The sequence below is a fragment of the Periplaneta americana genome, chromosome 3 (assembly GCF_040183065.1).
Source record: "Periplaneta americana isolate PAMFEO1 chromosome 3, P.americana_PAMFEO1_priV1, whole genome shotgun sequence".
Classification (NCBI taxonomy): domain Eukaryota; kingdom Metazoa; phylum Arthropoda; class Insecta; order Blattodea; family Blattidae; genus Periplaneta; species Periplaneta americana.
In genome coordinates this window covers 150428390-150494042 of record NC_091119.1, presented here as the reverse complement: position 1 = coordinate 150494042, position 65653 = coordinate 150428390, and the positions used below count along the sequence as shown (strand labels likewise).

The window sequence follows — 65653 nt, the reverse complement described above, 5'->3', positions numbered from 1 at the left end:
ACCTACTTCTGGGAATTAAATATTTTCCCATATAGAATTATTTGCTGGTTTCCTCGTTTCGAAGATCTGGAAGATGATTCTAGACCAGGACTGTCAGTTTCAGTACAAAGCGAGGATTAATCAGAAGTGATTGAAATGGTAAAAATTACCGTTTTGTGAATTCAAGATTTCTTCATGGTTATCTTAGTGTGTGTATTGAAACCATTCGCAAGACATTAATGTAATATTTAGATAAAAGAAAGATCCCTAATACCCAGTGAGGAAAGTGGGAGAAAACCAGAGGCGGTATGCTACCCCAAGAATTTCCCCTAGCATACCTCGATTTAAAGAAGGCATATCCCCTCCCTTACAACATACATGATGTATACAATAAATTGTTTCGTGCAGTCAGTAACGCGAATCTTTGGAGCTTATATAAAGACATTAAATTTCTTAATAAAATAATTTCAAGTTACTTCAGTTATTTACTAGATTATTTTAAAATGTCCTTTGAGACTTACCATTTAAAATAATGTTAAAGCTTTAAAGTGCCTTACTTAATTATTAGGGCCTAATAAAAAGTGCAACAACGAAAATGACAGTCGCTAAATTGGTAACAATGACACCACAAGCTACAGACCATAGCTTCTATACATGAAATACTACCGTTGTAAGCATTCCATGGGTTGACTTATCAAATAAACGTGTCTAAATACAAATTGAATACAGTTCCTGAAGGCTGTGGTTTAGATTTACGAAGCAAACAGATAGTACTCTTTGTTGTTAAGAAATGTATAAAGAAATTTTTAGGGATCACATTTTTTCATGACGGTATGTAATTTTTCATGGCCATAGAAACCAGTGGCGGTATTCCCTCACTGCTAATACCAAACAATTAATTTCTTTTGACTTACAACTACTGTACGTCATTGTATGCGGCACTGGAGGTCGCAAACCGATCGGTAACGATGTCCAAAAATGTGTTACAATAAAATCGCGCATAACTTTCGAACAAATAAACATAGGAAAAAAAAAGCATTTCTTCGGCAGAAATAAATGTAGACCCTACAATAATTGTACAACGGATGACGAAGAAGCAATAGTGAAGGCTGTAGGTGAAATACGAAGTGCACAATAGTGTTGCATGGTGTGAATCGTAGAAACTCTATTAGAATACCAGTGCCGTATATATCACACCAATGAAACGTCATTTTCGAGTGACGTAATACATTAATTTTTTTCTTTTAAGCCCCTTTTGCTATATTTTGTCTCATAATTAAGACAGAAAAATATAATAATGCTGGCTAATACAAGCATATGAAGTAAAAGAAATGTTGCTCCAACATACATTTTTTCGGGTTGCGGCAGGTGTAGGTCTTAAAATCACAGGGGTTTCCGAAGAGTTTAGGTTCTGAGATTCCGTCACTAGCGCACACGGGTCGATACTCCATCGTGCATACAACTGGACAATCGTCTCCCCGTGTAGCTCCAATTGCCGCTAGGATCCCTAAAAAAATACCAAATCGAAACATATTATAGTTTTTCGATCATGAAACATTTTCAATTACAATTTGCACCAATATATATTTTGTTATTGTAACCGTAATAATTTACAGACACAGTATATTAAAACAGAGTTGTAAGTTCCGTCAATTATACACGATACAACATACACCCTTTCGTCACATTTCAGTCGCGCACAATGCACAAACTGTGTACTTCCGCATTGTCTACCGGTCTTCGTGTTCAGTCAACAACATCAGTCTCCTCTACCAACGTCACAATAAATAAAATAAATAATTCCACTCTCACTTCTCCGATCTTCACTTGTCATCGTACGTTTCCAGGACATCAGCCAAGTGCTCGTTGTCTCGCGGCTTCTTGATCTGCTTCTTGCGCTGGTTAGGTTTCTTACGCTTGTGGGGCTTCTTGGGTCCATGATCTTGCATGGAGCGGATTCCCCGTTTCTCCAGATATTCCTCTACCTTCAGGTCATCCATGCTCTCAACTGCCACAGAACGCAAGAGTTTCTGGAACTCATCGTCCACAGGCAGAGCTGCTGTCTTGTTATTGTAGAACACAATCTCCTTCTTATCAATCGGTCGCGAGATATATCATATTATGATCTCATTCTGCAAAGCCTTGAGGGCTTTATCACAATGTGGCAGAGATTCCTGAACGTCTTCCAACAGAATTCCTTCAAGACTCTTCAAGTCATGCTGCTTCAACAAACGTAGTTGTTCTGATATTTGGCCAATATATATAATTTGTAGTTATGTCGTGTGTATGTATATTTCCTGTATGTGTCAGGCGAAGTGTCTCTGCATGTGGACAGTAGGCTATAGGAATTCCAGTAATCCTGCAGTCCCTGGAAGTAAGGACGTCGCTATACCTTTTAATTTCCCTCATATAGACCGGAGACACGACACAGAAAGGTACTTAATAATCACGAGATGACAGAGAGTGCACCGTTAAGTAAGCTATGCTGTGTATTACATTGAGTAAAAACCAACATTATAATTATTATAATAGTAGATCTATGTATTTGTAATAATTTGTATAACTAGTTTATTTCAAAAAAGATTTTCTAAGATAGCGTGTCCAAGAAATCGAAGATATTGCCGAAGATTATCTTTATATTCCTGGTAGCGAGAAACAATTCTTTCCACTTGACGATTCACTTCTTCATATCTATTCCTCTTTTTTTTCCTTGCGAATTCTTTACACACAACGATTTAAGGTTTTATTTTTCGCAAGGTTTAAGTAAAACCCCAGATCACATATATAACAGATTGCTCAGTCTTGTAGACTTCGACGTTAACAACTTTTGTCAGGTTTCCTATGCTGCCATCTAGTTGTTACACAAGGAGTCACGTCATAACTCCCATTTGAATTGCATTAGGAACTGTACTGCCATCTCGTGTTCGTTTACGGCGGACGGGTGACGATCCTGGCGGTTGTCCTTTTAAAAGTGATACCGATTTTAACATAGGGATGAGCGATCTATTATATATATATATATATATATATATATATATATATATGTGTGTGTGTGTGTGTGTGTGTGTGTGTGTGTGTATGTGATCAGGAGTAAAACTCACTCTACACCCCGCTGACATGGTGATTCACAATATTGCGGATGTTGGTTCATTGGTTGACTGAACTGACTCTACTACCTAGATCTACATCCGTTAAATTGTTCACATAAAGTTCTGTGTTGCTACGATCGACAGTTTTCCGTCTAGAACTGTGACTAGGCCAGTTTAAATGTAACCACCTTGTATACTGAGGTTGAAAAAGGTTTGACTGAATTTATTTTCTTATTTTTAGCGACTCATAAACATGTTAATAATGCTGGTAGCTATAGTTACGTCTTTGTATGAAAATGTTTCTTTGTTGATAGCTCTTTCTTGACAATTAAATTTCACAAGACAGAATTAAATGCAGTCAGTGTTACTATCATGATTACTTACGACTTGAAGGTTTTCTCATATTTTTATTTTGCATTTTAATTATACATAATAAATGTAGCCTATATAATCCAGTAACATTTTCGGAGACGAGAAGTAAAGAAGTCTGCTGTATTGCATTAAAGGAAGACTTGCATATTTAACTCTGTTCCAAGGTAAAGTCAAGTTTAACATTAAATGTCAAATTTGTATATTAATTTTTTATTTAACGAAGTTTTTATATCGCAACCAAGATTGAAAATGACATTAAGTCTATTGCAATTACAAATATAAAAGAACTGAAGCAATTTGAACAGAAGTACATGATGTTAAAGTTTTACAGATTCAACATGTAACTTAAGAGCAAAATATAATTTATAAAAATCTTAACTTACCTAGAAATAATATAATCGAGGTCTTCATAGTTGTTGCTGATAAAGCTGTACACCTCAAATAGGAGACTCTGATGATATCAAAACTGTTGGAGAAAAGAGTTTTGTTTACTTTTCATTGTAATCTAAGATAAAATACCTGATGGAATGGATTTCCCAGCTGTTCGTGATAACCGATATTGGTCTCTGAAACTTGCAATGAGATAGTAGTGTTGCCAACTGTAACAGAATTAAGCTGGAAGGAACGAACTTGGGGAGCCTGTAAGTTAGATCGGCGAAATGACAAAAAGTACAGGGACATCATTTTATTTTTACTAACATTTTTAATATTAACTTGCCTATACCTCTGGATCAACGCCGTTTGCTACCCTCTTCCTCGGCTGGAGTTCGATGATACTGGCGTAATATACAAATAAATCACTCTACTAGGTATAGGAGGGAAGAAAAGTAGTTCATCCATTTACGTAAACTAGGTAATATTGCGCTTTTGAGTTTGATCATTTTCATTAGGTTTTTGTTTAATCAAAATACAGTACTGTATTAACAATGAGTGTTTTTACTCACGAAACGAGCTGTCCATGTGAACGTATTCATTATGCAGTGTATATTATACTGTCTACAGCACATAAGTGTACAATATAGAGAATGAAGTTTTTATTTTATTTTAGTTGGTTATTTAACGACGCTGTATCAACTACTAGGTTATTTAGCGTCGATGAGATTGGTGATAGCGAGATGCGATTTGGCGAGATGAGGCCGAGGATTCGCCATGGATTACCTTGCATTCACATTACGGTTGGGGAAAACCTCGGAAAAAACCCAACCAGGTAATCAGCCCAAGCGGGAATCGAACCCGCGCCCGAACGCAACTTCAGATCGGCAGGCAAGCGCCTTAACCGACTGAGCCACGCCGGTGGCTAGAATGAAGTTAAATTGAAAAATAATCATAATATGGATATTTAAAAACATTTTTTTTTAAATGGTGGCCGTTCATTTCGATACAGGCTTCAGTTCTAATGTGCATATTATCGCACTATATACTATTGTATTTAATTCCAATTACCAGTTTCGTTCCTCGTACTAGTAACTCATGTTGAAATAATTCTGTACCTACTCTATAAAAGAGTACCTTACGTACTGTAAAATAATTCAATCTTCACTTCTGCCCGATTCGAAAAGATAAAATTACTCAGACATACTATCTACTATCCGTCCAAGTAGTTATGTCGTAGGGTCGTAGAAAGGGAGGAAATCACGTGACAGTTAATTACTTAACGAGGCCCTTTTATTTAAGTTATTTTAAACAGTTGTATAATATTACGTAGACGTCCAATTCCTAACAGAAATTAATGTTTTCAGAAAAGAGCTAAGACAGTCCAGCCACTAGCTGGCGAATAAAAGCTGGTGGGGGAAACCGGGATACGACGTAGGCAAATGGACGACAGTACCTGTGCGAAAATGATTCAATATTGAAAGCTCTTTCGTCACTGGAAAAAGCGAACATATTTTTGGAACGTACTGTTTACCATGACCGTAAACTACTATGACTTTATATGCTGTCTTGGATCTGTGTGGAGGACGGTTGGACTTCATTAGTAGAGGGGGTGGGAGTGAAGTACATTCAAAAACTCAGGTACAATAAAAATTGAAGTAAAAATAAAATGATGTCCCTGTATGTATGTAGGTTTGCACGAAGGTCCCCCTCCCCTTGCTGGACCTGTATTACGTATTATAACAACTCCATTCGACTGGCATAGTATTGAGGACTTTTTTTTTTTTTAATTTTTAATGGCAGGCAGAGTAACTATCTCATGCCCCCATGTTTAGATTGCTACCAGTGCACTTCATTAGAACCAGGTACCCAGCTTCGAAGCCGTTAGCACTGTTACTACCTTGCCAGTTGCTTTATAAACACGTTATATCTGTGTGCACATAACTTAAGAGATATGTGCTTCAACTTCGAACTCTAGTTATAACTATGATAACAATATTAATAATAAAATAAACAAATATCAAATGATGTGCTACTTAATAAACAGAACTCTTAGAAACAAAACAAGGAAGAAAACAAAGTCAAAGTTAAAGTTCTATAAGGCGACGGCTGCTCCGTTTTGTTGTGTGGCAGTGAGACATGGCAAATTAAAAAGAAAAAAAAAAAAAAGAAAAAAAAGAAATAGGCTGTGTTTTATTTAACGACGCTCGCAACTGCCGACTTATAACAGCGTCGCCGGTGTGCCGGGATTTATTTTACATGCCAATGAATCTGCTGACATGAGACATAGATAATGACAATAAAACGTGAGGGTCTAATTCAACTGTCCGAGATGAAGTTCCTTAAAGGTTTGAAGAGATTTATTAAGTTAGATAGGTTAAGAAATCAAGACGAGATGAACTGGATCTATACTCCTGAGTCCTGAGACATTCGTTGTTTTATTTTTAAAATTCAATATAATTCTACACTTAAAAAAGAAGTCACTGACGTGAGGAAAAATGCTGAAAAAAATCTGCAAGTATATTATATTATACTTCGGGTCTCTGCACATACATCTTATGTCATAATCATGTAATACTCTCAGGCATTAAACAAAGGACACTTGAAGGCACTTGATGTAATGCGTTCCTTAAAATCTGGCCTGGATGAAGCTTTGGGTGATTCTGTGCCGTTCATTTCAAGTTACTTTTCACCAACTCTGCTTATGCTTCCTCTCTATACGGGAGGCAACACATCAACTCCTTTAAGAATGACTGTTTCTTCACCATTTCTGTCTGTTATGGCTCTTGCTGAACACTCCTTCGTCTCAGTCTTACACATCCTAACATATCTTTCCACCAGAACCATTTTTACCTTTGTAAAATATATATATATATAATTTATATAATAATTTTATATCCCGTTTACCTGAAGTAATAATTTGTACATCCATAGCGACTTGTTAATTTCAAGACTTGTTAATTTCAGATATTAATGAACACTAATAATTTTGTATGGTTACTACGGAAACCATGCTAATAATATATTGGATCGATAAACAATGAACACGTAAAAGAAATGGTCATTTGGATAAATGACCATTCGGAATAATGGTTATTCGAAAAAAAAAAGATTCGGAAAAGTAGGTTTCGGAAAAATGGTTATTCGGAAAAATGGTCATTCGGAAAAGTGGCCAATCGGAAAGTTGATTTCGGAAAAATGAGTGCAAACGTAAATTTATAAATGATCCTTGACAAATACGGATCATTAAAGAATTATTTTCATATAGGCCTATTATGCAATTATTTCTTTTTTTTTTTAGTTGAATAAATATATTGTTTATTCAACTGAAGATCTCTTTAAGATTTATCTGAAAAAAAAAAAACCCAAAATGAATTGCAAAAAAAATCATTTCTTTATTCATGCATCCACGAGTCTGTCACTGCTTCGAATGCGATTTATGGCCTGTTTGATATTATGTAATAGTCAATCGAATAACGTACCCAAGTATGAAACATCGGTCATGCGAATGCAATCTTAAACTACCTGTTAGTTTGTATATCAGACTTTATTAATATTGTAAAAATGCTTTCTTATGAGACTATAAGTATAATGCCATATCATTCTTCAATTTGGAGTAGTCAGAATGGCCCATTTCAGTTGTACAATATTTTTTCTTTGCAGAAATGTGTCTGTAAGAGCCGTTGCTGAAGAAAAATAAAATAAATGAATCCAAAACTATCCAATAGAAAATAACGTCTTGATAACAAAATTATGTACAAAAATATAATATGCAATAATTCAAATGAAATCAAATATGCATAAATTTTATATTTTATATTGGTGGAAACACGTCTCTAGGCGCCATTACTAAGGAAAAATAAAATAATAGAATCCAAAAATATTCTACGGGAAATAACGTTTCCACTTTATACTCTAGAGTTTGGAAGTGAAATAAACCTACAGATTTTCAGAGTGAATAGCTCATGTTATATGTAAGAAAAAAGTGTAATACTTTGGTAATATTGATGGAAAGTTCTTAGTTTTCCCAGAGAAATGATTTTTTTTTTTTCCAAATGTTTAACACCCTCTTATTCAGTAACTATTGCGAGCTGGATCGTAATTTTTGTCCATATCGATAGAAAATCTAATAAAAAATTATTTATCTCTTTGGCGTATTTCAATAGTGTAGACGATTTTCGTGTAAATTTAATTTAAAAACCACTAATTTCAAACCACTGAAAGATGCGAACAGATTGCAACGTTGTAGTCAGAAAAGGAGGTTCACCTAGGGAGACAGATCTGAGTTCGTTAACCTCCTATATCTATATTACGAGAAGAAAGAGCAGTGTGTTAGAGACGATGTTGCCGGACTGCTGAAACTTCCAACGTAATTTTCTAATTACTGTGCATTTAATCACAAAACTTAATATGGGTTTTCTATTCATTTAAGTGTACCTATCGTCCCTTTCAAACTGCAGGATACTTCACTTCCACTCTGTATAATAATAATAATAATAATAATAATAATAATAATAATAATAATAATAATAATAATAATAATAGTACTAATAATAATCCGAATTAAACAGCTCATGAAGGACCATGACCAACCAGCCGGCTGCTGACCTAACGTCCACATGCCAAAGCAGAGGTGGACGATCATCCAACCAGAATGGATGTATCGTGTGGTTAGCACGATGATTCCGCAGCCGTTATAGTTTGCTTTCGTAACCCGATTTCGCTACCTATTGTGACTCTCCAAGTGCATCATGACACTGGGTGGGCACCGGTCCCATACACAGGCCGAAATTTCATGAGAAAATTTCTTTCCCTATGAGGACTCGAACCAGCGCGCATTCCATAACGTGAGCCCTAGGCAGGATGCCTTAGACCAGTGGTCGTCAGCACGCGCTGAAATGGATAGAGTGCATGGAGGGTAAGGAAATATGCTCCATCGTGCACAAGGGATAGAGAGACGGCATACCCGCCAGCAGCTACGAATGCACGCTAGGACAGTGTCTTGTCCGTGGGTAAGAGACGCTAGCCCGAGGGTGCAGTGTTCTCATGACCGCTGCCTTAGACCATGACGCCACGGCGCGGGACTTTCACCCTGTATACAGATATAGAATGCAATATTTCAAATGGAATCAAATGTGCATGCAATTTTATTTTGTGTGCTTGTAGAACAACTCATATATATATAAACACTGACCTAAAATAATAATCTGAACGCACACAGAAATACATAAGTAATTATTGCAGAAAAATGCACTGAACTTTGGTTAAAGCCACTACATTAAAGTAAATTAAAGAACAATAAACACAACACAGATATATTAAATTAAAACCAGAGCTCGCTATAATATATTTAGAAAACTTCTGGCAGCACCACTCTTTAGCTCGCTTATGATTCTGCCTATGCATGTAGACTTAAATTGTAAATTTTACTAAAGGTTACGCAGTTTTTACATTTTGTATATATTTTTACTTCTGCCAAATTTCGCTTTATTAAGCCTCACTGTGGTCGACAAAATGTAAAGATAGGAGCGTACCATAATCTTATTTATTCCTGCCTGGTTTGTAATTAAATAGAAATTAATTACTTCTTTTTTTCAACTTACATATAATTAACAAGATTTAGCAAGATTTGAGCGTATTTTATGTACAGTATTTCATTATTTGGCATCAAAACTTTAGCAGACATGTGGCAGGAGTACAGTTGCAAACGGTTTTTTTAAGAAAATAAGAGATTCTAATGAATCGACAAAATTTCACAAACACAATTGAACAATACCATGTTGGTATCACTTGTGAGGTTCAGACCTGTCTTCGGACAGTTGATTAAACAACAACACTGATAGATTGTAAACTGGTATGCATTAAAACATATTTCTGACAATCATTACCTTCTACAGAGACTGAACATTTTAATACATCTCTGAACCACAAAATTCATAGCATAAATTATCATAATTTCCGGCAAAATTAGATGTTTGAAATACAGATTTTTGCATTATGCAAAAATAACGGCGAAGATACTCAAAAAGAAGAAAAGTACGGATGCAGGGAAAACGATTAAAAATTAGGGCACAAAGTTAATAAATATTTTAAATTCAAATTTAATTTGTATTTCAGCAACAGTACTCTATTAATGTAAGTTGAGAGAAAAAGAAAATAGACTAGAGCATTAATGCGGGAGCTGTGATACGGTGTCTCGGAACTATGACAATCCGAGTGCGCGCAAGAAGCGGCGTAAGTAGCATCGATTTTCAAGTCGTCATATTTCATTTCGTTTTCCGACTTTTCTGAAAACCTCAGAATCGTGACAACTGCCCTTAATGAAATGAGGTACAGAAATTTTCAAACGCATAAGTAATTTTACTAGTTTGTTTGTTGGTTCTTTGTTGGGTGTTTGATTTGTTTATTTGTTTGTTGCTTTGTTTGTCGGTCGACGATTTAGTTCTTCATCGATTGATTTATTTTAGTTTGTTTGTTGTTGTTTGATCACTCATGCTTGTTTGTTGGTTGGTTTGTTCGTTGATTGATTGGTTCATTTTTTGGTTGGTTAATTGATCGGTGGTTACTTGGTTGGCTGGTGGTTTCTTGATTGGTTGGTGGTTTGTGTGTTGATTGATTCTTTGGTTTATTAGGTGGTTATGTGGTTTTTTAGTTGGTTGTTTGGTTTGTTGCTTGAATTGGTTTGTTTGTTGGTTGGTTGGTGGTTTGTCGGTTGGTTGATGGTTTGGTAGTTGGTTGATGATTTGTTGGTTGGTTGTTTGGTTTGTTGGTTGGTTGTTTGCTTTGTTGATTGGTTTTTTGACTTGTTCTTTGTATGTTTTGTTGGTTGGTTTGTTTATATCATTTGACGTAATCGTATAATTGTCTTTTCGGTTTAAAATGACTCTTTTTAAACTTGAGTAATATACTGGGTGCGTAGAAATTTTATCAACTTGTGATTTTATAACCAAATACTTTATTGTAAGTATGTAATGCACAATAATTGTTTTTAATATATAAATTACATGTTTTCTTTTTAATATGTTTGATTGACTTAAGAACTGTGTTTTGTTTAGAGTGTTATTCCTCATGTTTTTTGCTTCTACTGGATTTTGTCAGCATTCTCCTTCTTTCATCACAGCCAAATCTGAAACAAAATAAGAAACAATGTTACTTAAAGCAGGTAAAGTATGTAATGTACAAAATACACATGCAAAAGAAAATGTGGCATTTAAACATTCTGTCAAACTATTTTATTTCTATTATTTGACATTTCGCTTTTTACACTATTTAAGAAGTGATAATTTTCCTGCCCTTCGATTATAAAAATGATGTATAAAATTAGTACATCCGAAGGAGCAAAGCTCGTGCTCGGGTGAGTTCAGTTATAATACTTATATAATACAAAATCCATTAATTTGATAGTCTGTTAACTTGAAAAAAATTTAGCAGCTAACAAGCAAACATTCTGATGGGAGCAGATAAAAAGTTAGTTTTTTTCTTTCATCACATCACTAATGTCAAAAGAAGAGCTTATACAAATTTTGGCCACTCGACCGCAATTATGCTGCCGTCCAAAAAGTGATTTTCCCTGGGGCTGTTTACAGAAAAAAAGCACAATTGCACGGAAAGATTTTATCGAAACAGATACAGTAATTATTGCGCTATTTGCCAACACATCATCCACTAGAATTGAGACATTGGTCATACCATGGGATCAATTTTTTTATCCTTGTGTCGTAGAAGTCAGCCGCTTGGGATCGGAACCAGTGTTTGACAGCTGTCTGCACCTCTCTGTCGATCTCATGATATGACAATTAATGTCTCAGTTCCGGTGGGGAATATATTGAAAAATAGCTAAATAATTGTTGTGTCTGTTCCAATAAATTTTCTCAATGAAATTGTGTTTTCTTTCTGTTAACGGCCTCTGGCGAACTTATTTTTTTACGGCCCTCGTAATTGCGGTCGAGTGGCCAAAATTTGTATAACCACTTCTTTCGACATTATTAACATGGTGAAAGAAAAAAAAATAACTTTTTTATCTGTCCCCATCAGAATGTTTACTTGTAAGCTAGAAAATATTTCTTGGCTTTGTAAATATCAATTGTCTTGAAAACTGAATTGCAATTGTTATTGAACAAAGGACAATGTAGTTTAATGCTATATGTATCAGTTTGCAAAACTTTCAGTGTGACCTCCGTGTCTCTCATGGCACCGAAAATTTTAATTAGTTTGTATTATGTTCATCACTCCCGGATTAATTGAATGTGATGACAATACTTCCAAATTCATGAGAAATAGCTGTGCATAGCGGATATAGCTAGGCTCGTACAGACAGATAGATAGTACCTATGCCAATAATGCATTTTTTTTTTTTTGGTATCAGGGATAATGGAAACGTGTTAAATATAGATTAGAAATTAGTAAAGATCGTGGATATTGAACTTGTGACGCAGTGTTACTTACAAATGCCATTAATACAATTGTTGTACTCGTATACGCAGCGATTATGGAAGCTCTTCATGAAGCCGTTCTCTCCAATCGCACAAACGGGCTCGTAGTTGTCATCGCAGATGAATTCACACCACGAGTCCGATCTGGGGGTCTTGTGAGGCGGGGCGGCCACCACTGTCTCCAACATCAACAAACCTGAAAACGTTTAAGAATAAATTATTATACTATAAAGTATAAACTATAAAGAGAAGATAATATTTGTCTTATTTACTGTGAAAACGGGCGAATGGTGTCATATTACATTGTCGCAAGTCCCGCCGTGTAGAAAATAAACTTCCGGTAAACACGCGAGCGAATGAGTTTCTAGTATAACAATTTAGTGTGTCTAGGTATCTGTAGTGTCATCATCATCATCATCATCATCATCATCATCATCATCATCATCATCATCATCAGTTTTGATGGAATTTACGTCCAGTTGGCAACATTGCATCATAGGTTAGCATCGATTAACGTAGCATAGCTTAAACTTTCTGTGTGTGGTAGCCTTGAGATCCCTTCAGTTTAATTCTGTACATACAGTAAATGTTTATTTTTATAAAGAAAATGAAATGAGGTTGAACTTTCTCCATTGCTTGTGTTACAGAATAATAGTATTCTTAATTTCTGTATGATTGTAGACAGTTCGTATTGCTTTATCGAACAAGCTAATTGAGTTATGGCTGAGGAGCAGGTTAGGGGGTCACCAGATCGCAGGTCATGAGCTACCGAATAACTGTTATCATCACTTATATAGATAGCGTCCTATAAAACAGAGGCCAACATTCTTTATGGAAGTAGCCTCAAAATATCCGCAATTACAAAGAACACTTAATTATTTACAAAGTCAGCCTGGGTAGCGTAGTTGGTATAGCGCTGGCCTTCAATGTTCGAGATTGCGGGTTCGATCCCGGCCCAGGTCGATGGCATTTAAGTGTGCTTAAACGCGACAGGCTCATGTCAGTAGATTTACTGCCAGTAAAAGAACTCCTGCGGGACAAAATTCCGGTACGCAGGCGGCGCTGATACAACCTCGGCAATTGCGAGCGTCGTTAAATAAACCATAATTAAAAAAAAAATATATATATATATATTTATACTTCGACTTGATAATAAATGCTAATAAAATGACGATTCAGAAGTCTGAAGAAGAATATTACAATATTAATAAGCAATATAAAATTAATGGCATAGCATAGCTAATTAAATGTAAATATATTTTCCAGTGCCCAAATTTTATACAATTGAAATTTCTTTTCTCCATTCACCATCCTGTAATTCTCTCGCTTCCATCATGTCAATAACACCCTCCAGATATGTTTTCTTAGGTCTTCCTCTTCTTATCTTCCCAGGTGGAATCCATTCTAAACTCCTCTTTCGTAACCTACTGTATTTGCGTCCATCCTTTTCATATGTTCAAACCATTGTAATTGTCTAGCTTCCACAAACTAATACATAGGCGGAGATACGGGGGGATCTTGTTAACAAAAATCGACAGTACTAATTTTTGATATAAATTGATATTTTGTTGTAATTATGTAAACAAGGTATACATTTCAGAGGGCATAATGAATGTATTTTTATGCGCGTTGGTGCATTCGTATGCTCATGATAAGAATACGTACAGGCCAGTTACTTTATGGTGACAGCTCTGGCCTGGCGACGCAGTGGTTTGGGCGAGTTCACTGTTTGTTCGAAGGGGTGTTCCTTTTAGTCTTCCCCTGGCTGCGTTAGCGGTCACATCTCGGGAGCGTTAGTGTGGGCGTACAGTCGCGCTAAGGACGTACTACACCACCACTGTCTTGTATATTGCAATTTAGTGTGTTTCTTACGTACATTTCATTTAGTTACTTAAATAGTTGTAGTGCTTCTGTTTTGTATTGTTTAGTATGTAGTATTTATTGTCTAGATTCACTGCTATTTTCTGTTTGTGAAAATGCTGCCTGTTAGAAGCAAACTGAAAGGTTGGGTATTGCATTCGCAGTCGCGAGAAGTCATGAGCAACGTGTAGCGCTTTATGAAGATAGCGTCGGAAGAAAAAACGTAACAAATGTTGGAAAACTTGTAGCAGAGTTTACCGCTGTGTCTGAGAGCTGTGTTAGCCAAATAATAAGGGAGAGTAAAGACATTGATAATTGGCGCCAAAATCAACTGTGGACAACTTTAATGAAGCTGTCATAAGACGAACCAAAACACGAGTTCTATATTTCATAGAAATAGCGGCCCACACTTAAAAAAATACATATATTATTGAAGTTGAAAGACTGTCGACTTTCAGGGAGGTATCTCGACTTTGAGGAAAGTTATTTTGAAATTAGGATTTCATTGAAAAAAAAACACACACAAAATAATCGTCAAATTCTGGTCGAGCATCACAGCATTAGGGCCAAAAGTTTGCAGTATTTGAGGAAAATAAAGAAGTACAGAGAAGAAGGCCGCTCCATCTTTTACATGGATGATGATGATGATGATGATGATGGTGATGGTGGTGGGAAAGGTAACAGTGAAGCACTGATGAACATTATCGATATTTCCGCATGAGTATATTTCATTGTTAATTAGTGATTAACTGTTAAATATAGGCCTAGTGATTCGATTGCTGCTCAGTGTATTTCCACATTAGTGTTTATTACTGATTATTGTTCCGAACTGCTGCTCATTGTATTTCCACATTGGTTTACTTCTTTATTGTTTATTATTGTTCCGAACTCCTGCGCATTGTATTTCCATTAGTTTACTACTTTAGTGCTTATTAGTGACTATTGTTCCGAACTGCTGCTCATTGTATTTCCAAATTATTTTACTTCTTTAGTGTTTATTATTGTTCCGAACTGTTGCTCATTGTATTTCCGTTAGTTTACTTCTTTAGTGTTTATTACTGTTCCTAACTGCTGCTCATTGTATTTCCATGTTAGTTTACTTCTTTAGTGTTTATTATTGTTCCGAACTGCTGCTCATTGTAGTTCCATGTTAGTTTACTTCTTTAGTGTTTATTACTGTTCCTAACTGCTGCTCATTGTATTTCCATGTTAGTTTACTTCTTTAGTGTTTATTATTGTTCCTAACTGCTGCTCATTGTATTTCCATGTTAGTTTACTTCTTTAGTGTTTATTACTGTTCCTAACTGCTGCTCATTGTATTTCCATGTTAGTTTACTTCTTTAGTGTTTATTATTGTTCCTAACTGCTGCTCATTGTATTTCCATGTTAGTTTACTTCTTTAGTGTTTATTATTGTTCCTAACTGCTGCTCATTGTATTTCCATGTTAGTTTACTTCTTTAGTGTTTATTACTGTTCCTAACTGCTGCTCATTGTATTTCCATGTTAGTTTACTTCTTTAGTGTTTATTATTGTTCCTAACTGCTGCTCATTGTATTTCCATGTTAGTTTACTTCTTTAGTGTTTATTATTGTTCCTAACTGCTGCTCATTGTATTTCCATGTTAGTTTACTTCTTTAGTGTTTATTACTGTTCCTAACTGCTGCTCATTGTATTTCCATGTTAGTTTACTTCTTTAGTGTTTATTATTGTTCCGAACTGCTGCTCATTGTATTTCCATGTTAGTTTACTTCTTTAGTGTTTATTATTGTTCCGAACTGCTGCTCATTGTAGTTCCATGTTAGTTTACTTCTTTAGTGTTTATTATTGTTCCGAACTGCTGCTCATTGTAGTTCCATGTTAGTTTACTTCTTTAGTGTTTATTATTGTTCCGAACTGTTGCTCATTGTATTTCCATGTTAGTTTACTTCTTTAGTGTTTATTATTGTTCCGAACTGCTGCTCATTGTATTTCCATGTTAGTTTACTTCTTTAATGTTTATTATTGTTCCGAACTGTTGCTCATTGTATTTCCATGTTCGTTTACTTCTTTAGTGTTTATTATTGTTCCGAACTGCTGCTCATTGTATTTCCATGTTAGTTTACTTCTTTACTGTTTATTAGTGACTATTGTTCCGGAGTATGAAGTGAACACAGTGACAGGAGCTCAAAATTATGCAGACGCTGCAACGTAAGACTTCATTTCTAATATGACTGTATTTCCCTCCCTCCATTCGCTCCGTCTCAGATCGGTCTCCCTCCCACAGTAGAACCTTCTCCTCTCTCGCGTCGACGAGCTGTCACCATAAAGTAACTAGGCTGTATTTGTGAATTAGCTTATTTTGTCATCGTATTGTGCTCCCCCTAAGAAAATCATTGTAATAATCTTTTCTTTTTTGTATCATTATTAATTCTACTGTATCTAGGGAGAGAAATACTTTATTACGGTAATTAATTAAAATCGTCTGTCTGGCATCCCATGAAAGATCAAGAAAAATAAATAGAAAAATTGCACTTTAAATAAGAAAAAAACATAATATCCAGGTTAGAAAATGTGATGGAAACAATAAAAAAATGAAACTGTGAGTAGATTATAATAAATGATATTGCGACAAGTACCAGGAATCTTTCAAAATATTTCTACAAATTTTAACGATGATTTCGTTTGAAATGCCGAAAGGACGTATTTGTGAAATTGAAGCTTTTACTGCTGGTGCCAAAAAGGAGATACTTAACCTCCCATGCAATTACAGGTAAATTATAATTTATATTTATATATTTATAAATTATAATTTATAATTATAACTCTCGCTAATGTGAGCACAAATTCTCAAGCTTTGAATATATATATTGAAAACAAAAGATTCTAGAAAATTTCTGTGATCGGAATCATGTGAAGTCTTATTTCGTTCATTTTTCTGACATACGAAGTTGCTGTTCAACACCATCGATATCGTGTAGTCCAGCAAATCTCGGTGAAGATATCACTTATACAGCATGGGCCATAAGTCACGTTACCTCCCCTAATTTTTTACTTCACAACTAAGAACTAACGACTCATATACATACACATATTTTATACAGGGACATCATTTTATTTTTACTAACATTTGTATTATTAACTTGCCTATACCTCTGGATCAACGCCGTTTGCTACCCCCTTCCTCGACTGGAGTTCGATGATACTGGCGTAATATATAAACAAATCACTCCACTAGGTATAGGAGGGAAGAAAAGTAGTTCATCCATTTACGTAAACTAGGTAATATTGCGCTTTTGAGTTTGATCATTTTCATTAGGTTTTTGTTTAATCAAAATACAGTACTGTATTAACAGTGAGTGTTTTTACTCACGAAATGAGCTGTACATGTGAACGTATTCATTATGCAGTGTATATTATACTGCCTACAGCACATTAGCGTACAATATAGAGAATGAAGTTAAATTGAAAAATAATCATAATATGGATATTTAAACACATCTTTTTTAAATGGTGGCCGTTCATTTCGATACAGGCTTCAGTTCTAATGTGCATATTATCGCACTATATACTATTGTATTTAATTCCAATTACCAGTTTCGTTCCTCGTACTAGTAACTCATGTTGAAATAATTCTGTACCTACTCTATAAAAGAGTACCTTACGTACTGTAAATTTAATCTTCACTTCTGCCCGATCCGAAAAGATAAAATTACTCAGACATACTATCTACTATCCGTCCAAGTAGTTAAGTCGTAGGGTCGTAGAAAGGGAGGAAATCACGTGACAGTTAACTACTTAACGAGGCCCTTTTATTTAAGTTATTTTAAACAGTTGTATAATATTACGTAGACGTCCAATTCCTAACAGAAATTAATGTTTTCAGAAAAGAGCTAAGACAATCCAGCCACTAGCTGGCGAATAAAAGCTGGTGGGGAAAACCGGGATACGACGTAGGCAAATGGACGACAGTACCTGTGCGAAAATGATTCAATATTGAAAGCTCTTTCGTCACTGGAAAACGCGAACATATTTTTGGAACGTACTGTTTACTATGACTGTATATGCTGTCTTGGATCTGTGTGGAGGACGGTTGAACTCCATTAGTAGAGGGGGTGGGAGTGAAGTACATTAAAAAACTCAGGTACAATAAAAATTGAAGTAAAAATAAAATGATGTCCCTGTATATCCAGAAGATCTGTGCGTGCACTGTCGTTATCATGACATAACTGAATATGACGCTATGTTCGACGAGAGGTTTTGCGAAGAAAATCTTCTGTTATATTCCTGAATGCTTCTGGTACAGCAAAATTTCAGTTTATTAATTGCAAAATATTAAAATGTTAAAATATTACAGGGGTAACGTGACTTTAGCCGTACCTGTATTAACTATTAGGTTATTTATCGTCGATGGAGTCGACCTGGTTGGCGAGTTGGTATAGCGCTAGCCTTCAATGCCCAAGGTTGCGGGTTCGATCCCGGGCCAGGTCGATGGCATTTAAGTGTGCTTAAATGCGACAGGCTCATGTCAGTAGATTTACTGGCATGTAAAAGAACTCCTGCGGGACAAAATTCCGGCACATCCGGCGTCGCTGATATAACCTCTGCAGTTGCGAGCGTCGTTAAATAAAACATAATTTTAACTCGTCGATGGAATTTGTGATAGCGAGACGGTATCTGGCAAGATGAGGCTGAGGATTCACCATGGGATTACCTGATATTCACCTTACGGTTGAGAAGAACATTGTAAAAAAAAACCTAACCAGGTAATCAGTCCAATTGGGAATCGAACCCACGCCCTAGCACAATCCCTAACACACAGACAAACGCGCTACTGCCTGAATTACGCCGGTGACTCTGCATTTTCAAACAGAAAATAATAAATTGATATTTAAGGAGGACTGTGGAGAGTATTTGTGCAGTGATGAGGGAAAAATGGGACCCTCAGAAAATCCTCGTGTCATATTCGCCAGAGACGGAAACTGAAGCGGGACCACTTGTATGACAAATTCACGCTCTACTCTGGACCACCAAATTAGCTACTCTTATACAGCCTATTGTGCCACGGTGTCTTTTTTTTTTCTTCCGAATTTCATTGGTAATTCCTGCTAGAAGCTCTTACAATGATTTCTTGAACTTGCGAAAATACGAAAAAAAAAAAAAAACAAACAAACAGACAAACAAACAAATAAACAAAAAAAAAGAAGCTTTTTATCGTCTTGATGTAAATCATCAAAGTATGAAATTGTCCTTGATTCTGTCTTTCCAAAACCATTCGATGGACCCAGACTATTCTTCTAATTTACGTCTATTCTTTCTCCGTATGAGCAAAGTTTCCAAAAGTATATCTCCTTCTATGTTATGTTCACTGAAAGAGTGAAAAATTCTCTACAAAAATTTAGTGTATAAAGCGTTCGCAGCGCCGTGCTAAGTGGTCTCGTCTGAAGGGGCCCTTTATGCCACACACGGTACTGTAGGCGCGTTTGTCCACCGCTCCGGAGCTGCAATTGAGCAAAGGTTAGATTCTCTCTTGGACTGATTACTTGGTTGGGCTTTTACCGAGGTTTTTCCCCCAACTGTAAGGCGGATTCCTCAGCTTCATCTCGCCAAATATCATCTCCGCATCACCAAAAAATAACCTAGAAGTTAATAAAGCGTGATTAAATAACCGAATAAAGTATTACACTACTCTATTGTGAAATGTGCCCAAGAGCATAATAATTTAGACAAGGATTAAATTTTGCTAATTCTGTGAAATTACAGACGAAATACTGTAGCTTATCAACAGACAGTGGTTTAATTCCTCCAGTTTCAGTTACATGACCAATCCAACCTTACCCATTTACCTCAGTGTCAGCTCAAGGTATAAACAAAGATGATTGAGTTTGGATTAAACTTCAATACAGCTGATTCGCTGACATTTCAGCTACGGTTGAGTAGGGGTGGGGTGGGGGTGACTTGAGTGGTAGACCAGCAGATACACGGCAGTTCTAGGGACAACTGCAAGACTCGTCTGGAAGTGTATGATAGTAATTTGTTTTTAGATTTAACAAATTTAATTTGCAAGCTATTATTTGTATCAAAAACTTGTGTGTAATTATTTTGTGGTGTTCTTTGGAAATGAAGGCTTCAATACACAGATAGTGACGATGAAGAATGCTGCGTCATCTTCAGTTTGGACGCTATAAACGATGTAGCATCGGACTCTTGTCAGATTGAAGGTATGTTATATTCATTTCAGTGTCATTATTAGTTGGGTATAAGTTATAGAGACCTATAAGATTACTGTCTTATTCTTGGAGCTATTCCTCTTATTTTTTATTGCAATCTATTTAGAATTGTTTTTTGTTGGAATTCGTTTTACATAAATCCATTACTAGCAAGCATATCATAGTATCTGTCTATGTCCATTGCAAGTTTGAGAAAACGCAATATAAATTTGTTTAAAATATTTTGCGACATACAATTTGTTTTTAACTGCGAAGATTACGCGTTAGTCACTGAAATAGTAGCAGCAATAGTATTAGCATTTAAATAGAGTATTAGATAATAAAATTACGTATTACATCGGTTACATTTCGGTGATCTTCACAGTAAATAAGGAAGATAATTAACATATGTCACTTTTGCTCTAAAGTAACTAGTAGTCTTGGATTAGATTATCGAGGAAAAATACTCCGTAATTAAATAATTGATTAAATGGCGATCTTACTCGTGTTAATTATGTAAGCATGTGCGGCTTACAGCTGTTTCGGTGCTACTTGACACCATCTTCAGAGCCTACTAGATCTCAGCGCTATCTCAACTTCGCTGCCTGTTGTGTGGGTGCGTTCGTGTGATGAAGAGTTGTGTTAAATAGTGTGTGTGTTCCGAAATTGATCTGTGTGTTGAGAATTTGATTAGGGTGTGTTTTAGTGTGTCTGTATATTTCATATTGTTCTAGTGTGTTGAGTTTTTGGATGAAGGCTCTGAGGATGGTGTCAAGTAGCACCGAAACGACTGTAAGCCGCATATGATTACATAATTAACACGAGTAAGATCGCCATTTAATCAATTATTTATATTCAAGTGTTAAAAGTAGTGTACGAAAGATTCAACATGAATTATCAAGACAACTCCGTAATTATTTACTTTTTCTCCGTGAGTTTACCATATTTGGCACATATTAGTTTGACCTTGTGAATCGTTTTGAATTATGTTTCACCCTTCGCCGACGTGTATTTCCGAGTCAATATAGAGTATCCACCAGCCACAGAACGAATATTGCACACTTTTATCACTGTCAATGTGGAGCTATAAACCAATTTTCAATGCCTTTATCGCAACCACAATACATTTCAATTCTTATTGTATTATTATATAGAATTATTACTAAATTAACACATTTAATATATCACTGGACGAACTAAATGTAATTATTATGAAAATCACCTATTTCCTTTCTCGAATTACTATCCACTTCCACTAGATGGCTACCGACATGAGAAGCAGGACCGGCAATACATGTAAACGAAATTATACTAAATGTGAGAAATGTTACTACAGGTGTGTAGTATTATGACAGGTTAGGTATGATCAGGTGTGTATTGTGTAACAGGTTATGTTAGGTTTGATTAGCTGTGTAGTATTATGAGAGAGGTTATGTTAGGTTTGATTAGGTGTGTAGTATTATTACTATATTGGCGACACTGTTACATTAAAGAAATATAGCAGCATTCACTCGCGACTATTTTCGTATAAGTATAAGTAAGGTACGTATTTAAGGTGGGTTGGGTGGGTTTACAGCTCTCTCAGTGACCACATCAATTTCTATTAATCAATACTATAAATCCAAGGCATTTTCAAGGTATTTTTATCAAGTTCCAACAGTGGCTGGCACATAAGCAATATTCACCTATTTCCGTAAATATTGCAATTTTAAGGTTAGGTTAGGTTAAATGAGAGGATAGCTAAGTGATACGAGGCCGAAGAATGCGACAAGGCTAGAGTGGGTTATATAAGGGGATAGATAAATGATACGAGGCCAAAGAATGCTACAAGGTTAGAGTGGATTAGATGAGGGGATAGATAAGTGATACGTGGGTGAAAAATGTGACAAGGCTGGAGTGGGTAGAATGAGGGGATAGATAAGTGATAGAAGACCGAGGGCTGCGACAAGGTTGGAATGGGTTAGATGAGGGGATAGATAAGTGACAGGAGATCGAGGACTGGGACAAGGTTAAATTGGTTAGATTAGGGGATAGATAAGTGACAGGAGACCGAGGACTGCGACAAAGTTAAATTGGTTAGATTAGGGGATAGATAAGTGACAGGAGACCGAGGACTGCGACAAGGTTAGAGTGGGTTAGATGAGGGGATAGATAAGTGACAGGAGACCGAGGACTGCGACACGGTTAAAGTGGGTTAGATGAGGGGATAGATAAGTGATAGGAGACCGAGGACTCCGACAAGGTCAGAGTGGGTTAGATGAGGGGATAGATAAGTGACAGGAGACCGAGGACTGCGACAAGGTTAGAGTGGGTTAGATGAGGGGATAGATAAGTGACAGGAGATCGAGAACTGCGACAAGGTTAAATTGGTTAGATTAGGGATAGATAAGAGACAGGAGACCGAGGACTGCGAGAAGGTTAAATTGGTTAGATTAGGGGATAGATAAGTGACAGGAGACCGAGGACTGCGACAAAGTTAAATTGGTTAGATTAGGGGATAGATAAGTGACAGGAGATCGAGGACTGCGACAAGGTTAGAGTGGGTTAGATGAGGCGATAGATAAGCGACAGGAGATCGAGGACTGCGACAAGGTTAAATTGGTTAGATTAGGGGATAGATAAGTGACAGGAGACCAAGGACTGCGAGAAGGTTAAATTGGTTAGATTAGGGGATAGAAAAGTGACAGGAGACCGAGGACTGCGACAAGGTCAGAGTGGGTTAGATGAGGGGATAGATAAGTGACAGGAGATCGAGGACTGCGACAAGGTTAGAGTGGGTTAGATGAGGCGATAGATAAGTGACAGGAGACCGAGGACTGCGACAAGATTAAATTGGTTATTAGGGGATAGATAAGTGACAGGAGACCGAGGACTGCGACAAGGTTAGAGTGTGTTAGATGAGGGGATAGATAAGTGACAGGAGACCGAGGACTGCGACAAGGTCAGAGTGGGTTAGATGAGGGGATAGATAAGTGACAGGAGATCGAGGAATGCGACAAGGTTAGAGTGGGTTAGATGAGGCGATAGATAAGTGACAGGAGACCGAGGACTGCGACAAGGTTAAATTGGTTAGATTAGGGGATAGATAAGTGACAGGAGATCGAGGACTGCGACAAGGTTAGAGTGGGTTAGATCAGGGTATAGATAAGTGACAGGAGACCGAGGACTGCGACACGGTTAAAGTGGGTTAGATGAGGGGATAGATAAGTGATAGGAGACCGAGGACTCCGACAAGGTCAGAGTGGGTTAGATGAGGGGATAGATAAGTGACAGGAGATCGAGGACTGCGACAAGGTTAAATTGGTTAGATTAGGGGATAGATAAGTGACAGGAGACCAAGGACTGCGAGAAGGTTAAATTGGTTAGATTAGGGGATAGATAAGTGACAGGATACCAAGGACTGCGAGAAGGTTAGAGTGGGTTAGATTAGGGGATAGGTAAGTGACAGGAGACCGAGGACTGCGACAAGGTCAGAGTGGGTTAGATGAGGGGATAGATAAGTGACAGGAGATCGAGGACTGCGACAAGGTTAGAGTGGGTTAGATGAGGCGATAGATAAGTGACAGGAGACCGAGGACTGCGACAAGGTTAAATTGGTTAGATTAGGGGATATATAAGTGACAGGAGATCGAGGACTGCGACAAGGTTAGTGTGTGTTAGATGAGGGGATAGCTAAGTGATAGGAGACCGAGGACTGCGACACGGTTAAAGTGGGTTAGATGAGGGGATAGATAAGTGACAGGAGACCGAGGACTGCGACAAGGTCAGAGTGGGTTAGATGAGGGGATAGATAAGTGACAGGAGACCGAGGACTGCGACAAGGTTAGAGTGGGTTAGATGAGGGGATAGATAAGTGACAGAAGACCGAGGACTGCGACAAGGTTAGAGTGGGTTAGATGAAGGGATAGATAAGTGACAGGAGACCGAGGACTGCGACAAGGTTAGAGTGGGTTAGATGAGAGGATAGATAAGTGACAGGAGACCGAGGACTGCGACAAGGTTAGAATGGGTTAGATGAGGGGATAGATAAGTGACAGGAGATCGAGGACTGCGACAAGGTTAAATTGGTTAGATTAGGGGATAGATAAGTGACAGGAGACCGAGGACTGCGACAAGGTTGGAATGGGTTAGATGAGGGGATAGATAAGTGATAGAAGACCGAGGACTGCGACAAGGTTAAATTGGTTAGATGAGGGGATAGATAAGTGACAGGAGACCGAGGACTGCGACAAGGTTGGAATGGGTTAGATGAGGAGATAGATAAGTGACAGGAGATCGAGGACTGCGACAAGGTTAAATTGGTTAGATTAGGGGATAGATAAGTGACAGGAGATCGAGGACTGCGACAAGGTTAGAGTGGGTTAGATGAGGGGATATATAAGTGACAGGAGACTGAGGACTGCGACAAGGTTAGAGCGGGTTAGATGAGGGGATAGATAAGTGAAAGGAGACCGAGGACTGCGACAAAGTTAGAGTGGGTTAGATGAGGGGATAGATAAGTGACAGGAGACCGAGGACTGCGACAAGTTAGAGTGGGTTAGATGAGGGGATAGGTACGTGGCAAAAGACCGAAGACTGCGACAAGGTTAGAGTGGGTTAGATGAGGGGATAGCTAAGTGACAGGAGACCGAGAACTGTGTGAATGTTAGATTGGGTTAAATGAGGTGATAAGTAAGTAATGTAAACAAATAACAATAACTCCATTTTTTATTATTCTGGTCGCGGTAGCCTAAAATATTAATTTTTACTCCATTTGTGTTGTATTTTTGGTCCAGTGGAAATGGTGTACTTTTAGGAAAACACTCACCTTATATTCACATATTTATAGTGTAGTAAAATCCCTCGTAACCGGCACGCAAATAACCGGCAATACAAAAACAACGGCACTTTTGGCTGGGCAAAAAAAAAAAAAAAAAAAAAAAAAAAAATATATATATATATATATATATATATATATATATATATATATAGTTTAAATCTGTCACATTGCCAGTGTGGGCCATCAGTTTTGCCATATTAGGAACTTCGCGCGAACTTTCGTTTTGATTGAATATTTGAATCTAAAATTAGTGTATTATGTGATGTGTTTTAATAAAGAAAATCCACACAGTTTTTATGTTTATTTAGTTGTGTTCGGGCCGTCAGTGTTGCCAGTTCAGGAAGTTCTCACGAACTTTCGTTTTCAGTGAATGTTCGAACCTAAAATTAATGTATTATTTGTGTTGTAATAAATAAAATCCACACAGTTTTTATGTTTATTCAGTTATGAACAAGTGATAGGGAAATAAGCTTCATATTGCTGCAGTTTCAACATTTGGCACCATGTAATAGAACATTTTTTTTGTATAATTATACAGGTATTTATTCAATTATCCGGTAAAATCTCGTATCCAGAATTAGGTTGGTGTCTTTGGTGCTCGTTAAGAGGGATTCTGCTGTACTATTTTTGGTCCAGGGAAAATATTCACCCTTATCGCAAAAATTGCCTAAGAATCGCCATGGATTACATATTTAACAAATCTATCCACGGTGAGGATAAACTAAGTTTTACATTATATGTATGCCGAAAAGATATGGTTAAGAAATTTAATAAACACACATTACTTCTTAGAGGGGAGGACGTGTGGGCAGGATGTGCATAGGAGATGTGGAGTGTGTTGCGTTGCATGTGTTGATAGCCTTTGATCTGAATACTTACTTTATTTTTAGCTTTGCTATCTCTCGCTTTCGACAGAATAAAATTAACGATATTCTCGGAGATATGCACATCCGTCGTCGAGTCCAGCAGACATGTTACTTCGTTGGGCATGGACACGAATTCTCAGGGTTTGAACAGTTTAATTAATATGCCGAGGAAAATATTTACAGTATTATATTTGACCCAATAAGCTTACTAGTGTCGTTGAAATGTCATGTAAACTACAAATAGAAATCAAGAACAAACCAAATAGTTTCGAAATATTTGTTTGTTGTGTTTGGTAAGCGTAATTATTTCTTTGAACACTATTTTTCCTGATGTCGAAATGATTCCCTTGAATCACGTATTTGCATCTATGAAGAATGTTGCTAGATTATGTCATAGCAGGCAGGATTTCACTTTCATTTTTCTCCTTAGATATCTAGGATAAACATACGTTCAGATTTTTTTAATTGCCTTTCGTTCCTGTTAATGGCAACATGTATAACTCTTAATTTAGTGCTAAACAATAGTGCTAATAGTGGTTGTGACAATCAGTGAAGAGGTTTCACATTGTGCATTTTATGTTGAATATTTAACTTTTTAGTTTTGTGGACCATGTAACTTTTTCACATTATTTTTTTATAAATGTTAAAGAATCACCCAATTGGTCAGTATCTGAAAATTGTTAAATAATACATTGATAAATAGGGCTAAGAATTTTATGCCCTTACATTGCGCTTCATGCGCCTCTGACTTTAGGTACAGTACCAGTATGTATTTCGTTTCAGCGGTGAACTTTAGTTGATTGGTTACATTACGACCGAATAGGGTAAAGTTGCCTAATTCCGTGATACGTTTTTTTCACTGAATGTCATGGGGTTGGGCATCTTGCTAAGAAGTTCACCGATATCTCAAAAGTATGCGAAAGATATAATCTTTCGAAAAAGATGTCTGGTGCTATGGTCGAACGGCAAAGCTTCGACTGACATTTAGTTTTAACCCTGCATTACTCAGGTGGGGTATGGTAAACCCCAGTGGGTATATTTCAACGAAAATCTAAGAGATGGAGCTAGTGTGTACTCTGTGCATCTGTATACTTTTCAATCACATCCAGAAGAGTTCACTTAAGAAATTGTTTAAGTGAACTAAGAATAGTATATTTAATTGCGTTTATCTGATTTCTGAAACTTGCGGGAAAATATATTAGTTATTTAAAATGGGGTTTGTGAAACCCCACCTGAGCAATGGTGAGAATATTTATAACATGAGTAACGCAGGGTTAAAAAAGTATCACGGGATTAGGTGCATCACAGAAATAGACAACTTTACCCTACTGCTATTAGTAACAGGGAACATTCAACGTCTTGTAAAGAATAATAATAGCAAGATGCCGAGGACGAAACTTGCGACTTTTATTTTATTGTAAACTTATTAAGTATGAGACATATTTTTCCTTTTTTGCTAAAAAATTGTTATATATTATTTTATTGCAAACTTATGAAGAAATATGCAATGTTTTTTTCTTGAGTACAAAATAAATTTGCGTATTTATTCATAAGTTAGTAATAAAATAATATGCAACAATAATTTCTTTGAGCACTGTATTACTAATTTTGACGATGGAATACAAAACACTTTAGTAGGCCTAGTCTTGATGTACTAGCAGTCCGTATACATAGAGCAGAGTGATGTTAAATAATTTCCTTTAAAGAGGAGTTGTAACTTCTCACGCATATTTAGTTAGAACATATAAGCGAATGTTGTAACAGATTATTTACAATTTATATTTCCTTCGGCTACGTAAAAAAAGAGGAGCATGGAGATACAATAATACGGTTGTTATTCTCTAGAACTTGATAGTTCCACCATTTGTTTGTTTGTTTTTTTGTATTTCCGATAACTTATGTGTAATTTTGTAATGAAGCAGACGTCGTTCTGAAGAAATGTTCACTATCTCCATAAGTAACGCGTGGAAAATTACATCATATGCTGCAGGAATGGAATACTAGCGACTACAAGATAAGTAGTTAGTATGAAATTCAGCAACAGTAAAGGAAACACGGGTGTTGTTATGAATGAAAACGATCCGAGTACAACTGAATATTTGCGATCTCCTTCCCGAAATCTGACCCTAAGAACACATTTAGGCTATTCTGAGTAGCTATGTAAGATATTTGTGCTCAATAAATATTTATCTCGAGAATTTCCAAACCTCACCTGACTGAGAGATTTTCTGTATTGTGTTAAATTATATTGTTTTTAGAAGGGTGTTACATGACAACTGAAAGCTGATGTCGCCACTGTCGTATACAAGATATCGAAGGCAACTATGGAGCGCGGGGCATTAAGGGGATGACACGCACTGCTAGTTCGTGGAATCAACTACGGTTAATTTACAACGGGCGGGTAGTAGGGCGGAGCGTGAATTGCCCTTGACTTAAGACCTGGGACAACACGATAGTGCAGTCTGTTATAATTCCGCGTGTTTCAGCATAATACATGGGTTGTAAATAAAGTAGTGGCAACGCTGCCGGGAATGGACCATGCGCATTCGCATGCGATACGAGACAACTGGTGATCATAGAGATTGTCGATGTATTTCATGATAAAACCGGTTGCTATGACATCAGATGTTATTGTGCGTGGTTAAAAGTAGAGCACTATTTTTAACTGCTCTAAAGCATGTTTACTAAACTTGAGCAGCGATCATGGATAAAAATCGAGGTAACCCGTGGTAGAAATGCACGCCAATGTCATCAAGAGTTACTTGAAGCTTGTGGCAACGATGCACTACCGTATCGGACGGTTGCTACTGTCACCCTCTGAGGAGTTCAGTGCTGAGAGGAATGCGGTTCCGACTAGTCTAGCGCGGTACTGGAGTGGGAGGGAACAGTGACAGCGGCAGTCTGGAAGGAAGTACAATCATACTCAAAACATTTCACTCGTATATAGAGTACCTAACACGTGTACACAGTCACACACTACTACAAACTGAAGACTGCATATTTTTGGACGATTAATACTTCCCACTCTGCTCGGCTCGGCTTGGCTGTAGCAACAAAAGAATCTACCTGCAACCCCCCTTACCGATGGCAAAAATACCTCAGATCCCAGCGCTAAACTCGTCGGAGGAAGACCGTAGATGGGTCTCTGCATTTCGCATGGGTCGGAATGACACGACACATGTGGCTCGCACAGACCGCCCGTCCATTTTTAATGAACAAATGGAGGTAGTGGGAGATCTCCTTGCTCATGACCATCGCTGGACTGTATGAGAATTGTCCATCGAGGTTGGACTCGATCATCAAATTGTGTGGCACATCCTGAACAAAACCTTCACATGAGAAAAACTGCAGCATGCTGGGTTCCTTATAACCTCGCAGAAGTATAGAAGTGTCACCGATACGCAATAGCTCAACTCCACCTGCAGAGATATCACAACGAAGGGGATATATTCCTGCAACGTATTGTTGCCATTGACGAGACTTGGGCACTGGCATGAGCCTGAACTAAAGCGTCAGTCTAATGAATGGCACCACGTCCAAAAAAAAGTGCGATATGAACTCTGTAGGGACAAAATCATACTGATAGTGGCATACGGCAGTGAAGCTGTCATCATTAGTCATGTAGTACCTCAAGACCAAACTGTCAATGGAGCGTATTACTAACATTTTCTCGAACACAACCTACGTCCAGCTATGCGGCACAAACGTCCACATTTCTGAGAGACAATCCACCTTTCATCTTGCATGGTAATGCTCGTTGTCATGTCACAGGAGCAGTGGCTGAATTGCTACAGAGATGGGATTGGGAAGTATTGGAACATCCTCCGTATTCCCCTGACATGAGTCCTTGTGACTACGACATATTTCCACGGTTGAAAAAACCACTTAGAGACAAGACGTTTCCAGATATTGCATCAGTGCTGCATGCAGTAGGGCAGTTTATCAGAGAGATCAACAGAAAGAACCTCGCTAACGGCATTCAACAGTTACCACGGATTAGCAAAATATACAGGAACACGTTGGTGATTATATTGAAGGGATGCAAATGTATTTTTCATAATTTTTTCAATAATATGTTCGTACTGTCTATGTTGCCACTACTTTATTTACAACCCTCGTATTTATTTTGATTTACTTTATTAAGAATAATGATCACACGACAATATCATTATGAAAGACCTGTATGAAAATACTCGGATAATAGAGAAACAAAATGTATTGAGAAACAAGAGGAGGAAGCACGTGAAGTGACGAGTTACTAGTTACATTACGAACATTTTAACTACAGTAAAATATCAATATCTCTAAATCCTAAAGGTCTCTGAAATTACTTTGTTATAACGAAATTTCGTTATGTCGAAATATTTTTTCTAAAGAAAAAAAATGCTTGTTAATTTACTTACGCCATAAATTTCGCATATTTTGTATGTACAGGGACATCACTTTATTTTTACTAACATTTTTAACATTTACCTGGCTATACTCGGAAACACTGTTACCCCCCTTCCATTACAGGAGTTTGGAGTTGCTAGTGCAATATGTAAACAAGTAATTTTACTAGCTATAGGAGGAGAGAAAAGTAGTGTATCCATTTATGTTACAGGGAAATATAGTATTACGATTTTCAGTTTGGTCATTACTTTACAGTATTTTATCAAAAAACAGTAGAATAGTAACAATTTTTTTCACAAACTCAAGTCTTCAGGCGGTTATATACATTATGTAATGTCTACTTTATTCAGCATATTACTAACCTAATTTATTTCTGAGAATTTTGTGGGCACTTCCGTAAGAAACCCCAATCTCTACAGCTAACTTCTTGACCGACTTATTACGACCTCGCTGCATCCTTTCTCTAGCATCTTCTACAGCATATCAAAAAACAGTAGAATAGTAGCAATTTTTTTTCACAAACTCAAGTCTTCAGGCGGTTATATACATTATGTAATGTCTGCTTTATTCATCATATTACTAACCTAATTTATTCCTGAGAATTTTGTGAGCAATTCCGTAAGAAACCCCAATTTCTACAGCTAACTTCTTGACCGACTTATTACGACCTCGCTGCACCCTTTCTTTAGCATCTTATAAAGCATCTTCTGTCACCTTTGTTGGCCATATTACACTTTTCTTCCTTTCTGTACACTCTGTTGCTCTAAATTTATCCACCAGATTAATGGCATTTCTACGAAAATATTCCGTAATGATATAATCAGGAAATTGTGAAAAAAAAGAAGAAAAACTGTTGTTCACATTCGGTTATATTGTAATTCCAGTTTCCATCATCGTCCTTCATACCTACAAACAGTAAAACAAAACTCTTGTTTAAATAATGCTGTTAAGTACCGTACCGTATTATAGGGTACCGTACTTTCGGAAACTCTAATCTTCACTTGTGCTCAGTCCACACAGATAAATTCAGTTATGCTACACACCATACTTGTGTGAAAATAAACTTCAATAATATAAGCTTTTTCTTCTATAGAAAATGCAACATATTTCTGAAACACACTGTACTCTGTACTGTTTATTTCACTGCTAGCAACAGCGGCCGCAAGTTTGTGTGACTGACGTTAGCAAGGACATTAGTGAAAGGGGTGGGAGTCAAGTACATTTAGAAACGCAGGTACAATAAAAATTGAAGTAAAAATAAAATAATGTCCCTGTACAAGTAGGTCAGGAGAATATTCTTAAACAAAATAAAAAGCTGAGCTTGCATGCATTTGAAAAGAAAACATTTAAAAAGTAAGACATAGGAAAAGTACAGCAAGAGGTGTCATGTTGTTTGGGAAGCCGTGTTTCGAGATTAGTGAGTTCTGATTGGCAGAAGGACATAAATGTGGAGAACAAGGGAACAATTGCACAAAATTCATAGACATCTGCATCATAACAGACATACTACTATATTAGCTAGGTATTTAAGACCACGCTGCCATTATGCAATTGCGATATTATTAGAATACGAGTAATATAAAATATGTCTCTGCTTGCTAAGGAATTGTGCCCTATATTTAAAATAGTTGAAAACGTAGATTTTCCGGCAATAGAATATAATTTTTATTTTGTTATACCGTATCGACATTTTTTTTTTTTCGTAAAAGCGAAATTCGTTGAATTGAAATATTTTAACACTAAATTATATGGGGAAAAAGGCAGAGTACAGTAATAATTTGTAAGACTGAATATTTCGTTGTAATGGCGTTCGTTATAACGATATTTTACTGTATTTCATTTTGCAATGAAAGCCAGTGTTGGAATTCAGCTATCAAATATCCTGAAAATGTGCTAACTGCGGAGTTCAGGCAAGTATTATGTAATTTCTCTTAGATCATATTAATGGAGAATAGAATGGATACACAAGGTGGATTAAAAGTCGCTTTCCCTAAACACTTCCTTACATTTAATTACATTCAATTCAGATTTGACTACACATTCTTTACACATTTTGTTCAAAATGAAGGCCCTGTTTCTCGATGCACAATTCACAACGTTTAGACAGAACATAATTCACGATTTTAATCGATTTTCGCGAATGACTGTTCAATCATCTGTCGCAACTGATGCAGATCCTGCGGTTTCTGAGCAAAAACATCATTTTTCAGGATACCCCAAAGAGAAAAATCACATGGCGTCAGGTCGCATTATTTGGGTGGCCATTCTGTTGTGCCACGACGCCCAATCCATTCATGGAATTGCTGGTTCAAGAAGTCCTTCACTCCTACACCAAAATGAGGTCGTGCTCCATCCTGTTGCCATATCAACTGCATATCGGCAAAACGGCTGTTTTAAGACATGACATAGGAAAAACAGCTGACACACGAACATGGTTGCCAACCCACCACTTATTACACCAGCTATTTGTTTGTTCAAGTTATGATGTCTGTATACGTGTCCAAGTATGAAACCTATGAACGAATATGGAGAAAGCGACTTTTGACCCATCTTGTATTTCTGGATCTTAAAATTATAGCTAAACAGAATATGCTTTAAAATGTATTTTCTTTCTCTTAACTATCTGCTCATATTAATATTTGTCGCATATCACACTTCTTAAATTAACTTAGAGAACCATGTCACCTAAAAGTTTATGTTCTTTATTACATGTGCAGACAAGAGAAGTTTTACTCGTGCTGTAGCTACCAAACGTTGAATATTCTGTTTCAACACTCGGATCAGAAACTCGAAAATTACTCCTCTAACTATCCACTAAGGATGTGCGAAATCTGCACCTTAACAGTTTGTACATTATGGCTCGTTGATTCTGGATTTGGTATTGAATTAACATGAATTTAAGCCACCGGCGTGGCTCAGTCGGTTAAGGCGCTTGACTGCCGATCTGAAGTTGCGCTCGGGCGCGGGTTCGATCCCCGCTTGGGTTTTTTTCGAGGTTTTCCCCAACTGTAAGGTGAATGCCAGGTAATCTATGGCGAATCCTCGATCTCATCTCGCCAAATACCATCTCGCTATCATCAATCTCATTGACGCTAAATAACCTCGTAGTTGATACAGCGTCGTTAAATAACCAACTAAAAAAATATGATTTTACTTTTTAGAGCACAGTTTTCCGCCGTGCTTTGTGGATAGCGAGTGCGTTTCCCAATCAAACTGTCCTAGCTTCGATTCACGGCGCGGGCAGTGGAAGAAATTTATTTTCCATCCGCGGAACTAGGTGTTCGTCCGTTGTCTTGTGATTGTCCTACGATGTCTCTGCGGTGGCCCTGCGTCATGCCGATCCCATGACCAGGGAGGTCCGCATTTTTTAGATATCTAGTGTACGATCAAATGAATCTCCCTCCCTTATCCGCAGTGGTGTGCAAGTCGGATGAAAGGGGAGATTAAGCAGAATAAGGAAGAAATAACAATAAGTACAATTCACAGCCTTAAGGCCCATTCACAATGAAAATTAAACATAACCGTAACATAAACACAGAAGTTTGCGTCCAGGCTACCAAATGGGATCATTCACAATGATTCACATAAGCATTGCCATAAACATTACCGTAAGACGTTAACATGAAAGTTTGCAAACTCCAAATTTTCATGTTTATGCTTACGTGATTTGCAAACAGAACACAATCGTGGAGCGATGAAGTATACGACAGAATATGAGGAAATGGCGTCGTTGTTATGTTTCCATGGTTACCAAGTATGTTTGCTGTTATGTTTATGTTCCCATCGTGAATGATGGTATGACTTCTTGATTTTACCGTAACGTTTACATTCTTAAGTTAACGCTTACGTTATGTTATCGTTACACGTCAGAAATATGCCCTTACAAGATGTTTCATTGCTGTTAATTTACAAGAAGTTTGATTTCTGTGAATTTAATTTAAAAGAAGTTTGACAGCTGTTAATCTACCTTTCTGTCTTTTATTTTGTCACATTTAACTTTACGTAAGAGAAACAGGCTGAATTACGTTTGATAAGAGATTCATAAAAATTATTTTCTTCTTTAAATGTAATTTATAGCAAGAGTAATTTTAAAATATTTACATTCCTTTCTGCGGTCATGAATATCCGTTTCAAGACAGAACCAGTAAGAAATTCGAATATGTTGAATACTCTCTAATTCAACACAATGTTTAACACCAGTAGGACTTAATTGCTTGACAGTTTTCCCAGAGGTGAACTGGTTGGTTTTAATAAGCAATATGATATACAGTATAATTTTATGCGTTAAATTTTAACTTCCACTTATACATCATCATCATCATCATCATCATCATCATCATCATCATCATCATCATCATCATCATCATCATCATCATCATCAGGCATTTATCACAAGACTATCGTAAGCTATGGCTAGGGGCCGCAAATTTGGGAGAGCAGCACAAAATGAGGCGCCAAAGGGGCAGAAGTGGGTATGCTTGTCTTATTATTACCATTGTTATTATTTATATTGTTTCATTGTTATTATTATTATTATTATTATTGTTAATTTTCATATAATTCTAAACAGTATAAGAATAATAGTAAACGTGATAGAACCATAAATCTAGGTTTATATTTGGGAAGAAGAGTGGCGATTTTTCTCTGAAATGCACTCAATTCTGATGCCCCTGGAACGGTAGAAGTAGGGTAAAGATTGGTAATATTGTGATACTAATAATATTATTATAGTTCCTTTGGAGAATTTTTTTTATAATTTTACAGAGCGAGAGAAAAATAGTTTTTTTTTTTTTTGCGTCAACGTATTAAGGGAATGTTCGTGGACAAGTTTCTGCACGAACCCGGTCCTTCTCTCGCTCAGTAAAATTGTAAAAATTCTCAAAAAGAACTATTATAATATTATTAGTATTACAATATTACCAACCTTTACCCTATTTTCAATGAACTTTTTTCCTAACATTTTCAAGAGCAGAAATGTCAATTTTACATGAGATAGTAATTTCTACGTCCCACATACGCTGTACTTCTATTTTAATATTCACTTATTTTATCTGTTTCCAGCTTCCTTTTTAATACACTTGTCTCAGCTACAACAATAATTTGACAATTTTTTCACGTCTTATTATGGATGGTTCATTTACTCGCATTTTGTCAGTCTGTATTGGTTCAGCCCTAGAGTACAGTGATATTATCTGATGCATGATAATTTCCTAAGACTGAATCATTCGACTATTAGTTTTAAAGTTAACAAACTAAGCTAAATAGTACTTACCATGCACAGCTTCTATCATTACACAATTGAGTGACTGAATGGAATAAGGACCCATCCCATCTCAACTAGATTTTCAAAAATATAATATAGTATTACTAATTTATCTTTATAAATATGTCGTACATTTTTTTGGCATGTTATTGCGTATAATACACGTCAATATTTCTACATTTGCCTAAATTTTAAATGTTTTACTGAACCCTGTCATTTTGAAGGGAAATTGGGTTGGTCCCTTATTCGATTCAGTCACTGAATTCTTAAAGTATCTGTCGAGAGGCACTATAGTTCACGTTGATATACAATATTGTATGTGATTGAAAATGAGGAATTCTTTAATTCTTTCTTGAGTTAAATCTGTTATAAATTATTTAAATTAAACTAGAATAATTTAGACGCACCTTAAAATCTCCGAGGGGGGGGGAATTTTGGCTTTGTGAGGGAAAAATCTCCCTCAGACCAAAATCTCCCTCAGACCATTCTCTTAATCCGTTATTGGTTGCAGCACCCAAAACTACAAGAATTCTCTCTGCAGTCAATATCAGTTCGTTAAAATTAGACATTTTTATAAACCCGTTTGTACACTCTGATGTTAGAAATATCACACAGTTGACGGAAGAATGGGGGAGAACCGCTATTACCAACTTGCACAAGTGGCACACTCTGTGTATGTACTTACTTATGAGGAGGAGCGTGGTGCTGAGTCTCATGTTGACGGAGGCCTTACAGCTTCGCATTGTTCTTCGGAATTGAGCTGCACGCTTATGAAATGCGACCGGAAGTGTGCGTGTTACGAGAGGTCCTTGCCGCCTGCCGCCCGCCTTGTGCGTACACCGCGCATTCATTCATCTCCGACGGCCCCACTACCTCGCCGGCAGGCCGTCGGAAGTCACTGATTGGTAAATCTCCAGAAATTTTCCAATAACTATTATGACTCACGACTGCGACGGCGCTGTGCCAACAACGAACTCACACGATTTTAATAACTGTAATAGTACTTATTATTATTATTATTATTATTATTATTATTATTATTATTATTATTATTATTATTACCATCACTATCATCATCTGAAGTATGTCTAATAATTAGGGCTCGGAAGTTGATGACCTAAAAATCACAGAATTTATTTACTTGTTTTTATTTATTCATTAAAGACATCAGCTCAAAGAATTTGAGTGACAACAAGGGTCCTGAATACAATAAAAATGTACAGCAGTGGCAAAAAAAACCGGACCGTCTCTTGTAGCTGATTTCAGAGCCTTTTTCACTCCAGAGCACGATAGACTAGTAACTAGTGGTTCGAATCCTGCCTGGGAAGGAAACTTTTTTTTTTTTTTTTTTTTTTTCCTTATTCGAATTTATTCCCAATACTTTTCGATTGCTGGTAAAATTCATGTTCTGGGAATAATAAGTTCATTAAGTAGTAAAATATCGTTGCAATCGAAAAGTATTGGGAATAAATTTGAATAAGGAACAAAAAAAAGTTTCCTTCCCAGACAGGATTCGAACCACGAAAGTCTTAGTTACCAGTCTATCGTGCTCTGAGTGAACAAGGCTCTGAAATCAACTACAAGGGTCGGTCCGGTTTTTTTGCCACGACTGTACAATATAATGTGATTTGAAACATTAAAGAAAGAAGAAAGTTAATTGTTGAAGGCAAATATAAGTGGATTAATTGAAATAGAGATGATGATGTTGTATTTGAAGAAAATCCTTGATAATATTTATAAGAATAGGCCTAGACATTACATAATCAAAAGGAATGTGAAGTTCCTTAAGATAATTCCATGCGACCTATAAAATGACCTTAAATTTCTGAAAATATGACACTAAAATAAAAAAGATCAAGATTTTAATAATAATAATAATAATAATAATAATAATAATAATAATAATAATAATAATAATAATAAAACTCCGTTTTACTTTAACTGACGTCATGGGCGCATACTTGAAGCGATCAAGGTCCCCTGGTGAAAAATCTTAATCGAAAAAGCATTGAATCAACATTTTCACGTTGCAGAACTTTCTCGATTTTACACATTGACTGGTACCCAATGTTCTTTTCCAATACTTTTTTCATTTTCTGTCTAATTTCTTGTCCAATTTTTTCTACACGTTTTTGCAAATTGTTAATTCGCTAGTTGTTCATACACTCTATGAAGAACAAGAGCCATGCATGTTATGTGAACCTTTTTGTGTAAAATGATTTCATTGCCATGCCCGCTTTCATCATGTATCTGGCTGCATCTGCACTTTCTTTAATTTCATACAACTTATAAAATCGTATAGCCTACTTCCATCTGTGGAAAGTACATTGTCACCAAACTCAGTCACTAACTGTATCAAAAAACTTCGTCTATTTTACTTCACTTTCGGCATTTGTAACGTCTTCACTTGTGAGATGCAATAAAATGCTGACTGCGGGCACTGCGGCTGCAGTAGCCTATTTGTTCTGTTGCGTTCAATGGTGGGAAGCACTTAACACACGTGATCAAGAGTTAAGGCTGATGCAACCATAAGGAAATTTCCTGCATGACTCAATCAAATTTCGTAAGCAATCTGCAGTAGGTTCCCGAATATGGACTAGGACCACAACGTAAAAGAAGTCCGTTAAAAGCATAAAAAGACAAAAAATGCAACAAAATGTAATATATTTTTTCTAAAAAATGACCAATATACAATAAAAATCGAAAAATGCAGCAAAATGCAAAATAAAAGTAGGCTATATTGGTTCGTGTTAAAGTGAAACGAGTTTATATTGCATCCTGCATTGTCTGTGATGTCTCAGAAAAAAGATATTTCATCAATTCCGAGCACTACTAATAATAAAGTGCCCGCTTTCGTTTGTGGATCAACAATTAAAAACCTTGATTGTGGTGAAAGATTGTGTGTTTTCCGTCATATTATAGACCCAGATGCATTGTATGTTCCTGTATCTTTCTCATGGCGTGAAAACCCAGAAGTTTCAATTACACTGAATATCATGAAATTCGCAAATTGTATTCAAGTCTATGATTATGGCATTGACCTATGTTGGAGGGAAAAAATTACTAAGAATGACATTTTTTTTCTGGAACTGTTCTACATAACATACATATTATACCAGTTTACTTTCTTGACTGTGGGTGCTGGTTATTATGAACATCGCTGATATTAGCATCCCAATAGCCAGGTTATTACTCATGCCGAGAACATTAGTAGCAGTGCGTGTTGAAATTAAAGGATACTAATTATTTTAATAAATTAACTATTGATAATTGCTTAATTTATTAGGCTTACTAATTGTAATATTAATAGCTTAACTATTCATTTCCTAAGCAGAAGAACAATCACCAGAATTTGATAAAGTCTGCATACTTTTTGATGAATAGTATCACTACTGCGTCACATAATGTAAGCATTTACGTATATCCTTAACATACTTCCCAATGCCGCTTCAACTCTAGCTCTTCATCTCGTAACAATGTACCCACCACCTGTGGTGCACTGTGGAGAGTCCCTGACGAACTGAGTGGCTTACACTTCTCGGCATTAACGATATGTATGAACTACGCATTAAAAAATATTAATAAAAAGCTGGAACTGGAATTTTTACATTAATAAGATATTTCTTAAGTGGAAATACAAAAATTGGAAATTTATCCTTGAAGAAATGGAAAAATTCGAATGTCTTGGAGCAATAGCAGTAGCAAACACAAATGATATGCGGGAGGATATTAAACTCAGAATAAATACGGGAAATGCCTGTTATTATTCGTTTTAGAAGCTTTTGTTATCCAGTCTACTTTAAAAAAAAAACTGAAAGTTAGAATTTATAAAACAGTTATATTACCGGTTATTCTGTATGGTTGTGAAACTTGGACTCTCATTTTGAGAGAGGAACAGAGGTTAAGAATGTTCGAGAATAAGGTGCTTATGAAAATATTTGGGGCTAAGAGGGATGAAGTTACAGCAGACTGAAGAAAGTTACACAACGCAGAACTTGCATGCATTGTAGGGCAGGGCATAGTTGCGCCCCACGGTCAGGTAAGATGCAGCAGATAAAAAAGGGTACCTGTTTTGTGGGCATAGTTGCGCCCCGTTCCCATCAGGTAGAGAAAAGGTCATGGCATAGTTGCGCCCCGATGAAATAGGTAGAGAAAAAGACACTACGGAAACTCGAGCCTCGTAATCAACCAAGCTTATTGATTTCTTATTCGATTTAATATTCATTATCGATACCGTTAAATTGAACACCATGAAGTTGGCGGTATTTTATTAACTGTTTTTCTACTATTTATGCAGTGATTATCGATAGCCTACCGTTGAAATGAACACCATGAAGTTGGCAGTACTTTATTAACTGTTATTCTACTGTTTATGCAGTGATTATCAATAGCCTACCGTTAAAATGAACACCATGAAGTTGGCAGTACTTTAACTGTTTTTATACTGTTTATGCAGTGATTATCAATAGCCTACCGTTAAAATGAACACCATGAAGTTGGAAGTACCTTATTAACTGACATATTCAAATGAGTGAGTCGCTGAAATATGGGGTCTTAGCAGTCTTTGACATTTTGTTAGTGATTTTCACACCGTCTGTGGCGTACAGTGAGGTTAATTTAAAATGAATGTTAAGTTTAGTGAAAATGGTAAAGAGTTAATAATTCACAATGGTTCTAAGTTTCAATTTTCGAAACCCTGTACCATAGGGTCAAGATATCGATGTACAAACAAAAAATGCAGTTCATTTATTGTGTGTGATCGATTAAAAAAAGTGTTATTTTAAATAGCAAAATTGATCATATGCTAGGCCTACCTGATTTCAATGCAGCTATCACTGTAATATTTTTAAGTAATTTGTTTATATTATGACAATCAGTTTCGTGTGTACTATGCCCATCGGGCCGCAACTATGCCATGCCCATTCTGCTACCTGATTTCTTCGGGGCGCAACTATGCCATGTCCCTTCTGCTACCTGATTTCTTCGGGCCGCAACTATGCCATGCCCATTCTGCTACCTGATTTCTTCGGGGCGCAACTATGCCATGTCCCTTCTGCTACCTGATTTCTTCGGGGCGCAACTATGCCATGTCCCTTCTGCTACCTGATTTCTTCGGGGCGCAACTATGCCATGTCCCTTCTGCTACCTGATTTCTTCGGGGCGCAATTATGCCATGTCCCTTCTGCTACCTGATTTCTTCGGGGCGCAACTATGCCATGTCCCTTCTGCTACCTGATTTCTTCGGGGCGCAATTATGCCATGCCTAGGTCTCTCAATTGACCGCGGGGCGCAATTATGCCAATTGTATTCATCACCTAACAAAATTAGGAACATTAAATCCAGACTTTTATTTGGGAAAGACAAGTAGCATGTATGGGTGAATCCAGAAATATATATATAGAGTGTTAGTTGGGAGGCCGGAGGGAAAAAGACCTTTGGGGAGGTCGAAAGTAGATGGGAGGATAATAAGAAAATGGATTTGAGGGAGGCAGGATGTGATGATAGGGACTGGATTAATCGTGTTAAGGATAGGGACCGATGGCGGGATTATTTGAGGGCGGCAATGAACCTCCGGATTCTCTAAAAGTCATTTGTAAGTAAGGAAGTAAGTAAGAATATTTCAACTGAGAAGTTATATGACAAATTTCTCATATACACTCGGAACAAAGCGGAAGGGCGATGGGGCACATGGTCCTTCTTACAGAGTTGTCGAGTTCTCTTGTTTGCTGTAATGTAGACTATATTGTGTGTATGTATGTTTGGTGAACGTAATATAAAGGGGTAGCAGAATATTATTAGAACAAATATTTACGATATATTTAATTAGACCGGTGATAGTGATAGTGATAGATTTATTGATATTAGTTCACAAAAGTACAAAACTTAATGATTTAAAAAAGATCTATCTACAAAAGTAGTTATACGTAATAAATATACAATTTCCTAAACTAATTAATTTATCGCAAATCTCAATAATTTATTGGTTCAAACTTGCACTTACGCCTGGTTTTAGTGCATGTTTAAACCAATCGTAATAACCATTAAGACTTCAAACCTTATTTATCTGCTCCTTTTCACAATTTGCTACCATAAATATTTTTAATCCTTTTTTAATTTTAACCCTACAATAAACAAGTGTAAATCAATCTTTCCTGTTGCTCTATTTATCCAGTATTTGTGTTTAATTTTTAGGTATTATTTTACATAATAACTTATTATTTCAAATAGGTGAGCAGATGTCGACATACTGTAAGTCATGAGCCTGAAATAGCTGAATCGGTACATTCCATATGTAGGTTAATCTTTACTCATGCAATATTTTCTTGTCAGCAGAATCGTTTGTGTAACTTCGATGAAAACTACCACATACCTGTTTAAACACAAACTTGACAAGTTGCTTACATAATCAACCTCAATTTAGTGTCATCATTGTATCGCATGCGCTCATTTTCGATTCATAATACCAGTAAATAAATTGTGACTGTACTGTAGGTACGTAGGAGTGGAGTTATTGATCTGTCTTTAGCCTACCACAAAAAATGACAGGCTTTGATTATTACCTATTTATTTCCCACAAACATACAGAAGTGTTTTGGCCCGAACAGGTCTTTCACTACAAACCCAGCATTCTCCAATCTTTCCTATTTTCTGCCTTCCTCTTAGTCTCCGCATATTATCCATATATCTTAATGCCGTTTATCATCTGATATCTTCTTCTGCCCAGAAGTCTTCTCCCGTTCACCATTGCTTCCAGTGCATCCTTCAGTAGGCAGTTTCTTTTCAGTCAATGACTCAACCAATTCCTTTTTCTCTTCCTGATCAGTTTCAGCATCATTCTTTCTTCACCCACTCTTTCCAACACAGCTTCATTTTTTATTCTGTCTGTCCATTTCACACACTCCATTCTTCTCCATATCCTCATTTAAAATTCTTCTAGTAGTTCTCTTCACTTCGTCGTAATGACTCTCTTCTCTTCGTCGTAATGTCCACACAAAGCACTTCACTAGTCTCTTCCTTAGTTCTTTTCCAGATGTCCGCAGAAGATGCTCCTTTTTTATTAAAAGCTTCATTTGCCATTGCTAAGCTTATGCTCCTTTTGACATTCTGGCAGCAGCTCACGTTACAGTACAAGTATCTGAAGCTGTTCACTTGCTCTACTGCCTCATTTAGTATTCGCATATTTCCCACATAATCTCCTTTTAATTGAATAGACTTACTCGCATGGTTTTGAAGTTTTTTTAATTCACTCAAATAAAATTCACCTCTCTGACTGAAACAAATATTTCACTGCTTCTGTTACATTATTATCGCTTTCAAATTTCCATCCTTTCAAGTTCTATTTGAAGTTTTGAAACGAAAATTAATCCGACAGAGCCATCTCTGGTAAATTAGAGGATGACATAGCAGTTTAAATCCAGCCTTTGTAATGTTACTTGAGTTGCAAATGCTTGACAGCTTCTTTGTTCAGCTTCCTTGGCCTCTTGGGCTTGAGTTTTTTTTTTCGCAGTCTTCTTAGAAGGTTGTAATAAAATTCATCTATGATATTGACACGTGTTTAAGGAAAGTGTTGTTGTCCACACCTATGGAGTAACAGTTAGCGCGTCTGGGCGCGAAACCAGGTGGTCCGGGTTCGAATCCCGGTCGGGGCAAGTTACCTGGTTGAGGTTTTTTCCGGGGTTTTCCCTCAACCCAATTCGAGCAAATGTTGGGTAACTTTCGGTGCTGGACCCCGGATTCATTTCACCGGCATTATCACCTTCATATCATTCAGACAGAGATGTTGATACAGCGTCGTAAAGTAATCCAATAAAAATAAAAAAAGGAAAGTATTAGAAAGAGTGGGTGAAGAAAGAATGATACTGAAACTGATCAGGAAGACAAGAAGTAATTTTCTGGGTCAATGACTAAGAATGAGCTGCCTACTGAAGGATGCACTAGAAGGAATGGTGATCGGAAGAATAGTTAGGGACAGAAGAAGATATCGGATTACAGACGACATTAAGATATATGGATCATATGCAGAGAGTAAGAGGAAGGCAGAGAATAGGAAAGATCGGAGAAAGCTGGGTTCGGAGTGAAAGATCTGTCATTTAGCAGAACACTATGAATGAATGAACATAACACTGAAAATGCTATTGGTCATGAAATCTATTGGCATCCGTGCATTGCCATCTGTGCTGGACTAAAATCTTATCAATTACCTACCCCTAGGGAATGTAACAGATGAAATTAACACACTTGACAACGCAGAATTAATTGATACATGCCGCCTTTTCAGTCTTGTACAGTGCAGACACGCAGTGCAGGAATCTGTCCATCACTGGTCTAGACCATCACCAGACGGATCGGGTTCGAGTCTATGTCAGAACTGCGATTTTTCATAGAGAAAGTAGTGACGTCTGTTGAGGTTTTTTTCTGGGTTCTCCCGTTTCTCCATGTTAGACATGAACATTATTCCGGATGATCTCCATCCCATCCTCATCTTCACAGCATTTCTATAACTGGTTTATGACGTCCGGTTTGAGCTGGTCTAGGAGCATATGGGACTGCCTGCATGAATCCTGGGTAGCAAGGGAGCCTTAGCATAGTGAATTGGTGTAGGTGAGCCTGCGTCTAACCGAGGGTTAGCGTGATAATGATAGACGTAGGGATAGGGAGTCACCCTGCCCTTTCTGGTAAAAATCTAGTAAAGCACACAGCATATTTTCATATCAGTCGACCTTACTTTGTTTGGCATTGGTGGCATTTCTTAGTATGAATGTTAACTTTTGTAACACGTCAGTTTCAGCCTTGAATGCTTGACTGTTCTGGAGCTATGTTTTGAAATACAAACAATTAGTGCTTTGTTCGCATTGCTGCTAAAGCATTTCCGTTCGTATCGTTGCGCAAAGCTGCGGTGAGATATTGGAGAGCGGTTGTGGTACTGTGGACGTAGTTTGGTAGTTTCCTTTAAGTAAAACCACGCTGCATTATTTTGCTACTATGGCATTACCAGACATTTTAATGACGTGCCAGCTTTTATTTGGTATTTCTTATGTAATGCTAATTTATTTACATATTTTGACTACAGCACTTCATCATCATCATCATCATCATCATCATCATCATCATCATCATCACCATCACCATAATAATCATAATCATGTAGAATAACTCTTCTCGAATTCTCAGCCAGATAAGTTTGATAGTTGCTTCCAAGCTTTTGATGGCTAGTTCTGCCATCTGCGTCAGGGAATGAAGTATCGTGGGACAACAATTCTTCTCGCTGCGCTGCTGTTCAACTGTAGAAACGTACACTCTCAGCTCTGCTCCGATGTCACGCCGCTACTGCGTCCTCGCCGCCATCGAAAAAAATCGAAAAAATCGAAAGAGGAGAATTGGGAGGACAAATTTAAAAGGTACGCAAACGCGTCCTTGCAAGGGGTTGGAGGCTGTATGAAACTAAATATGTGAGCTCCAAGCCTGTTGGCCACTAGTCTCACTCCGGGTTACGCTGCTCCACTGAAGGAGCTCTAGAAAATTTTGAAGGGGAAAACCGAAAATGGACGTAACCTCTTAGGTACCACATACGCGAGGGGGACGGAAATGTGATCAAGTGATCACGGAACGGGGCGAGGAGATGGCTGGTGTTTGCCGTTAGGATAGCAGGTATTATCTTGCACATTGAAAGGGGCTTAGCCATTTCGCAGTGCAAGTGGAGTCGTGAAGACTCTGTCATCTGTTGTTCGATGACAAGGCAAGTGAAGGCCGTCAGAAGAAGCGCCGTGAAATCTAAATCTGCAATTTGAGAGGTTCCCTGTCCTTTCAAATTGCGACTAATTGAGTGGCCTCGTACATTTAATAGACAATTTATAGGTTCTGAAGTAGGGCATATGTCGTTTACAAGAAAAGGGGAATATATATGGGGAAGGGCATATAGGTCCGTGGCCCATTTCTTTTAGGGCTAATCCCGACATTTGTCTTACGCCTTGGGGAAACCACGGAATATTTTAGGCAGGATGAGTTGTCTCATATAAGAGACTAGCCAATTTGGCTATTAGGTAGGAGGTGATTGTTATCATGAGCCTAGTTGAATCGTCTCAATTTAGAGACCAGCCATTTGGCTTTATGGTGACTCAATTACGAAGAGAGGGGAGAGATGTTCGTGGGACCATGTCTAGCCGGTATATATACGTCATTAGGGCTTCCCATTGCGGGCCAATCAGGAGCTAGTTCCTAGTTCCGATCGCCTGCCGCATTCTGGTTGGTCGAAGTGGTGGCCAATCAGGAGTTAGTTCCTGGTTCCGACTGCCTGCCGTATGCTGATGGTCGAAGCATGTTGATGGCAGATTTTCATGCTATACTCAGCTGTAGGCACCCGTCTCTGTTGAAATTTTGCCATCTAGGTGGATTTCGATGACTTCCTTAATGACCAGGTCCCAATTCATCATAAAATATGTGTGAACAACAAATTCCATGAACCGACCGAAGACTGCAAATGTGCGCTGTGCGGGCAAAGATGTAGGAAATGCCACATCATAATGTGTGCGAAGAGAGTTAAATCAATAAACAGACTATGGCAAAGACTAAACTTGAACATTAATGCTCAACTCGAGCGCATTTTTCTCATTATATATTATAATAAGAATTATTCTATCATAATTATAATCATAATCATAATTATAATAATTATGAATCCTGAGGTCCATTCCGTTCACAAGAAATCGAAATATTCTCTCATTCGCCATCTTGGCTTACACAAATCATTTTCCCATTAGGTTTGTAGGTCATACATAACTTGTGACCTATTCTTGTTGGATCCATTCTCAATACGTGTTCTTTCGAGTTAGTTTTTTTTTTTTTTTGTGATATTAGGTCATATAATTTGAACATTTTTAGTTCTTTCCGGCTGGTGACGGTTCTCAAAAATTTCATTTCGGCACTCTCCTTTTTGTGATTTATTTAGTACTCAAGTTTCACACTCATATTACTTTATAAAATTTTAATTCAATGTCTTTTACTACATTTGTTCTTATAGGCATGGTTCCGCCCATGTATACTGAATTTATATAGTATATTTTGTAGGTCATAATGATGAAGATATAAGATATCTCACCCCAAATATTTAAAATTCATTTATTGATAACTTTGCGCCAAAAGTTCAAAACCTTCACTGCAAACCCATCATTATCCAATTTTCTCTCTTTCCCGCCTTCATATTCGTCTCCGATTACGATTCATATATCTTAATGTTGTCTGTCGTCTGATATCCTCTTCTGCCCCGAACTTCTTTCCCATTCACTATTTCTTTGAGTGCATCCTTCAGTAGGCAATTTCTTCTTAGCCAGTGACTCAGCCAATTTCTTTTTTTCTTTCTGATTGGTTTCAACATCATTATATCTTTATCCACTCTTTCTAGCACAACTTCATTTCTTATTTGTCTGTCCATTTCACACGCTCTATTTTTCTCTTTATCCATGTTTCAAAAGTTTCCAGTCGTTTATCTTCACTTCGTCGTAATGTCCATGTTTCTGTCTCACATAATATCACACTCAACACAAACCATTTCTCTAGTCTCTTCCTTAGTTCTTTATCCAAAGGTCCGCAGAAACTGCTCCTTTTCCTATTAAAAGCTTCCTTGGCCATTGCTATCTTCCTTTTGACTTCCAAGCAGCAGCTCATGTTACTGCTTATAGTACACCCAATATTTGAAGTCGTCCGCTTGTTCTACTGCCTCTTGTTTGGGTTAAGAGAAGAAGGAAGTTATATCATTATGCAACGAAATATATGAGGAAGGCGGATAGCCTAAATATTTCACGGAGACACTAATGCTGCCAATACCGAAGAAAACTAATGCTAAGAAATAAACAATGGCTGCCCAGTCCTGCTACCGGAAACTCCTACTCAGTTTCACCCACTGGTTGATACACAGGATCCAAACTTCACCTACCTTATTGCATAATCCAGAAAGCACTTACAACGACTTTGCTTCTAGTAAAACAAGTTAACAGGTTTTCTTTATTCCTCAGCTATCTGCAATCTGCAGCTAGCTGCAATAATATTTTAATCTTCGGAAAACGTATTATTTGACTTTCTTGTGTTAAATCATACATTAACTCGTTAACATGTTTCAGCCTGCTATTGGTCATCTTCAGAACTGGTTTCACACCCTCATAGGAAAAACAAACAAAAGGCGCCAAGACCACCAACAACCAGTTCTGAAGATGACAAACAGCAGGCTGAAACATGTTAACGAGGTAATGTAACATTTAACACAAGGAAGTCAAATAATATGTTTTCTGAAGTGATATAGTGTTAAAAGTAGTGTAATCAAGATGTGTAATATTTTTATGTATTAAGAATAAATATTGTAAAGTAACATCAAAAACTTTTTCCTTGTATTTTTAACTATGTCCTGATTGTACCTATGCAATGTAAAATATTACAATGGCAACTAGATCTCACCATTAAGCAAAGCATGTTTAGTGGTGAAAATGTTTATAAACAACTTACAAATGAATACAATAATATCACCTTACGTGTGTTACAAAAGATGTCCAAAACATTCTCCTTCTTTCTCTAAAATTTTTTTGAAATCTACGAAGCTCAACAGCTTTTTACTGAAAATTATGTTTTTCATGTGCTTCACTGATGGATTTTTTTTTTTTTTGCACGATCGTGGTTTCTTTGCTGTATTTACAGCTATTGTTGTTGTGCCTTGAAAGTTAAAATTCCCATACAAATTTGTTGCTAGGGAAACCATTCTTCATAACATAAAACTATACTGAAATAGTCCCACTACAGTGCACTTATTGTTACTTAGTTACCATTACAGTTCAGTTTTGCGAAGGAAGGCTTTGAAATAATATTGCTCTAAATTTTCAATGCAAATTATATTGTACAGTATTTGCAATTTTAAAAATATGATCGTGCAAAAAATGTTGTACAACATACATTTGTGAAGTGCATTACAAAATCTCGGAAAAACTTGCTCTGTTCATTTTTCAAAATTTTCTTTGATTTTGTAAAGAGCATTTCCCAACCTTATTTCGTAATATAATACCTGCTATTAGATACAGAATATGAACGAAATTTGTCGAAAAGTATAGGAGAAAATCTGTATACAAACGGAAGGCGACATATAAAAGTCCGCAAAAACAATGAAAAAAAAAAAAACACTTTTTCATAGTCATTGTTTGACATTTGAAAGAGGATAAAAGCCACTCCTTGGAAGGGCGGAAACAGGATGCAGTTTGTAGTAGGGGGTGGGATGAAGGAGATTTCACACCGTCGCTGCAAAAATCTCCAAACCTTTGCACTTTAACTGCTTTCTTAATCAATGATTATAGTTTCCATTCCACGTGTTTGTCTTCGAATGGACTAGTGAACACGTATAGGCTAGGCCTAAGTTCTCATATGAATTTATTACGCTTTAGTTCATGCTCTCGCTTTGATTTCGGGCGGTCCGGGTTCGATTTCAGCAACCGGTTATCCTGAGGGGATTTTCGTAGTTTCCAAACTATCTTTAGGCGAATACCGGGTTAGTATGAAATACGGCCATGACCCACTTCCTATAATCTTTCATAATTCCATTTAGTTGTCATCTTTTCACCTTCCGCGACAGGCTGGCCATCTGTCAGAGATGTATCGCAACTGGATGAGTGTGCTACCCTCTATCGAGAGGAATAAGCGTTAGTTGAAATCGCTCAAGAATGGAAATGTAAAACATAATAATAATAGTAATAATAATAATAATAATAATAATAATAATAATAATAATAATAATAATAATAATAATAATAATTTATGACAATAGTATAATATCAACAAGCTCTATTGACCCTGTTGACCCTCTATAGGGCTTTAATTTAATTTGTATTATTATTATTATTATTATTATTATTATTATTATTATTATTATTATTATTATTATTATTATTATTGTATTTCTTTTTGTATTTATATGTGCTATCTGGTAGGATGGAAGAGAAGGCCTTATGACCTTAATCCTGTGAGATTAAATAAATAAATAAATGTCTAAAAATAAGAAGTAAATAAAAAATATAAAATAAAAATGACTATAGAAATTAAAAATTGCTTTTGTTTTTATTAACATTACTATTATAAGTAAAAATGAAAATAATAAAAAGTAAAAATAATAACAAATAAAAATAAGTAGAAAATAATAATACGAGTAATTTTATTTATTTATTTATTCATGTTTAGGCCTATATGCTGGACAACAGCCACTGGCCAATAAAAGTTCAGTACACTGTACAATTTAATACAATAAAATTAACAACGACCAGCCTCATGGTCTAGTGGTCAGAGCTTCTGGCTATAGTTCATGAGGTCCCAAGTTCGATTCCCGGTTAGAGCACAGGTATTTTCCTTGTTCAACCATAGGCTGGAATTTAGGTTAAGTTTAGATTTAAGACCTCTCCTGGTGCCAATAATCATGATCATCCTATTTATCATCGGGATAATGTAACTCTCCCTTCCAGGCGCCCCAAGCTCAGAAGTGGGTTACACCTAAGCCACTGCCAGGAGAGATCAGAAATGTTAAAAAGACAACCTGGTGGCATTGGTTAAAAAATTAACAACAATAATACACATTAACTACATAATTGTGACAGTAACATAAAAAAGAAGAAGATAATAATAATAATAATAATAATAATAATAATAATAATAATAATAATAATAATAATATTTCATAAGCACAAATTTCAGAGTCTTTACACACCTGTTCCTCATATATGCAGCAGAAAATAGTCAATATGATTTTCAAAGGTTTTCTGGTATTTGAAGGATAAGCTGCAGAATTCAATTTCGAAGTTTTCATGTAAATTCAGTTTTAGTACAATAAGTTTTTTCGATGTGCCGTCTGTCTGTCTGTCTGTGTACATCTACCACAGATTTTTTTACTTAAATATCTATAAATCATCTTATCCGAGAATGATGCACGTGATTTATAATATTCCTTGTGTTCCCCTTTTGTTCTGTTTATGTTCTTCTGATGTTCCTCTATATTGTTCTTGTGTTCACCTTATTTTCTTCTTTTTCCTCCTTCTGTTCTCCTTGTATTACCGTTTTATTCCCCTTGTGTCCCCCTTTTATTCTCCTTGTGTTCTCCTTTTATTCTCCTTGAGTTCCCCTTTTATTCTCCCAGTGTTCCCCTTTTATTCTCCTTGTGTCCCCCTTTCATTCTCCTTGTGTCCCCCTTTTATTCTCCTAGTGTTCCCCTTTTATTCTCCTTGTGTTCCCCTTTTATTCTCCTTGTGTCACCCTTTTATTCTCCTTGTGTCCCCCTTTTATTCTCCTAGTGTTCCCCTTTTATTCTCCTTGTGTTCCCCTTTTATTCTCCTTGTGTCCCCCTTTTATTCTCCTAGTGTCCCCCTTTTATTCTCCTTGTGTCCCCCTTTTATTCTCCTTGTGTTCCCCTTTTATTCTCCTTGTGTTCCCCTTTTATTCTCCCTGTGTTCCCCTTTTATTCTCCTTGTGTCCCCCTTTTATTCTCCTAGTGTTCCCCTTTTATTCTCCTTGTGTCCCCCTTTTATTCTCCTTGTGTTCCCCTTTTATTCTCCTTGTGTTCCCCTTTTATTCTCCTTGTGTTCCCCTTTTATTCTCCTTGTGTTGCCCTTTTATTCTCCCAGTGTTCCCCTTTTATTCTCCTTGTGTCCCCCTTTTATTCTCCTAGTGTTCCCCTTTTATTCTCCTTGTATCCCCCTTTTATTCTCCTTGTGTCCCCCTTTTATTCTCCTTGTGTTCCCCTTTTATTCTCCTAGTGTTCCCCTTTTATTCTCCTAGTGTTCCCCTTTCATTCTCCTTGTGTTCCCCTTTTATTCTCCTTGTGTTCCCCTTTTATTCTCCTTGTGTTCCCCTTTTATTCTCCTTGTGTCCCCCTTTTATTCTCCTAGTGTTCCCCTTTTATTCTCCTTGTGTTCCCCTTTTATTCTCCTTGTGTTCCCCTTTTATTCTCCTTGTGCCCCCCTTTTATTCTCCTTGTGTCCCCCTTTTATTCTCCTAGTGTTCCCCTTTTATTCTCCTTGTGTTCCCCTTTTATTCTCCTTGTGTTCCCCTTTTATTCTCCTTGTGTTCCCCTTTTATTCTCCTTGTGTCCCCCTTTTATTCTCCTAGTGTTCCCCTTTTATTCTCCTTGTGTTCCCCTTTTATTCTCCTTGTGTTCCCCTTTTATTCTCCTTGTGCCCCCCTTTTATTCTCCTTGTGTCCCCCTTTTATTCTCCTAGTGTTCCCCTTTTATTCTCCTTGTGTGCCCCTTTTATTCTCCTAGTGTTCCCCTTTTATTCTCCTTGTGTGCCCCTTTTATTCTCCTAATGTTCCCCTTTTATTCTCCTTGTGTTCCCCTTTTATTCTCCTTGTGTTCCCCTTTTATTCTCCTTGTGTCCCCCTTTTATTCTCCTAATGTTCCCCTTTTATTCTCCTTGTGTTCCCTTTTTATTCTCCTTGTGTTTCTCTTCTGTTCTCCTTTTGTTTCTCTTTTATTCTTCTTGTGTGCATTTGTGTTCTCTTTCTTCCCGTTGTATTCTCCTGTATTTTCCTTGTGTTACCCTTGTTTTCCACTTGTATTATCCTTCTTCCCCTTGTGTTCTCCTTATATTTTCCTAGAATTCTCTTTGTGTTCCCTTGTCTTCACCTTGCTCTCCTCGTCTTCGTCTTGCTCGCCTTGTCTTTCCTTTGTTCTCCTTTTCTTCCCATTATCCTTATATTCTCATTTTTACATTTCTCTCACCACCCACACGTACTTAAAGATATAGGTTACAGCAGTGGTTCCCAAACTTTTTCAGCCACGGAGCCCTTTTTGAAGCAAAAGTTTCTCGTGGAGCCCCAAGAAATGTTTGGTGTTTAGTTTTATCTGTATATATTCTATGAAGCATAATACACACGATACGTATACGAAAGTATGAATAATAAAATATATATGTATATATAAAGGAAATAATAGTAAAAAATAACTGGAGACAATATTATTTAAATGTACAAAATGATAATTATAAGTAGTACCGGTAGTTAAAGATATTTAGAAAATGTTACAATGTTACATTTACACCCGAATTAATGTGAAGAATGTGCCTGTTTCTTACGACAGAGTTTGTCAATGTCCGATGTCACAGTCAGTTGAAGACACATATCGACTTCTGCATCCAAACGAGTTCGGTATTATGTCTTTGTAGCCGTGTACTTCGAAAAGGCTGTTTCACAGAGGTATGTAGTACCAAAAGGCATTAAGATCAATTTAGCTTTTGATCTTAATATCGAAAGATCCTCCCCTAACTGAACCCAAAATTCGGGCAGTGGTTTGCTTTACATTATGCCGGACAGGCTATCCGAAACCATGTCTATAAGGACCTCATAGTCTGTCGCAGTGAGGGCTGATGGTTTTGACTTCACTGAAAATGGATCTACAATCCACTCATATTTGTTTCGAATCGATTCCTGAGTTTCCCTTGGAAAGTATGAATTCATATTTTGAAGAAAATTGTCAAGATGCTCTTTTATTATTGCTATGAATGAGTTATTCATTGTTATGTTATTTTCTTCTGTAAAGTTGGAAGTCAATGAGAAACATATCAGATTCTTATTCTAGACTCTTTCCATGTAGAACGTTATTTTTTTCTTCAGTGCGGCAATTTTATCATTAGCATTGAATATAGTTTTCTGTTTCCCTTGTATGGATGTGCTGAATTCGTTATTTTTTTACAAAATGTGTGCTAAGTAACATAATTTGCACAACGATTCCTGATCATTCAAATAATCTACTTGCAAACTCTTTTGGTCACTCGAAACTAAAGACAACGCTTATCAAGAGACACCATGTGTAATAAATAATTAATAACAATGACTTGTGTATTCTTCCCTATCTTCACACAGAATTTTGAGTAGCCTACACTGCAAAGGTCGTGCCTTAACAAAGTTGATAATTTAGACGACGTTGTCTAGTACATGCCTTAATAACGCTGGTATTTTTTTTTTCCTTGCGAGGGCGTGTCGGTGTAGTACACAATAACTACTTGTGCAGTCTTTTAAACTTTCTTGATCCTTGTAACACCGCCAGCAACAGGACCTACCATGGGCTTTGCACCATCTCTGCGTACATTAATGCAATTGTTCCATGGTATCGATGAAGGATGGATAGAACAGAGAAAAATTCTCTTCGGCACCAGGACTCGAACCCGGGTTTTCAGCTCTATGTGCTGACACTTTATCCACTAAACCACACCGGATTCCAGTTCCGATGCAAGATCGAATCCCCTCAGTTTAAGTTCTATCTTTCAGTTTTCCCTTTGCACAGTGTGTAATTTCAAGCAGCTAGCCGGCCAAAAATCAATTTTCACAGCCCATCTTTAATGCTAAATTCTTATATAGACGTGTTTATAACACTCCAAAGTATACTATCCAAGTGTAGACAGATGCTTACATCTGTTAGGGGACCCTCACAACAGAGCGAAAGTTGCATGTCTCCGATAAGATCATTTACGCTGCAGAGGCGGGCGCGCAGTTTGTATTTGGATGATGCAAAGTGAGGGAGTTAATATAATATTTTTCTTTAATATACAGTGTGGATATATAATAAGAAGGTATATATTTACAAATAAACTAATTCTTTTGCTAAAAATCGTTATCTTATTGTCTAGAATAAGTGTCTGAATAAACGTGTGCAGAGAGTCAAAGTTCTATCTTATTATATTACTTTAAGTTGAATTTTAAAAGGTGTAGCCCTCTATCACCTCGTTAAAATTTTGTGGAGATCTTCATTATGCTTTTCTGAGCAAGACGTCGTGATTTTTTTCTGCAACCAGATGCATACAGAGTAGCTATTAATTATTTTCAGACACCATGTGCTCCATAATCCGGAGGCCTGTTTTCAAGGTATGGAACAAGAGCGAGAAAAAAGTGAAATTCTCAAATATAATTGAACATTTTGGCCTCAAAGATTACTCTGAAGACATTTTACAGTCAATAAAAAATAATTAAATTTCTATGCTCGAAAATTCGATTACGGTGGGAAAAATACAGCATGGATGAGAAAATTTTTTTAAAATATAATGTGCTATGTTTGAACCAAGATGCAAAGTCTGAGAATAAAACATATAATACTTTGAAATCTACTACAAAACAATTACAATTTGAGTCTGCCCGTACAAGCATTCGGGGACGTCCAAGTAAATTTTCGGAGAACTGAGCGAAAGATCAAAACGGAAAACATTTAGTCCACTTTTTAAAGAAAGATCACCAGAAGAAAAGCTTTCCGCTGCCCATATGAGTTCAGAACTTCTAGGAAAAGAGATGCGGCCAATATTGTAGGAGAGCTTTTACTTGCATCACTTCAACGTGCGACAAAATCGAGAAAAAAACGTGAAAATTGATTTTGCAGGGACGACCAACAATTGTCACGTAATAAGGATCTCGCTTTGATTACTGATTTACAGTTAACCTCTAATCAATATAAAGAATTAAGGGAAATGCAAAATCTTGTAACAGTTATTCAGATCCATCGTTTTATTTATTGCGAAACACTGAAGATAGGATAGGTTCAGGCAGGAAAGGGGACTGCTTGTTGGCGTGATAAAACAAAGCAGTCGCAATAAAAATGATGCAAATACCGCAAGATGATTTTGCAGGGAGGTTTCCACTTTCGCATATATTACGGGAATAGATGGAAATTTAATACGTCGTTTACACACATATCAGAAACCTTTTTCTTGAGGTTTTGCAATACTGATGAACGGGCACGTGACATGTATGCAAGGGAGACAAGGGAATTATATTTATGCTTGCACAAATAGTATTATATGCCTACAGCCCTTCACAAACTCTTGGCTCATGGACAGAAGGTCACATGACACTATTATACCTACTGGCAAACTATCCGAGGAAGCCCAGGAAACGAGAAACAAATACTATATTAGACTTTTCAGAGAAGTCTTCTCAAGAAAAACATTAAGAAAGACACAAATACCTATCTTTTACTGAGGCTACTTATTTCTTTGGACCCTTACATCACCAGCTTAAAGAAATTAAAAAGAGAAAATCGCTGTCGATTTTAATAGTAGTGCTGCTGTTCTTTCCGAGCCTCTATTACTCGGTGCTGTCGAAGGAGAGACTAGCAGCGTGGATACAGATTCTGATGGGGATGCATCTGACGTCTGAACGAATAAGATATGTAGAAATATCCATTCGTCTTGCGCTTTCAATTTTAAGCGCATTCCACATTTTGAACATTAATTTATTTTTTCACTCAAATCGATTTTTTTTACAATATTACTAATTTTATTTTCAGTAAATATAGTTGTTATTTTCATTTTCATTATTGAAAACTTATCTACTTCAATAATTGAATTTACATACCAAATGTTATGAAAATTGAGCGATTAGTTTTCGAGAAATGATTTTTGGCCGGCTAGAGTCGGTAAATTACACACTGTGCTTTGGTGGCCTACCCTCATATACTGTGTCACAGAATATGTGACAGTGGCACAATGTCCAATGCACTATGTACAGAGGTGCACTCATTACGAGTGACTAAGTGGCCGGGATCCGACGGGATGAGCGCCGTCTTGAATCACTAGGTGATTATTTATGCATATTATAATATTATTATGATCTACTTCGGTACATCATAATAATACCATGGTACCGGTATCGAGTTTTCAATGAAGACATCTAACAGGGAAAAAAATTCAGAACCTCTTGTGGAGGATGGCAATGGCTTGCAGAACAAAATATCTTCATGAAAGGAATCTGAAAATTTGTACTGCACAAACGTCATTAGCACAGCTAATCCGGCAACGTCCGTGGATTCGTCAAGTTGTAGCAAAAATTTCGTTTCTCTGATACGGGAAATTATGGTATTTTTAACATCATTTGATAGATCCTGGATCCCATTACGCACAGTGTTATTTGATAAGGGCACACTGGAGATCAAGTTTGCAGTTCTTTCGTCCACCATTCACTTCACTACCTTCACTAATAGTGGTTTTATAAGAATTCCGGCAAGGGTGTGAGGTTTACCAGTAAGACCCAGGTCATGGCTAACCAAGTACGACGTTTCCAGTGTTTTATAGTTATTTGTCTTTACACGAGATAATTTTTTTTTCTAAACTGCATGGAGTTCGTCATATTATTTTCTTTTGATGTAGTCTGCAGTTTTATTTGTGGAGTCAGGATGAGATTCGAAATGCTGCCTAAGCTTGGCAGGGAACATAGAACTATTGGGCAAAACTTTGTTACATATCACACACTGTGGACGTCCATCAGCAAACTCAGTGAATCCCATATCCAAATATGAATCACAATATTTTCGTTTTTTTCTTCCTTTTCTGTACTTCTACACTAGGCATCGTAAACTCTGGAGCAGGATCATGTGTAGTATATTCTGTCTTCAATCCCAAAGAATTCGCACTATTTTCTTCAAAAGTAAGGTTACAGTTGTTATTATCCCCCTTTGACTGAGCACTGGTTGATGACTAATTGCTATAGTAGATCTATTATTATTGCTGCTTCTATCTAGCAAGAAGAAATCAAACTAATTTCTGAGAAATACTTTTCGCTTGATGGAAATAGTTTACGTTTTTCGCACTAGAGCTAGATGGAAGCAGAAATAAATTCTTGTCATCCGCGGTCGGAGCCCCTGAGACTTACTTGCGGAGCCCCAAGTAAGCATAAATGATCGCACTCATACCTAGCTCTACGTAAAGATATGTAGTATAGTAATTATATTCACTTGTCGAATTTTTTGCGATTTTTATCGAAGACGAGAGAGAGAGAGAGACAGAGACAGAGACAGACAGACAGACAGACAGAGAGAGAGAGAGAGAGAGAGGGTGAGACAGGAGGAGGTAGCAAATCGCAGTCATGATAGAAGAAGAAGAAGAAGAAGAAGAAGAAGAAGAAGAAGAAGAAGAATTTAAGATTGTGAAATAAATGGAAAATATTGTATAATACCACTTACTACGTATTTCTGTAAGTAACCTTTGATTATAAAATTTAAACGCTTCATCTTGTTTGGTTTGGTGGGTGGACTATAACAGGTTTTCATATTGATTTACTCGTAATTCTAATTTGATTTTTAGAGCTCAGAACTTATGCACCGATAACGCGATAAGTAAACTACCGGTAGAATCATTGTGGCTGAAGCATTCTGCAGCCAATCAGGACCCAAGATCTTATTTGCTGTCTGCTTGGTATTGGCTATCTTGTTATCAGGATGTATTACAGTGGCGACCGCTAGTTCCCGTGCCACGCTTCCTACAAGCCGGACTGGACCGGACACCAGGGGCAGCGATTTCCTCGACCCACATCACCCGGAAAACAACAGATGCATAGCAGAATGGTGTTACGTCCATCTTACGAAATAATCGTACAGATAAGCCTTTTGTTTACTTTTTTGTTGGTAGTTTTCCTATAGGTCAACGCCCCCACACGAAGTATTCCATTAAATGATAAGAAGTAACCCAAATAACAACAGTGCGTAGGACGATGAATACTTCTATAGGCCTACTTTAGTTTTCTTGTTCTCTTCTTCATCTCTCTCTTCCCAATCTAACATCGCCCCTGAGAACTTGAAAGTAAGAGAAATTCACAATTAAATTCTATAAAATTTATGTGTAAAATATAGGGTAAAGTTGCCTAATGCCGTGATACCCCTAATCCCATGATACTTTTTAAAAACTGAATGCCAGTCAAAGTTTTGCCGTTCGATCATAGCGCCAGACATCTTTCTCGAAAGAGTGTATCTTTCACCTACTTTTGAGACATCGGTGAACTTTCAAGCAACATACCCAATCTCGTGATAGTCAATGAAAAAAACGTATCACGGAATTAGGAGTATCACGGCATTAGGCAACTTTACCCTACTGTTTGGCTAGGTTAAAGTTACCATAATTCGATTCAGTGTAATGAGGATGCCTACCAAATTTCCTCAATTAAAATAGGGACACTTTAGTCCAGAGATCCAAAGGTGTGTATATATTGTATATGTGTACAAGTTACCTGGAGTAGCCAGGCAGACACCTCTCGTCACACCTATCTGCCCTCATGCATTTACAGGGTCCTTAATATATATGGCTGCCGTAGCATGGAATCTGGCTCCAGGGGGTAAAGAATTTGCAGTTTGAAATGTTGGCAAACAACAAAACAAATGCTAGGGAAGTGATAAAAAACAAACAAATGCTAGGGAAGTGATTAAATTCTAGCGATAAAGAGCCATGATTGGTTGAAAGATGTCCTTCCGTATCGTTTTATTGGTTAAAAGTAGTATCGCCTAGTAAAAGTATCTTAATCAACATGATCGTCCTCAAAATTCATGTTCTTTCTTTCTTTTCTTTTTTTCTCTTGTACGGAGGAGGGACCCGAAGGCTTACTGCAGCCTCAGGCTTATTGTGCTTACCACTGCTATTCTGCGAATGACTGCGGAGTGGAACGGCCTCGCTCTTTTACAAGTACAGCACATCGCACTGTGAACTTAACCCGGGCTATGGTATGGATGATGATGACTTGTGAATTAACGATGCGAAATAAGTCCGAGGTCCAACGACGAAAGTTACCCAGCAATTCTGCTTCAATTGGTTGAGGGAAAACCCCGAAAAAAAAACCAGGCCAGCTGGTTTACGGTCAGACGCGCTAACCGTTACTCCCCAGCGATGGACAGTTATTCATGGTTTAGTTCTATTTCACAATTACAAATATGTTCTCATGCCGGAAAAAGCGATATGTTAAAGTCGTTTCTTCACAATTTTACTTGTACTACATTTAATAATAATAATAATAATAATAATAATAATAATAATAATAATAATCCTTGGCTCTACAATCCTTTAAGGGCCCAGATCGATCGATCACAGGCCGAAGGAGAGGTGAAAGATCATCCAACCAGAATGGAGGTATAGTGTGATTAGCACGATGATCGCTGCAGCCGTTGTAGCAGGCTTTCGTAACCGGATTTCTCTATCCATAGTAGCTCCTCAAGTGCATCACGATGCTGGATGGGCACCGGTCCCATACATTGGCTGACGTTACATGAGAAAATTTTTTCCCCAAGAAGACTCGAACCAGTGCGATTCCGTAACGCGAGTTCTCGGCATGATGCCTTAGACCACGACGCCACGACACAGGACTATACTGCGTTTAATTACATTCAATACTGCGTGTATAGTGGAACAAATTTCATGTTAAGAAGTTGAAAGTTTTACTGCATGTTCTGAAAAGTATGGTTAACAAAACTACAGAGTCCTTTTTTGTGTAAAATAAATATTTACAAAATTAAAGAATAAAAATTTATCCCGACACTCAAAACAACTTTTTTAAAGTAATTTGATTATTATCTTTTCAAGTTACTCATATAGGCTATTCAGAGTTCAAATTATGGTTCTGCTGTTAAATTATATGCACATTAAAGATGTTGTACAATTTTTTTGGGCCTGTAAGTTATATTTTGTGGGAATAACTACATTTTGAAAAAGTAAAAAAAGTTTTGAAAAAGTAATAAATAAAATCTATTAAACTGATACGAAAGAAACCTGGAGGAAGCAATACTAATAACAAAAGGTTGGTCATTTATTGATCATTCTTGTCATTCTAGTCTTGTATTTTAGTTTTCTGAAAGGTTGGTGTATACAAAAAACTAATACTCTAACTTTAAAAATACAGAAAATAGGAATACCACTCATTTCATCCCTAAACGTTCTTCAGTAGGCTCAGTGACTCCAACATATCCGTACAATAAAAGTTTTGCAGTTATACCACATTACCAAATAAATTGCGGTGAAAGGAGATTTCTGTAGAACAATTTTTGCTCTATAGAGGCAGCGGTGGGGATGGTGGTCATGGTGTTTAATTTAACACCGGCTTTCAACTGCATAGATTATTCAACGACGATATTTAACTTGAGCAGTAACCCTTGTTGGGGAAGGGATGGGCAGGATTATTTAACGTACCGTAAATCTACGATACGAGAACTCTAGCTTTTCTTATTTGACCGGGTTCGAACACACGAACCTCAATCTTACAGCTTGCCAAGCACGACTAGTAGGAGAGAGCGAATGAGAGAGAGAATATATTTTATACGAAGAAATTTAGTTTAGATTCCACACCACATGTAGGCCATAAAATTCTTCGTGTTTCTCTCCATGTTTTTATCAGAAAAAGAATGATTATTATTATTCATTGATAGGAATAACCCATGGAATTTTACCGTTGCTCGTTATATGACCATTACTAGACACCAATAGGAGCTTCATAAACTTGACATTAAGATAGATTCTCAGTCGAGCAAGCATTTCTTTAAAAGACCTGTTAATGATGACAGTGATTTTCCAGTACACTTGTACACCACAACCATTCTGTTGAAAGATCAGAGTTTTTCTTCAGACTTTCACCGCATTACTAATAAAAGATACCCTCAGTAACGTTGAAAATCCACAAGAGAACTACAAGAGCCCTGTTGCATGAAGCTAAAATTACTATCTTTACTAGTGAAAAATTACTGTAGTAAATAAGTAAAAAAATAGTAATTCCTATTTTGTTTTATTACTGTATCTTCTTTTTTAAATTGATTATATTATTTTATTTCTATTGTTGTAATTATATTCTGTGTATTTTTAATTTAAATAATAAAATTAATGAATAAATAAATAATAAGTAAGTAAATGAATAGATAGATAGATAGGTAGGTAGATAGGTAGATAGATGGATAGATAGATAGATAGATAGATAGATAGATAGATAGATAGATAGATAGATAGATAGATAGATAGATAGATAGATAGATAGATGGATGGATGGATGGATGGATGGATGGATGGATGGATGGATGGATGGATGGATGGATGGATGGATGGATGGATGGATGGATGGATGGATGGATGGATGGATGGATGGATGGATGGATGGATGGATGGATGGATGGATGGATGGATGGATGGATGGATGGATGGATGGATGGATGGATGGATGGGTGGGTGGGTGGGTGGGTGGATGGATGGATGGATGGATGGATGGATGGATGGATAGACAGACAGACAGACAGACAGACAGACAGACAGACAGATAGATAGTCTGTATTGATAAACTGTCATGACAGGTGATAAGCATTAGTAATACTAAATTTCTTTGGTTTTACCAACGAATTGTTGCATAAAATTGTCATTTGTAAAATAGAATAGCGAGCACGTTTTATGTCAATCTTTAGTGCTTGGTAAACTTTCTTAAAAGTGTAGAAATAGTATGTTTAAAGTAATACGACTTCATCTTCAAGTAGTGACAGTGAAGAAGAATTCATTCATAGGCAGAGGAGAACATTTAGGCTCCAATCTTCTTTGCATTGACAACTTTTGTCTATAACCAAGAGAAGATTATTTTAACAGTAGTCAGAAATTGCATTTGAAAATAATTAATAAATTATTATTATTAACATTCATTTGAAAAATAATACGTAAATACATATCATAGCTCTCTTCCTAAAGTTCGCCAAATTGTGTCTCACGCGTATTTCCAATCTTTTTTCGTTATTGAGCATATAATATGAAGTTATTTCCATTTGTTTGATTTTACTCCCTTCCTTAAATTGGAAGAAAAGTGCCCAAATAATATATTATTTTCTTCTTTTAATTATTTATGAAGAAACATTACGTGAAGATCTTTCGCGCAATTTTTACAACAGTGAAACACATGCTGTAAATGTTGAATATTTTGTGTGCGTCATAGACTGGGATTGTCTTCTTCTTTCATAATGAAATTAATGAAATATTAAATAATACTTAAAAGTGATTTTAGTATTATAACAGTAGGCCTACTTTTTTCACAATATTATAAAACAGAATTTGTCAATATGTCTGTCTTTCACTTGTAAAATATGCTAGTCACGACAAATTACTAAAACAAGTGTTACGCAACAGAAATTACTAAGATTTGTCATTTGTAATCCATCTATCGCTAAATTTCACTAGTATCTTTTTTGTAAAAGGCCCCAGATGACACGATGAGAAAATCGGACAGAAAACATTTAGTTGTTGGGCTGCAATGTGTAACGGACCCTTAAAGCAATGTGGGATATTGTACTGGTGATGGAATTTACAAACATATCAGAACAAATATAATAAGACTCAGTACATTAATGATTTCAAAATAATTTTTCTGAATTTCAGAAAAAAGTTCATCCTTTTATCTCACATTATACAATTATAATATAATACCGTACCCATATTATGTTTGTAGAGTGGATAGTAATCATGTACGACGAGTAAATGACGAATTGCATCTTAATTTTTGGGCAACAGCAACAAACTTTGAATATCTTGAACGCAGACGCGGCAGAAAGCTTTCTTGATAAAGTTGAAGTGCCACACTCGTAGTTCACCTCTCTTTCGTTTCAGTTGAAAGAGTGTATTAAAAAAACAAAAAAAAAGTTGATACTTAGCTGAAATTGAAGAAGGAACATCTCAAGTGTACACAAGATATGAAGTTAAAAAAGTAAATCATTTTACTTATCAGCTGCGTACTCTCATAATTTAAATACTATTTACAACGTTTGCAATATTAATTTTTCGTTTGGCGTTGTTCTTCATTTTGATCAGTTGGTAGTCGGTGTGGTGGATGTAGTTGGTGCGGCTGTCGTCAGACAACTGCCATAATGTTTAATGTTGACATCTGAGAACATAAAAATTATGCAAGTATTAGAACTACCAATCATTCCCTTAAAATATCTTTGAAGTTGTTATAATTAGGCTGCATTTTAAACTGCATTGAATTGTTTTCAGAAAATGCATTCATCGTTTATGGGTTCATTGAGCCCTATTTTTACACTTCAACAAATTATTTTTCTTTTCGTAGGATATTTAGACATACTCTCGTTTTCTCTTTCATTTCTTTCAGAAAATTTCAACTTTATATAGCCTACTACTACACTTTAGGCACATTATCTGTGCACTCCGAGAATTCAGAGCGGAAAGCAGTCGCCATATTAATAATAATAATAATAATAATAATAATAATAGTAATAGTAATAATAATAATAATAATAATAAATACATAATATATAATGTATTATTAGTTCGAGTACAATCAGAGTATAAAAGAACATTTAAATAATTTAAATGGTTGACATCTTGCTGCATTCCCGTTCTCCTCTACCAAAGCTTTCTATTTGAGGCATAAGTTCTTTAATCTTCTGTCACACGGGCTACCAAGGATGAATGTATTTCGTGTACGAAATAAATAAAGTCAGACACAATACATTTCAGTATCAGACATTGAGTCAATTGAATAAAAATAAGTACTTTCAGAAATTTAAGTGAATACTTGGTGACAACTGAATAAAACTTAAATAATAACTTACAGTTTATAGTTTGCTGAATATTGATTTTGTTGACGTCGTAAAAATGTTTTCCAATATTCTTTTGAGAAGATTAACTCCGTATGTAGATGAAATTATTGGGGATCATCAGTGTGGTTTTAGACGTAATAGTTCGACTATTGGTCACAAAGAGAGTAATTACTAGGGGTGCTATGCATAGACATTTTGCTGGCCCGCGCTACGAGCGTGCTAAACTAGCCCCGGCTATCGACTGGTTACTTGTACAGGATTCATATCATATCATATCGCTAACACTGGTTTATGAAAACGAAAAACGTTAGTTCGCTGATCATCCACCCGAAGCCCGCGCTAAGAATGTCTATGAATATGGCCTTAGGAGAGCAGAGGAAATGCTAGGAGAACAAGGGGACGACAGTGATAAAGGGAATACATACAAGGAGAGAATTTTTATGTGATGGTCAATTCCCAAATTACACTCACGTCAAAACCCCAGTTGAGATTTTGCCCACTTCAAGTGCCACTATGCATTTTTTAACGAAAAATCCCAGGCTTGATCTGTATTCAAACCCGGAACCGCCACCGCAGGTAAAATATTAATACGAAATAGAAGAAACATATTGCTAGATTCTTCTGTTTTCAAGTAGGCTATGAACAGTAGTTATTTTCAGTGGTTTTTCTTGGCAAGAAGCATATAGAAATGCTAATATAGGTGCTAATATTGTTAAAAATGGCTTAATTCCAACTTCCTTTCTTTAAATATATCTAAATCAACTTTAGTTCCTTTTTCGTTAACAGCTGCCAGTGTTCAAAATTTAAAATTTAGCGATGAATATAGACTAATAATACACAGTGAAAATTGTTTAGATCCCAAAAGTTGTAAATGTCCACCATTGAAAGAAGCCACGTATGTCAAATATCTGGGTATCATTATTGATCAGAATTTAAAATGGCCTCATCACATTACTTATCTTTGTAAGAGGCTTCGTAAAACAATTTATAAATTCGTTAATCTTCGATGCTACTTACCCATTAGAGTTCTACGAAATGTTTATTTGGCCATTATTCAGTCTATCATTCAATAAGGTATAATTGTTTGGGGTGGAAGTACAAAAATTAATCTTAGTCCGTTAAATTTACTACAAAAACGAATAATTAAAATTTGTTTGAAGGAACGTTTCGATTATCCAACTAAATTAATTTATTCTGAATTTAATGTATTTAATATTGAACAAATTTATAAGTATACGCTGTTAAAATTTTATCATAAAAATCGTAATAAGTTTGTATTACAGACACATAATTATGACACAAGACGAAATATTAATTTAACATTAGTAGAACCTAAATGTCTCACATCTGCTAGTCTAAAGCATAGCTTTAATTTTGGCCCTCGGTTGTTTAATTCTTTAGCTAAATTACACCCAGAACTTCTAACATGTAACCCACTAACATATAACAAGAAAATTAGAAACGTGTTAATGTCTTCAATTTGATTAAATAAATTTATAGCCTATGTGTATGAATTAATCAGCCTATATTATATTTGTATCCTATAACTTTGAAATAAATAAATATATATATATATATATTCCTACTTTTTACGTGCGATATTATTCTTCTCTAGTGTTAATATTATATTATATAATTCCATTGCCGCTGTAATTTAAATTTTAGTTCCTATTTTATTTTACTTATTTATTTATATTATTAT

General features: G+C 36.6%; 2 protein-coding genes across 2 annotated transcripts in view; both read right to left on the bottom strand.

Moving 5' to 3' along the window:
• Nucleotides 1–10744: 10744 nt before the first annotated feature.
• Nucleotides 10745–36525, bottom strand: LOC138696624 (uncharacterized). The gene is made up of 3 exons (XM_069821811.1): nucleotides 36316–36525; nucleotides 12258–12440; nucleotides 10745–10938 (listed from the first exon to the last, which is right to left on the bottom strand). The coding sequence occupies exons 1-3, from the start codon at nucleotides 36479–36481 to the stop codon at nucleotides 10907–10909; spliced, it is 381 nt and encodes a 126-aa protein (XP_069677912.1). The 5' UTR covers nucleotides 36482–36525; the 3' UTR covers nucleotides 10745–10906.
• A 26560-nt stretch (nucleotides 36526–63085) lies between these two features.
• The window catches only part of LOC138696623 (uncharacterized), a 24164-nt gene continuing 21596 nt past the window's right edge, over nucleotides 63086–65653 (bottom strand). The window contains exon 3 of the mRNA XM_069821809.1: nucleotides 63086–63275. Within this exon, the coding sequence (XP_069677910.1) occupies nucleotides 63199–63275 (77 nt within the window). The 3' untranslated portion in view covers nucleotides 63086–63198. The remainder of the gene's footprint in view (nucleotides 63276–65653) is intronic.

Coding starts and splice junctions, on each gene's coding strand:
- LOC138696624 (XM_069821811.1), bottom strand. CDS start 36,481: ATGAATGCGCGGTGTACGCACAAGGCGGGCGGCAGGCGGCAAGGACCT. Junction 12,441..36,315: donor CACCACGCTCCTCCTCATAA/GTAAGTACATAC, acceptor AAACGTTTTCAG/GTTTGTTGATGTTGGAGACA. Junction 10,939..12,257: donor CAATTGTATTAATGGCATTT/GTAAGTAACACT, acceptor ATTTTGTTTCAG/ATTTGGCTGTGATGAAAGAA.